General features: G+C 39.8%; 3 protein-coding genes across 7 annotated transcripts; all 3 read right to left on the bottom strand.

Moving 5' to 3' along the window:
• Positions 1-4,254: 4,254 nt before the first annotated feature.
• LOC106850359 (cytochrome P450 2J6-like) lies at positions 4,255-14,844 on the bottom strand. 2 transcript variants are annotated; one of them, XM_088170500.1, is made up of 10 exons: positions 14,674-14,844; positions 13,230-13,392; positions 11,939-12,088; positions 10,727-10,873; positions 9,819-9,832; positions 8,587-8,776; positions 6,975-7,127; positions 6,592-6,779; positions 6,037-6,178; positions 4,255-4,951 (listed from the first exon to the last, which is right to left on the bottom strand). In XM_088170500.1, the coding sequence occupies exons 1-10, from the start codon at positions 14,842-14,844 to the stop codon at positions 4,773-4,775; spliced, it is 1,497 nt and encodes a 498-aa protein (XP_088026626.1). In that variant the 3' UTR covers positions 4,255-4,772. The 2 variants fall into 2 exon arrangements, with proteins under 2 accessions (XP_088026626.1, XP_014727098.2); XM_014871612.2 differs by lacking the exon at positions 9,819-9,832 and having other exon boundaries at positions 6,975-7,116; positions 8,600-8,776; positions 10,713-10,873.
• Positions 14,845-26,429: 11,585 nt separating this feature from the next.
• On the bottom strand, positions 26,430-42,913 carry LOC106850406 (cytochrome P450 2J4-like). 4 transcript variants are annotated; one of them, XM_088170919.1, is made up of 10 exons: positions 42,017-42,913; positions 39,804-39,908; positions 38,642-38,804; positions 37,557-37,706; positions 35,586-35,746; positions 32,957-33,133; positions 30,914-31,055; positions 29,014-29,201; positions 28,700-28,841; positions 26,432-28,051 (listed from the first exon to the last, which is right to left on the bottom strand). In XM_088170919.1, exons 1-10 carry the CDS (start codon positions 42,047-42,049, stop codon positions 27,873-27,875), a joined length of 1,440 nt encoding a protein of 479 aa, XP_088027045.1. In that variant the 5' UTR covers positions 42,050-42,913; the 3' UTR covers positions 26,432-27,872. The 4 variants fall into 4 exon arrangements, with proteins under 4 accessions (XP_088027047.1, XP_088027044.1, XP_088027045.1 ...); XM_088170920.1 differs by having other exon boundaries at positions 40,614-42,913; XM_088170918.1 differs by having other exon boundaries at positions 26,431-28,051; positions 39,804-42,913.
• Positions 42,914-43,063: 150 nt separating this feature from the next.
• LOC106850357 (cytochrome P450 2J6-like) lies at positions 43,064-52,301 on the bottom strand. The gene is made up of 9 exons (XM_014871609.2): positions 51,956-52,301; positions 50,219-50,381; positions 49,714-49,863; positions 48,626-48,786; positions 46,209-46,385; positions 45,906-46,047; positions 44,395-44,582; positions 44,042-44,183; positions 43,064-43,522 (listed from the first exon to the last, which is right to left on the bottom strand). The coding sequence occupies exons 1-9, from the start codon at positions 52,124-52,126 to the stop codon at positions 43,344-43,346; spliced, it is 1,473 nt and encodes a 490-aa protein (XP_014727095.1). The 5' UTR covers positions 52,127-52,301; the 3' UTR covers positions 43,064-43,343.
• Between the last annotated feature and the right edge of the window lie 242 nt (positions 52,302-52,543).

Consider the following 52,543-nt stretch of genomic DNA (forward strand, 5'->3'; position numbering starts at 1 on the left):
GTACACATAAACAATTAAACTTGAGCTCTCTGATACCCCTGCTTGGTGTGGAAGATGAGATCAGAAATGGCTGTGCTATCAGAAGAAAAATTAAGATATAAAAATTGGCAGCTTGTTAATGGTTACACTAATGAGTTACGTGGACCTTACCTCTTATGAAGTTCAGTGATGGGACACCCAAATCCTGGATGCTGTCTTGTAATTAGTCTGCAGTCAGTCAGGAACTTTGTGTACCATGAAGTCAGTAATGTGAGTGATGTTTTGGGGTACCTGGACTCCTAAATAAAGCTGCATTCCATCTTCTGACTGTTGTTTCTTGCCTTGAACAAGCTTGCTGCAACTGGCTAGCTGTCTGTGCATTGGGTCTTTGCTATACCCTCTTAACACCCACAGAATCATAAATTCAGCCCTTACTGTTCTGCCATAAATCATGATTGTGAACTGGTGAACTGGTTTGGACTCAACAAAAAACCCACCACAACAAACAAGCAAAACCTCTTGGCTTTATAAGATTTGCTCTCAGAGAAAGCACCTTCTTGGTAGAACTGATTAGACCAGACCTCTGGTTATAAATTACTGTTAGAAGTAAGGTGGAATTCCCCTCAACAAATGAGAACTATTTCTAACAGAGATTTCAGTCTGGAGAGACATCTCAAAGGACTGGGGGACAAGAGTGAAATGAAATTTGCCCATGCATATTGGAAAAATGTTAAAGAGCTGACCTTTTCCTAGGTACAACTTTTCTCTACAACTCTAACAGTGTGACTTGCTGATTCAAACCATGGTGCTTATATCTCCCATCATTTGATTACACACAAAACTGCCTTAATCATGTTTTTAGTGAAATGGCAAAGCTGCTCGTCAGACCCCTTGTTTGACATCTCTTGTGCTCCAATTACGTGTGACAAGGCTTATCTCACCTGCCTGGTTTATATCATGGGCTGTAACAAGCACCCAAACTAAACACAATATTCCTTGTACAGTTCTAGTTTCAAAAGGTTGCCCTTGTTTTATTCTGCAGTGCATATGCAGCCCTACACCTCTCTTTCTCTTTCCCTTCCACTGAATATTTCAGTTCACAGTGATTTTTGCAGGTACATCAACTGTATTTTACACATTTTGAAATTCAACTGTCTACAAATATCCATAAGTGACCCTCAAGTTTGTTGTTACTTTCAATTTAATTCAGCTGCAAATATTATTAATATAATTTTTCACAATTATAAGTATAATGGAGATAATAATAGAAATATAATGAAAATAAAAAAGAAGTAAGCAGATAACAACACTTCAGCACTAGCATTTTATGGGGAGAGATTTCCTTGTTTTGGGTACTCACTGTTCCCAGTTAAAGGCTGCCCTTACAGCATGGACTTAAATGCAGATCTCACACATGATGACAAATGGCTCCTTAACAAAGTGTTAAAGGAAGTATGTGTAACACCAATTCGATTAGCATGTTATCTTTTTTTTTACATGAAATTTCATTTTAGTACCGAAGAAAATCCGATTTCCTTTCAGAATGTATTTTTCTCACCTGAAGGCATTTGGCAAATGAATGAATTAAGGTTTGAAATGTGCCAGAGGCAAAACTTTTAATAAAAAGGGAAGTAAATAGCATTTAGTGCATTTTGGCTCATACTCCAGGATGCTTGGATGAGCATCTTTTTCTAGTTTCCCAAGTTATGTCTCAGCAGGCATTTGGACAGGGCACTGTCTGAAAGTAAGATGAAGTTATTCAAATGGAAAAGATAAGAGTGTGACATAATAATGACAATAAGTCTTCAAGATGAAGATTAATATGAAAGTATTTTAATTCTGAGTGTTACAGAACTTAAACACAGCCAAGATGTGTCAGGTGAAAGTTCAGCCACTCTCATGTTCTGACAGCACATGATTACAGATGCCTTATAAAAGTTTGTAAGAACACCAAACACTGTATTGTTATTAAACAACCCTAAAGTAATTTTTCTGCTGAAGAAATACCCAATTGCTTTTTGAACAGAAAGAGATGTTTAGTACAAATCCCATGATAAGGCTCAGATTACCAACACAGCGTGTGCAGTGCTACCCCCTCTGGCTCTTTTGACACATCTCCCTTTTTGTTGCATTTGACACCTGCCAGATCTTCCACTGGAGAGACAGCAAAAATTTCCTGTTCTTTCACCTCATGTTTGTCCAAGAGTTTCTAAACTTCCTCAAAAGTACAGAAATAGTTTCCCCAAATGCATATGCTGGTGCAACAGATAATTTCTGTTTTATAAAATGTAATCTCATAGATGTCAGGTTCCCCCACTACACACCATTGATTCACTGGGCCATACCATGAAGCCTCCACAGTTTAGCCTGGGCCTTTGAAACAAAACAGTTCCTCAAACAATTTATTTGAACAGAAGTGAAAAAAAAAAATCAACCCTTGCTTTTAATTTCTGCATGGATGCAGAATCTACCAACTTTTACACAAGGCTGTCTTTGTCTCCAGTGTCTGCTTTTTCCTTTTGCCAGGGTAAATAGCTTCCCTGGAGATTGGCATTTGTCCTGCTTATGGCTGTGGCACTAATATTGCTACCCAGGAGAGGCCCCACCATGAAAGAGAAAGAAAAGCACAAGAAAAAGATTAGCAGAGAATCTGGGTGCCAAAGTTGCCACGGCTTTCCTGAACTGTAACTTAGCAAAGCTGAGCACCATAGAATGTTAGGCAGCTCTTTCATATCCATCAAAATTAAATATTTTAGGTTTTCTGGGTATACTCCAGATATCCTGCAAATATGAATCAAAGCAGCCCTCCTGCAGTTCTGGGACATGAACTCACTTTTACCTGAAGGAATCACAGTGGCTTAAAAAGTAACACACCCAGTTGCACACCTTTCCCTGGCACAGACACCTGCAACCTGATTTCAAAACCTTCTAAACCGTATTATTAGGGATGACAGTTCTACCTTAACTCAGAGACCTGAGGCTGTAGCTGACACTAGGTAAAAGTGTTAAAGCTGGTGAAGAGGATGAGCAGGAGTGTGTAGGCCCTGGAACATTTTTTGATATGCTGTGTGGAGTAACAGGCTGGATTATTTATTGCAATTGTTGGTTTGTGAAAGCCCTTGCTGCCCTCATTTCCCTTCTAGCCCTGCAAGCCTGCCAGGGCTAGGTTGTGCTGGAGCAGACCAAGGCATGCCAGGATCTGGTCAGTTCTCACTTCTCTGTGGTAACATTCTCCTCCATTTTATATTCATGAAGTTCAGAAACAATGATTAATTATAAATACTTGAAATTCCAACATAAAAGCACTTTTGAACCTCAATACAAATTTGATGCAAAGTTTACAGTAGTGTTTACGGGCAGATCTACTTAACTCCAACAATTGAATCCTTTCCAAAAGTGATTTGCATACAAGAACTCTCCAGCACTTCTCTTTAATGAAGTTACAGCTGAACTTGGCTGTCACCTCCAGCTGTGTGCTCAAACCAGGTGTGTCTCCTCCTGAGTCCAATCAATGCCAAGGAGCAGCTACGTTTAATAACAGATATTTTAGAATTCCTGCATCACGTCGTCATTAATGTCTTTGCTTACACTAAGTCACTTCTACTGTGCCCTCCATAGTTCTGTGCTCTTCTTTGCATAATCTGGACTCTTAATAAATAAATGAGATTTTCCAAGCTCCCTCCTGAAAACACACTGCTGATTGTTTTCAGCTCAGCATGGATTCCTCTACTAATACTTGTGCAGGAAAAAAACGGAGAGAGAAGCTTGATGTCATCACATCAAGGTGAATCCTGAAATAGAGTTTATATGGATAAAGGGTAGGTGGAAGCAGGAACTGAAAGAGGGCAAGGGAGAGTTGAATGTTGAATCCACACCAGGAAGTGTGGTGTGGATTGCAATGAAAAAAGTAAAGAGCACAGAGAAAATAGATACTGAGTGTTCAGGTAGCCTCTAGAGGCTGCTTTCCAAAACCTCTACACTCCTTAGTCATGGAGTTAGCAGTGAAACTCACAGGCAAAGTGATTCTCTCATCTCACATTCAATGCCTCATCCAAACAGGATTGATAATGGGTATGAGTCTACATAATTAAAAATAAAACCAGCAAAAAAAACCTAACTAACCACTTGACAATACAACTATAATCAGGCTGCAAATTCACACATTCACATTGATAGTAAATACCAAATTTAAGTTTATTTCTTCAGCTTTAAAATTATTTTTTTACCTAGTATACGTGAGATACTTAACACCAAATTCAGATGTGAAGGCACCTGCATTCCAATGTGTTTGCTGGGATTTGGGTGTTGGTTTGCTTTTTGGGTTTTTTTTGGCAACCTGTTGACAAATTAAAGTGGCTAAGTTCAAGACAATAAAACAAAAATAGAGCTTTAAAAGTGCACTTTCCACAGTCAAGTCACTTGAGGTCATCTGGCCACTCACAGAAATGGCACCTACTCAGCTCTTGCTGAAATACTCTTGCATTTTCCTGAAGTTTGCTCAGGACTGAGCATGAGGATGATTTTGCTTGCCTAGGACAAGGGGACACAGCATGGCTTCATCTGGGAGCCACAGCATCTCGCTTCAAGTGCTCTCAGAGAGGAGAATACAATCAAGATCCCCGTGAGAATATCCGTGACTTTCACAAAGACCACACCAAAAAAATGCTTGCATCCGCTTTCTGAATAGCTCTGGGATAGACTAATATCAATAGCCAGAAGGAGGTTTATACACCTGAGAGGAAATTCATGGGGGTGAAGGTGGCTGTCTCAGGCTGGCCTGTGGCTGCTGCAGCCTAGCGTGGAATGGCACAAAGCCTGTAGGGGTGGGGCTGCAGAGTGCCCCCCATCACGGGCTCGGTGTTGATCTTGGTCACTCCCTCGGGGAGCTGGAAGGTGAACGCCCGCAGCAGGCTGGCAAAGAAAATGAAGAGCTCGGTCCTTGCTAAGTGCTCCCCCAAACACACCCGGTGCCCTGCAGAGGGTAGAAGAAAGGACAGTGAATATCTAGGAATTTTTCAGTTTCATAATCAGTTCATTCCGGTTGAAAGCACAGGTAGGTTTTGTTTTGTTCAAGGAGAGCACCATGAAAGCCACAGAACTAAAACTATGTGAATTCCCTCTCAAAAAGATCCCATCCAATATCCTAGCTTAGGAGACACAAAATGAATATTTCAATGAAAATCCATGAGGTACCAACATAATTTCTTTCTTGACCTGACAGAAAAAACCTTTTCTTTTACAGAAGATGTTGAACTTCAGGACCATACACAAAAATCTGCCAGTTGTTTGCACATGCTTTAGTGAGTTAACATCAGCAGAGCAAAATTATTTGGTAGTGGCATTTGCAGTTGAACAGAGGCTTGGTCGCTTTATAGGCAAAGCAGGAAGCCTACTGTTCATTTCCCAGGACTCCCATTCCTTGGCACCAATGGTGTGAGCAGAAAAGGTGAATATTACATCTGCATTTACAGATAACAGACAAATGTAAGGAAAGAAAAGCCGTTTGAATTAAGAAACCACTTCTGTATGGAAATTTAAGTGACTATCAACAAATTAAAACAAAACCATCAGCAGAACTTTACTGGTAGGTATGATTATTAACTTGATGATTATTGCATTGTTACCTTATTTCCTTCTTTTGCAACTGGATTTTCAGTTCTGTAAGCAAGAACATAATCCTGTGTTTATCAGGATGCCTTCTGCTTTTCTTTCAGCTTGTTTCTTTAAAAGGGATTGCAATTAACTCCAGTAACACTGGACAAATTACTTCTCAGGAAAATAGCTGCGTGTAAAGAATACTACAGACATACTGTAGTATGCACTGCAGCATGCAGCCAGCCCAAGAGGTTCTGAGTGGGATTCCCACCACAGGGTCCTATGAACAGTTTGGGGTCTGACAGCACAGAAGCCTCTCCTTTGGAAGAAACAAGCCAGGAATGTTCTTTAAAAGCAGCAAACAGCAGAGGTAGAAGATGTTATCTGAAGAAATTCTATAATCTCACACTCTGTGTTCATCACCTCATCTGTTGGATTAATTCAAACTGTCAGTGCACTTACCTGCTGAGAATGGTAAGAAAGCTTCTCGAGGTATAAAGTTTCCTTCTTTATCCAGAAAATGGCCAGGGTTGAACTGTCGAGGTGTCTCCCACTGCTCAGGGTCATACAGAACAGATGCTATATTCGGTATAACAATGGTGCCCTGCAAAGAAGAAACTGTTGTTTCAGTTCCAGCTGCTTGTGCCTGTCACCCATCAGTTTATGCCTGATGGATAAAACTGTTGCTTGTTGGCATTTGAGTGCCAAGCTGGGCAGGAATGTCTTAACCAGTGCTTTGGCAAACCAGTTTCTCCTCTCAGTCCATCCCCTGCCAAGCAGAGCTGGTCTCTGCAGTTGTGATGATGGGCAGGAACTTGAGGCTTCCCTGGCAGAGTGTGTGAGTACCTACATGCTAAGTAAAAGACTTCTATCATTCCTGGAGCCACAAATAGTAACCCTTCCCCAGGCACCACATTCCTGAGTTTAATGGAGGGTAGCTTATAGATGGACAGCTGGTTACAAAACTGAAATGCTTCTCTGCTGAAGAAATAACAGAAGCTGAAAATGGGTCTGTACCTTCTTGACAGGGAATCCCAGTAGTGTTGTGTTCCTCACACACAATCTGGGGACGCCAACAAAGACAATGTTGCTGAAGCGCTGAATCTCATGGACCACAGCGTTTGTGTAGGGCAGTTTTCTCCGATCCTCATAACAAATTAACTGGGAAGGACCCAGAACAGCATCCAGCTCCTTCTGCACTTTTGCTGTGGAGAAATATTCACCACTTCAGAGGAGAAAAATGCATAAAATACTTTAGCTGGTCACTTTTCTTGGAGCAACAGAAAAATGTATTATTTCAACATAGTACATTAGGTTTATATCCTGTGATTTAATATTATTTAATGCCTGAATTTAGCATAGAATAATAAAAATAAACAGGAAAACCCCACCACTCTCACCTTGGATGTCAGGATTCACCACCATATAGAGCAGTCCCCAGTACAATGTAGTGCTTGAGGTCTCTGATCCACCAAGGAAAAGATCATTTATGACATATACCAAGTTTTCTTCATCATACTTGGGCTTGACCCCCTCTTTAGACTGTAGATGGTGATAAAAAGTTGAAGTTAAAGCATAAAAATTTGGTTATCCCGTATGCCCACTGTGTGAGAGCTGTGAGACTTCCACAGCTGGCATGTGCACAAAGAATAGTCAAAATTGCAGTTTTTAATGTGTACTAAGAGTTTAATAGTTTCCCAAATAGGCACTGTAAGTCTGCATTGCTGTCTTTCATGAGGAGGATTATGCTTTCATCACAAAAAGGCAATTCTATGCTTGATGACTTAATCACAAAAACTTCACAGCACACTACAAGTTTGCAGTTAGCCTAGAGTGCACTTATGAGCAAGTGCCCTATAACATGTCACTCCTTGGCCTTGGTATCTAATGGTGCTAGCAAATGCCAAAGGAAAATGTATTTGAATAAAAGGATTTCAACAGATCGTTTTGAGAATAATTTCTTTTCTCAGTTCAGGATAAATATGAACTGAGAAAACGTATTTACTTCAGAATAATAAGGGAATAAAATAAAAACACAATTAGAGAAAATACATTAGGCAAAAACATTTTCAAACAAACAGACAGCAATAAATTGTACCGCTGACACCAGAGAAAGCTGCATCCTTGCCTCTAAAATGCTTATTTTAGTCAATTTTGTCATCCTCACTCAGATACTAAGTGTAAGATGATGTATCAGCTCCTTTCAGAGCCCATGAGCCAATGCTGTGAGGACACAGCAGCCTGACTAGCTGAAGCTTATGACCAGAAGTAGAAGCTACATAAACTTCATCTACCCTAGGAAAGAGATGCTTCTTTTACCTCCTGAAAAATTTGAAGAAGAAACCATAGTGTTCTTTGCAGAGCCTCTCTGGCTCAGAGTCACTTCCTGCTATGGAAAATAATAGCCTGGGCTGGGAATAAGATTAATGATGATTATGGCATTGTTTGTGAAATTGTTTTCTAGGCTGTCCAGTTTGAATTAGCAGCCAAGCCAGCCATGCCCCAAACAGTGGGGAAATTAGAGATAACATAGGGATGATGATTGCCTGCCAAGGGAGAAACCAGACAGCTATGTGGCACAAAGTCAATGTTGGAGCACACACACACTGGATCCCAAAGAAGCATGCCTGCTCTTCAGGGCAGTGATTTGTGCATGTGTTTAATTCCACTGTAAACATGAGCCTTGCTGTAGAAGATGAGGTGGTCTACCAAAGTTATGTAGCATACAGGAATAAACTGTCTCATATTTATTGTAGGATTGAAGTACTCATGGATACTTATGGAAAGCAGATGAGAGCTCATGGATTCACCCCCTGTCATACTTGATGGTAATTCATGCATGTAACCAAAATACAAAACTGGATGCCTTTCTGAGACACACGAGTTAGTAAGTCCCAAGATATTGTAGTCACATCAGGAAGCTTATGAAATGTAAGAAACTATGGTGGAAGGGTCACACTGAGTGATTTAATGGAGTTTGACCTTATACTTCATAACAGCATGATCAGCCAGAATGAACACTTACTTTCTCTATCTCAGCCAGGTAAAAGTCAATGAAATCCTGTGGTTCAGCTGGTATCCCTCTCTCTACATGTTTTCTGATCTCCTTCCTTGCAAAAGAACTCAGGACATCATAGCAAGCCAGCACCTTCTTATGAGGCCCAGGGAGGCGACACAGCAGCCAGGGCAGGATTTCATACATCTGCAGAAGTGACACACAAGAGGTATCATGAATTCTCTGTCACTGACAAATCTGCCTTTAGACACACCAAGAGGCTGAATTGTTCTGCCCAGAAATGTTGCTAGTGGAATTAACAAATTAGCATTGCTTTGAACAGATTTTTGCCGTCATGTGGGAAAACTTTAATAGTAATTTGACAAAATTCCAGGGGTCGAGGCAATTCTGCCAACACTCTGCTCATGTCTCTAAGCTTACTTGGTTAATGAAATCACTGTATGACCTCACTCCTGCACAATTGGAGACTCCAGCTCCCACACACTGAAAATGTAAGGACATCCTTTCTGAATGCCACTGAGCTACTAAGATAAACAGGTCTGCAGCCTCAAGTAACTGCTGGAATTTTTGAAGCTCACAAAAGGAATTATGGTCTGGGTATCACTCTAAGATAAGGGCTAATTTAGCTTTCCTGGTCAGCGTCCTCGTGGCTGCTAAGGAGCAATATTTGTTCTGATGGTTAACAATATTACATCCTCAGCCTGCTGAGTGTATTTACACACACATTTGTCAGCCCTAAGTACTGTTCTCTGTCTTGGATAGTTCTGTCTGTGCAGCATCTGCCATTCCACCCTGCCCAGAAAAGAGCAGTTCTATCTCCTCTCCTTGTTCTTTCAGACCTAACAAGCAAAGTCTCTCTAATTTTAAGTGACAGTTTGTAGGTTATTTTATTACTGTTTCTCCACCTTTGTTTCCCTTCAGAATCACAAGAACAGATGTCCAAGACCCTAGAATATGTCTCACAGATTACACTTCAGAACCTACTGTAACACCTCACTGGATCTAAAAGGAAAATAGTGCTAGAAGTACCCTAAGGTCCTGTTTGCCTTTTTCATCCTTTTATCTGTTAGTTTACACCAATCCCTTTCCTCTTAACCTTTGCACTGAAAGGTTCTAAACTCATAGTAAGTGAACTTAGAATAATTAATCTTATTAATGAATCTCATTAATTCCTAGAATGTTTTGTAATTTCATTCTGTACTATTACAATATTTTCCATTCTCATAACTCTAATCCACAGTGCTTACAAACTCTTGCAGCGGGATATCCTGAACCTCCTCTGTATCTTAAGGTCTCCTGATTTTGATCATCCACAAATTTCATGTACTTTTGTATTTTTAACTGTGGAAATGTTGTATAGTGCTAGTCTCATATGACAGATTTGTTGAATAGCATTACTGCCACATCAGCGTTTTAGTTTGCCTCTTCCTATAAAACTCAGATGCCAATTACATTTGCTATGCCATCCACATTCCCCGTTATACACAGCTTGTCCCTCTCTAAGGGTCTAAACCACAAGGTCTACTTCATGAGGAATACTTCAAGTGCAAAGTTGGTCTTTATGGTGTTTTGTGGGAAGGAGCTACAAAAAAAACCTCTGACAGAAGTTGAATTGTGAGACTGCCAGAGAATGTATGTATTGTTTTTGCAATGTGTGAATGGTGAGCTATAACACAGTAAAGGAAAGATTAATAATGAATATTTTATCATTTGTGAGGTAGGAGAAAAAAGAAAATTTTCAGCATATGATTTGCAGAGTGATGAAAAGCAGACGAGTTCAATGATACCCATTTTTGGAAGAGAGAAGTAAATAGAAGTGGGAGGAGCAGCACTGCAGAATTCAAATATATTACTAACTCCAGTCTCAAATTAAATTTAGATATTTCTGTTAATAGTTTCAGAAATACCAAAGGACCTAAAGTCCCTAAGCTTGCAAAAAAACCAAGAGGTTTTAAAACTGGTCTTAAAACCAAGGATGCAGTCATAAGGTTCCTCCCCAAGGACAGTTCTTATCTCCCAGCCTACATTTGCCTGTTGCTTTGCATTTAGTGAAGACCCATTTTTGTATCTGCTCTTTCACTTTCTACCTATTTCATAAAAAAACAGCATATGATTTACTCACCTGATGAACAAAGCTGCCTGCAAACTTGAATATTTTCTCTGTAGCACGGATCAGTTCATGGAAGGTTTTGTCTTCATTAGAGAAGTGATATCCAAAAACCACAGCACAAATTACATTTGAAATAGAATGGAAGAGAGGGAAGGAAGGATCCACAGGTCTTCCTGCAAATACAGTAACTGGAATTCACTCTCAGTATTTTTTTCAGGTGATCCTTATACAGATAGGACGAGATGTTATTAAAGATTTAATAAAATATTCTCTTTATCCAGCTGGGATGTGAATGAGGACAGAGATGTGGCACTAATATGAATTAATAAAATAAAACATAGTCTTAGTACAAAGGACACTGTTAAACTTTTTCCTCATAGTTCTAAAACAATTTCACAGCCCTTCCTGTGAAATAATGTTGTACAGCTAAGATCTGTTCTAGGGTATCACATCAAATCTGCTGTACTCAGCTGTGAGGAGGAAGAAAAGAGAGAATGTGAGAAGGAAGTAGTGCCACTGGAGATGAACTAAGGGAAGTCAGTGGCAGACATGTTCAAAAATGTAAAAAACTAATTACAGGGAAAACCTGGAGGAATGTGGAAAGGTTTAAGAAGAAGACAGGAACTGCAAAGTAAATATAATGAAACTATTACAGTCTCAGCTGTGAGCAGTAGATCATATCTCTGTCTGATGATTTTTTCTAAAGTTATGAAACAGATATTCATAAAAAAGTGATTTGGATAGAAATCATCCTGTCGTGGACTCTAGGATTAACCTGATAATCCACTGAAGTTTCCTCCCACCTCCTACTTTCTTTTCGTTTCTATTGCCAATAGTTACTTAGCCAATAGTTACTTAGCCAGATAGATATTAAAATATGAAGGGCACCCAATGTCCTTAAAATTTAAGGAAATTGCTAAGCTCTGCAATACTCTTCAGTTACCCATGGCAAGCAGCCTGAGAATGGTTTGGCTGTGCAATTCTGCAGCATCATGTCATTGTACAATATATCACATACAAATTATCAGCCCATGGATGTGGAATTTCAGAAGTTTCCAGCTTCATTAGATGTACGAAGAGCTATATAAGAAAGAAATACTTGTGATTCTAGGCTCTACCTGCTCTGTGCTTTGGTAAGTTTGGATACATCACTTAGAAGGGGTAGGGAAGTTTGCATTCTGAAGATATGGATCCATATCCAGCCTGAAAAGTGCCTGATTTCTTAGCAGGTAAGATACCTTTTAGGTTCCCAAAAAACTCCACCAGGTGAGAGGCCTCCTCTTGCACTCGATGCTCCAGGCCTTTTTTCCCCATTCCCAAATTGCGCAGAGTCATTATTCCAAAGCGTCTCTGCTGCTTCCAGGAGCGACCACTTGCAAGTATAATACCTGAGGGTGTTTCCTGGCATGTTAATATTTGCCACAGACATGGAACAATTCATTTAAATATATATTGTAAAATACATGGAGTAAATCAGGGAAAAATCACTCGTGAAATTTGGGTGAAATTATTGGTAACCAAAATACATAGCCAAACACATCCAAACTATTACTAAACCACATGTTCTTAATATTGAATGTAGTTAATAATTGAAAAGAGCAATCTCAGGATTTTCTGGCTGTTCCATTTCTTGATGTCTTAAAAAACCCCAGAACCTTAAGATGCCTTTTTAGAGGATCTGCTTTAGCCATACTCAAGTAATCAAGCTCAAGACAGGAATAAGTGGATGAATTTCCACAGAGTAGAGTTCAGGACAGGGTATGTTTGTGGAGATATAGATCAACTAATGTGATGGTTATAAGTTGAGGTGATGAAGGTGAAAGATAAGGGGCATTTGGGCTCTGTTTCTACCCTGGAAGAAAAAACATTCCTTTAATTGTTAGCTTGTACTCCTGGTCACCTGAAGAGCCCTGAACTGCTGCTGTGAAGGTGAGGCTTCACCTGACTTTAAACAATCTGTGTCTTTTTTGGTCTAGCAAATGTGGGGCAGGAAAAAAATACTGAAAACTGCAGGAATACTGTAAGAAGAAGTGAGTTTTCCTGTGTTGGATTCATTCTCACAATCGAAGGGTACTCACAAAAAGTTTGGAGGTGTTCACAAGTACAGAAATGCAAATTCAGAAGTAGGGTTTTATAGGTCTCTTGCTCATGATGGAAAGTGTTTGGCAACCATAATGTGTGTGGTTAACAAACAAGCATTGCATTCATGTGATGTGCAGCAAAATCATGTGTACCACAATGGATCAGTCTGTGATGCGGGCAAGATTGCTGGGTTCTGCATTGGATCACATACATACATCTTGAATACAGCAAAAAGGTCACATAGAAACAAGCTGGAGTGTTCCCTAGGCTAGGGAAAGCTCAGTGCAAAAGGCACCATGGCAAACAGTAAGATATTTTCAAAAGCCAGTGGAGGACTTGTACAGTATCTGATGGAAAATCATTGTGAATGGGAGGACAGAGTCTAACAAGGCAGAGTAGTTTTCAAGTCAACATTCCTTTACACTCTTAATGGCAGGAAATTCTCACCTTTTCCTTTGGCCAATGCTCTGAAGAAAGGTGACACCAGCCTCCCAGAAACATCTTCAGGGTGTGTGGTCATGCCATCCTTCACTGCTTGAAATCCATTCAGTATAATCACTGGGACCCACCCAAACCACAGAGTGTACATGTTACCATGAGTTTCTGCCAGCTGGAAGTGGAAAAGGTGCCAGAAAAAGAACAGATGAATTCCCATATATAGGTCTCAAACAGACACTGCACCTGCTATTCACCATCCCAGTGGACAGTTTTGTGCTGAAAACATCATTCCTGTGCATATAATTGTAGCTAGAAGCAGGAAGAAGCTGTTATTTTCCTGAGAATAGGGTTTTCAGCAGCCAATTTTATTTTCCCCCGGGGGAAGTTATTTTCTTTTCAAAGAAATAACCACTCTGCAGGAAAAGAGAGAAAACTTTGTACTTTATGTTGCATCTCCTCCAACCCCAGCATTTTTACCTTGTTAATTGAACAGCCACACCCTGCACCGTCCTGGGGCTCTGTGCCTCCAGCAAGTCCTGCCTTTGCAAAACGAAATAAGCTGATAAAAACTGCACCATCTGTGTGCTCCGGGAGAGGACATGGACACAGAAATTAGCAACAGCCATGAAGTGCCAGTGGGCTGCGTTTGAGTCCAGGGCTTCCTCACAGGAGAGCACTTACCATTGGATACAGCAGAGGTATCCAAGCAGGGATGGGTTTAAGGGAGAGAAACTCCAATCATGCCTGAAAAAAGCTTTGTAAAAGTATGGACTCTGCTCCAGCACACCCACAATGATACAAAAAGGTGGCAGACAGTGTCTAAGGTGCCACGAAAATTACATCCAATTGATCACACCAGACACTTGCTTCTCCTCATATTTATTTAGATTCTGGCTTTCCTCTCCCTCCTAGAGCATCAGTGCCTCTGCTCTACACTCATTGGCCCATGTCTCAGGCATCCACCTGAACTAAAGGTCCCGAATTACTGCAGCTATCACTAACAACAAGTGACAGACAGTTTTCAGGAGCTGTATGAAGATGGGGAACAAATGCCCTTTCTGTACTACAAGCATACATGTACCATATTACTCAGTTTGTGATCAAATTAGGAAATGCCAGTGAGAATTTTTAGAGGTATCATGTAGGGATAGCACTATAGTGAATACAGCTTCACACTTAGCAGTGCAGAAGCATCTTTTAGATTATTGGTATTCTCCAACTTTAATAACAAGTCATAAACTCTGTCCCCAAGTTGACTTGATTCTAAAGGGCATTAAGTTTCTCATGAAGGTAACATATTCCATATAACAAGGTGACTCAAATGTAGGAATCAATTGATCCTTATATATTCACACCTCGTTCGTAACTTTCAGAGACTTAAAACCTTCAATTAATCACACTTTTTAAAGTCATGGCTAAAAATAACCAATTAAGAGCATATTAAAAGAAATACCTCCATTAGAAGATCCCGATGAAACTGAAAGTTCAAATGCAGCAAGTTTCCAAGCAATGGGAGAGGAGTTGGTCCAGGAGGGAATTGCTTGCAGGCTTTTTGAAGCCTGAAAAATTCAACAATTAACAAAAAAATTATCAGGACTATAAAACCTTGAGTTATTGTTAGCATTTCTGAGCTAATTTATCAGCTGATTTATAGCTGTCTCTATCAAAAAGGAGGTACTGGAGCTGGGAAAAAGTAATCTTGCTTCTTGTTCCACCAGTTTTGTCTGCAGACTGAGTTCTACAAAGTCTTGGTTCCTCTCCCTCCCTCTGTCCCTCCCTCTTCATCAATGCCTGCCCTTTTTCTGCGCCCCATCTATTTGCCCTACTGAGATGTACCAAACTGATCCCTGATCAAAAGCACATCTCTCTGCTTACAGTCTGGAAACATGGAATCACTTGGACTCAAGGTATTTTTCCTGCAGCTTGTGTCAGGGAGCTGCTGGTGTCTATTGGGAGATCTGGACTGCAGTGACACCAGGTGTGAGCCCTTGCTGACCACTGGACATAGATAAGTGAAATTTAGTTTCATCTGCCTCGCAAACTTTAAAAACAGACTTAGTAATTCACTTTAGAATGATTTAATTCAGATTATGAGTGTTACATACAGGTTAGCCTACACAGTTACATAGAACACAGTTACAATTATGTGGAGTATATATTTACAATAGGTTAGATTGAATATATACCATGTACTTACAATAGGTAAGATGTTCCAGGTGTTTTAGTCACAAGCATTATTTAATTGTGGTTGTAAATTCAAATTTGCCTGCCAGTACGCACAGTTTACACAGGCAAAAACAAGTGTAGTTACAGAATAAAGATGCAATTAGAAGATGAGATTGCTACATGTGATTTCTAAAAAATTAGCCTTGAGCAAACTTTTAAAAGTTCAAACTTTTTTTCCCAGTAAATGGAAAAATAAACATTTCACCAAGAGCACTACTGACACAGTGCTTAAAAACTCACATTACAATTAAATAATTTAAAAAATCACAACATTACAATTTTTATATTCAAAAATAAATTAAATATGAAATTCCAATTCTTTATATACTTTTTAAAAAATGTAACCTAATTGAAAGCTTCATGTACCTTGGTTTATTTTCTACTTTTTAAAGTCAGTTTTAGAATCCTGGCTATTATTACTAGTTCTCAATAAGTTTACAGGACACATAAAAATCTGCCCTCTGATAATGAAGGGATTCACACTGAGTTGGAAGCACAGACGGGGGAAAGCTCTGTGTGCCAGTAACCAGAGGATTCAATCTTGCATTGCAAAGAGAAAATGTCTTCACTAAAAATGAGTTCAAGTCTGAACAAGAAACTGCTTTGCCCTCCAACACAGACATAGATGTGGTGTTTTGCAAACCTGGCAGCATAAAGAAAGTAATGTGACTCAGTGGTAGCCATCCATCTCCTTCAGCTGGCCAAGCTTTTGTGGGTACACATGTGCCTGTGTTATACAGAGAAGGCAACACAGACGAGTATCTTTTATCACCTTGTCTGTGCATGTAATGGGTAACATGGTGGGAATGGGGCTGAGGTGGGCTCCATGGCTTTGCTAAAGCCAGTGCAAAATTAGGTACTGTTGCCCATTATGAGGCTGAAATCAGCAAAACACAAAATCAGAAAAATTTGTTTCTTCAAACCAAAATATCAGTTTCAAACTATAAAAAAATTTTGAAAAAAGGGAAGAAAGATAGTTCTGTGTGCAGACAACTGAAGCCAGAAGGAATTACGGATATTGTATGAATTGACTAAATGCAACCATGTTCATGCCTTCGCTGTTTAGTTCAGATTCCATTGCTTAATTTTAGATGTTTCATATTGGTATTGTATTAGTATCAGTATTTTGATATCATTAAACTAATTAAATTCTTTCAGAACATGAGTCGGGTTTAACTGGAATCAAATCACCACTGTCAGAAGCAGGACAGAGCCAAATGTACCAGCCAGCAATTTATCCTGCCAGATGTTACACTTAGGTTTCCTTTTCCAGTGTTTTTAGACTTCCCCCACTGTCTGAAGTCAGATGCATGAATAGTTCCTTCCACCAGTACCTGACATCACTGGATGAGTTGGACTGGAAAGAAAATCAGGATCTTGTGTTCACATGTTCACATTCCTGTCTGATGTATCCTGTTCTGGACAGACTATCAGCAATATTTGCTGGGTTTGTATTTTTGTCAGAAAACTCAGCTTACCTAAAAGATGGTAAGCTGAAAAAGGGGTAATCCAACAAACTGGGTGCAAAGGAAAAACCAACAAGTTTTAATGAGAGTTAGAAGGAAGCCAAAGTTAAGATTTTTAGTGGACTTAAAAGCACAATGTGAAGTAAGTCTCAGGAAGATTAGTACAATGCTTGCAAAAGTAAAGCTGTGCAGGTAATGCAACAATCGAACAAGCATGGTCCTGAAATACTTGAGCAAGAAATTTAATTCCAGCTCTGGAACATCAATATTTCAATACAAAGAATAAACTGTAACACATTTGGCAAGAGGGAATGTCATATCAGAATTAGGATCTCTGAAGCACAGGAACTGTTCATACACTGGGCACAAATAAGCAGTCAATTGCTTGAGTGAGGCTTCAAATAAATAATATTTAGAAGTGGAAATTGCACAATACATTGCTACGCTTTTTAAACCTTCGCCCACAATTGTCTTTAGAAACTTGCAACAATCACAAGGTGGAATGAGCCTAAAAGGCTGCAATTCAGGTGGCACAAAGAATGGGAAAAAACTATATAATTGATGTAAATATCCAAAATAAAAATGAGAAAAACAACAGAAATGAGACTGGCAACCCTGGTCCTAATTGCTGCAAGACCTTTTGTCACAGGGAGTTGGCCTAAGAGAAGAGTAACTTGGTGATCTCTGGGTAGATTACTGGGAGCTGCATGGTACCTCTGTAAGGAATAGTTGGATGAATTTTTCATAATGCTGGAAGTGCAAAGTAACTGGGATCATCTCCATAATTTCTCATAACAAGCTTGAGGATGCAAACAAAATCCCTCAAAGGATTAAGAAAATCGATGGGAAAATACAGTAAAAATATGTTAGAGGATATATTTTCAAGCCTGACATAAAGAACTGTATTCTGTTTTCACAAAAAGAGGCTGAAATCAATATTTTTACATTAGGATCCTTTATGTAGGCAACAGCATTGTGTTACTGCTGCTAGTGAGTAAGGGAGGATGTACAGGCCTTTGGGGTGAAAATAGAAGTTCAAAGTTCACAAATATTACCTTTTCAGAAATGTCTCAGAAAAGCACCAGCAAAAATATCACAAAAAACTGTAAAGTGCAATGGTAATGTTATAAGCTGGAGCAATTTATCATCTCAATCTCTATCAGTGGTTTCCTCACAGCATAACTGATGTCTGCCAAGAAGAGGAAAACCACAATGACAAGACAGTGATGGCAGAGCAGTTTTAAGTCAACCTTAATAAACAAACTCCATGAGAGACTCCCACAAAGCCTGACAGAAATTAAGCACCCAGAAGTGTGTGTCATAACAGTTTGCCACAAAAAATACATCCAATTTGAAATCCAGGAGAATTTCAATCAAAGAGCAAATGGCTGAGAAAATACTGAAAACTAATATTGAACATAGATCAGGAACTGGTCAAGGCAATGTTAAAGCAAGACCTGTAGCTGGCTGCCCATGTTTTTCACCCCAAGGATATCCAAATAAAACATAATGTAGTCATTCCACAGTCTTAATATTTCACAGAATAAAGAAAACAATCTGTATGATAAAACAGATAAAAGTTACCAGGGTTTTTTTAATCTGAAAATATTACAAAATTGGTTGATAAAGCAATGACATCAAAGTTACATTACTTAAAACGCTCTTCAGGTACTTTAAACCATTTAAGAAAATCTAAAAATGCTGTTTACAAAGCTTGCAAATGTCATGACTCAGAAAACTGTGAAACTCAGGAAACCAGATCACTGACAGAGGTGGCAACCACTGCATCTGCTGCAGTGCAGTCGGATGTAAAGCCACACACCACGGAGCAGCTTGTCCCAAGGGAAGTGGGAAGTCACAGAGTTAGGTACAATCTCCTCGAGCTCTGCACCAAGAAGTGCAAAAGTCTTGGCACCAAACCTGCCTCAGCTGGCAACTGGCCAAGGACTCAGGGGTGCCACAGTCAATCTTGTGGAGTGAAGGAGTAAAAGGGGGTTTGGAGAAAATTTATCTTGGCATGGCTGACTAGGAGATCATAAGTGTGTACAGACACATCAGGGACAAGCAAACTCTGAATCAGAACAATGGGCATTCTCCAGAATAAAGGTACTGACTTCAAAATAGCCTCAAATAAGAGGATGGCTCTGAGGATGGTGTTGCAGTTCCACTCAGGTCCCAGCAGTCTAAAATGAACTGGTCAATCTGCTGTTGTGTTCAGAATAGACACAAGGCAGAGAGTCATTCTCAACTGAAAGCATCAGCTTGGGGATTGACTCAATGGAGTTACATCTTTCCAGCACAAAAACTGTCAATCATGTTTGATTTAGCTCTTCATTTACCCAGGATGGTACATGTTCTCAGCAGGGAACTCTGCAGGTGAGTGCTTCTCTTTTGGCATGTTCTTCATCAGGTTGGTTGCAGATTGTGAGCTTGGCAATTATAAGCATGAGAAGAGAAGAACAGCTTTCAAGGGTTGCAGCTGTTTTTACCAGTGACTGCAAAGTGAGAAGCAAACTTTTCAAACCACAGAAAACTTAGAGACCAGGAAAGGTTTAGAAGGTTGCAGTAATGTACAACAGTGAATGAACAAGGTAACAGATAAAGACTGAAATACCAATATGACCCTTACCTTGTCTTTGATTGTCATCAAACAATTCAGAAGAACAGAATGTCAATATCCAGGAGCTTACAATGTCTATTCTATGATACCAGAGTTAAAAACATCAAGATATAAGCACTGGTCTAGAACTCCAATATACGTTATACAGAACTGAGAATAAGCAATGATTTCCTTTCTTTAGTTCACACCCCATAAAATATCTCAGGGTGCTTTATCATTATTAAATACATTTGAGGTGCATCAAGGCAAAGATATCTATTTCTACATATGAAGGCAAGAAATTACACAGCACTACAGGATTTTTTATAATTAAGATGTGTAACGGAGCAGACTTTCTAATTAAGTATTAAGGCAGGTATTAATACTCCTAAATTTGCATGGTAGGAATTTAAATGTAAAGCACGAAAGTCAGAACCAGCACAACTCAATAATGTATTCTAATTACTACACTCAACTTGTAGCAATGCATTATCCCAGATTCATAAAAATGGAGCTGTACCAACTCCATTATCTCTCTCCACCTCACACTTCCCATTGTAATCCTTTGCAGCCAGGTATTTTCAATTCTTCAAAGTCTTTAATTAGAATGTAGCAAAGAGTCAAGCTACAAGAGGCAGAATTCAAGGGAAGACTGAAATAGAAGCAGCCACATGGCCATTATGGAGGGTCAGGATGGCTCATAATCCAGAGGAGGCAACACATCCTCTGGCCAAAACTGTGACTGGCTGCTCAGTCTTCAATTACATGATCATTCCTCACAGGCTTTTTCTCAGGCAGAGCTCTTTTCTGTAACATTTGAGAGGTTGATTTAGCAACCTAAATAAGCATCCAGAAATAATTTGGAGAAAGATTTAGGGGACATTTCTGCATTTGGTTTTCTATAGCCTAAGGAGGAAAAAAACCCAGTAGCAGAGAAGGTTAATAACCCTCCATCACACACTCCTCAATCTCCAGCACAGGGGCAGGGGCAGCAGCCCTTTGAAGTATTGCACTAATTGCATTTAGCTGTTAACAGAGAAAATCTGTTTTATTAAAGTGGCAAAGTGACAATTAGCCATGCATAAAGTGCAGGGGCCAGAAGTCTGATTCATGCCTTTCTTCCCTGTCCAGGGAAGCTTTTTCTCCTTGCTTCCAAGGGACACTAAATGATGGGGACTTGCACTGCAATAGTGCTAATATGAAGGGAACAAGGGGATTTAGAGTTACACACTATGTGTGGCAAGAAATTCCCTTCAGAATTGAACTTAAAGCTGTGACTGTGCCCTGACAGGCCCCGTTAATCTGCCCTGTCTCAACATCTGCCTCTCTGCTGGTTCTTTGTTCCTTTTCTACCAGTCCCCTGAGGGAGGGAGGGAGGGAGGGAGGGACACGGGTAACCAATGCCCCTCCACATTTATCCGAGTCTCCTATGGAAGAGAGCACTCGAACAATGCTGCTCACAGCTTTGCCATCCAGTGCCTGCCTCTAGGAAATAACTTCCAGCACCCATGGCAACTCTGCTAGTGTGACTTTCAAGAAAGATGGCAAGCACGCTCAGCAGCTTTCAGCATTTGACAATTACTTAGGGCTCAAAGGGCAAGTTGGGTGGCAGTGACTGCATATTAATTTGTTATACAGTATCTAGGGATTAGCAGCTGGTATTGGCAAAGACAATGCAGGCCTTTAGACACAATTTTCTCAACTGACTGCACATGAAATGACTGCAGTACCTAGACACATCCCCAAAATTAAGAAAGAATAATATATGAAAAAAGTTAGCTCATTTTTATTTATTGTTCCAATTATGATACTATTGCTTGTGCAATACAGTAGCAATGTCCTGAAAGGTCTTTTTCCCTAAAAAATATTCTATGAGTGTTATGATAGAAGGAATTGAGAAATACCACCTGAGGTCAAAACTGTTATTCCTCCTGTAGATATGCTGCAAGAAATTTTATTCCTTGCACTAATATTCCTGAGAGAGACCTCTGAGTTTCTCACATAAACCAGGAAAGCAATCTTCTACCACAGAAAACAATCTGTGTCTTCCTAAACATCCATCACCTTTACATATTTTCCCTGTCAGCTTCTCTGCATCCTCTAGTTATGTGTGACAGCTGGAATGAGGATTTATGGAAGGGTGTGGAGATGTCAAACACACATGGGACAGCACAGGGTCACAGTCCTGGACCTGGAGACAGGGAATAAAAGAAGTGCCCTCAGAGGCTGCAGAACTTCTTGTACAATTGTCAAGAAAGATGTCGAGGTGCTGGACTATGTCCCAGAAGGGAAATAGAGCTGGTGATGTATCTGGAGCACAAGTCTGATGAGGAGCAGCTGAGGGAGCTGGGATTATTCAGCCTGAAGAAAAGGAGGAGCAGGGGGGACCTTATCACTCTCTACATCTCCCTGAAAGGAGGCTGTAGCCAGGTAGGAATTGGCCTCTTCTTCCAAGTAACAAGTGGCAGGACAGGACCAAATCAGCTTGTGCTAGGGATGTTTTAAATGGGACATCTGGAAAAATTTCTGCACTCAAAACATTGCCAAGCCTTGGCACAGGCTGCCCAGGGAAGTGGTATGCCTGGAGGTATTTAAAAGATGTGTAGATTTGGCACTTGGCACATAATTTACTGGTGGACGTGGCAGTGCTCTGGTTATGGTTGGACTCAATAGTCTAAGAGGTCTTTTCCAACCTAAACACATCTACAGTTCTATAATTAGAGAAAAGCAGGGAGACATTTTGCTCCGATTCGTGGAGTACAGGGCTTTCTTTGATCAGAGGATGGCATTATTCAAGGAGAATCACTTTGGTCAGCTCTGTGTAATGCACCCTGTCAAATACATCATAAAGATAAAAGGCAGTTTTAGTCCTAATTGACTCTCCTACTGCAGAAGCTCAACCTGGATAAAGACCAACAGCAAGCTAAAATTGATGAAGAATAGCCATAATTCTTTCGTTCAATAGTTCCTGGCTCATTTTAGTTTTGCTTTTTTTATTTTTTTTGGGGGGGAAGTGTTTGGTGTTGGTATGGAGTTGTTCATTTGTTTGTTTGAATTATCTCAAAGTTTTCTCTAGGTAGTACTTAACAGAAAGGAAAGGAGAGAGGCAGAGCAAATGAAATAAATATTCTGTTTCTAAGCCTCATGTAAGCAATTCCCACACTTCAAACTGTATAATTACTTTGTTTTTCCAATGTCTGGGCCTGGTCAAATGCCACTACCTCACCTGGAGAAAATGAAAGATAGTGCAAGGCACCCAGTAATTTGTTTGGGAACTTCCCTGGTCTACTGCATTCCCTTTCATGGGAGAAATTGTGAATACAGAAAAAATTACAAACGTTTTATTTTGATCAGAGAGCAGAAGAGCACGGTCATGGTGAATAATATCAATGTAATCAAGAAACCTTGCAGACACTGTATTCTACCAAAAGGTCCAAGGAATCTTTTAAGGACATTGTATTGTAGCATTTAAATCTCATCCTCACCAGTCCCGTGCTGTCAGCAAATGAAGGAGTGATGAGCTCCAGTGTCCCCTGGCAGCCCGGGTGTGCTGAAGGGCAGCTCCTGCTCAGCAGCTGAGAGCTTCTGCTGCCCTCTGCCTGGTGCCCCGGAGCTGCTGAGATTACCCACATCTTGTGCTGTGGAATTCCCACTTGATCCATGGTGAATTAGCCAGCACGCTTCCTGACAGGTCTTGGTGTTCTGCTTAAGGACAGAAAGCTTCCCTTGGCTGCAGCACCAGACCCAGCACGCAGGGCAGGACTAGATCCCCAAACAGGGGACATCCCAAGCAGGGGAGATCCTAAACTGGGGAGATCCCCAAATAGGGGAGATCTTAAACGGGAGATCCCTAAACAGGGGAGATCCTAAAAAGGGAGCTCCCACAGAGCTGTGCCCAGTTCTGCCAGGACAGGTCAATGCCACAATGGTGTCAGAGAGTGGCAAGCCTGGAACCCCATGTACCTCTGCCTGCAGGTCCCATAATGGCCTGCATTTCTCTAGGATTGTGATTGCTGTCCGTGGCTACTGAAACTACTGATACCCTCAATATTAGGGGTGGTGGTGACATTTGTCCCTTCTCAAAAGTACCCACAAGCAGGCTAAAGGAAGCTGCCTGTCTTACCTGACAAACCAGAGTCACCCACAGGCTGGAGTGGCAACTACAAGCTGTGGGTGACTGGTTTGTCAGCCAAGACAATTTACAAGGCAGAGCCGATGCTCATGTGACTGCACCACTGAAATAAGCACGTTTATAGAGCTAAAAAAAATAACTTCAAAAAGAATATGATATAAAACACTCCAACTGTTTTTTTTCATTTTCTCTATAATGCTCCTTAAAATGCTGCTCTGTAGAATACCATCACATCATCACCTGACCACAGAATATATTTGTATTATTAGCTCATCTCTAGTTTCATCTGCTATACCTCATAAACTGTTTGGAGAAAGGGCTGCAATTTTGTTATTGTTATTCCTTTAACATTACAATTTCACACTGCAGGACAGAAAATAAATACTTCCTGGAGTGTTTGGCTAAAAATACCACAGGCTGTGATTTCTTTGCAGATATTAGGAGGAGTTCCTAAGCTTAAGATATCCCAAACTCAGCTGAGATATTACTTGAAATTAATACAGTTCATTGGCATTTTTTAGTCCAATTATTTCAATGTATTAATACAGTTTAAAATAATCTGTCTCAGGAATTCCTAATGAAAACTTCCTGATTTTTCCACTAAGTCTTTTATTCAAGAATATCCAAGGAAAATATTTTAGTTCAAGACAGCAAACGTGAGTTTGATTTCTATAGCTTTTAGAGGTGTTTCGAGTCACTGCAAAACTAAAATGTATCCTTCTGCTGCAGCTTACTGCTCTGTGGAAACCATAATGATCAAGAAAAAAAAAATCCCAGAAAAATTTCCCAGAGAAAATTGCAACTCCAGGAAGAAAGGAAGGAGGGAATAACGAGAGATGCTGGAATATGGTCGCTCTCACCTCTTCAGCTACATGATATTAAAACTACTAAGGAGAAGTATCCATGTTACGGCACTTTCACACTTTCACAAAGGTAATAAATCCAGATAAAACTGTCCTGTGTCTAAGTTTCTTTGAATCTAGAGAAGATTGGGGGTACCTCTTTCTTACCTTACTGCAGACATCAGTTTGGATCTGGTGGCATGAAGAAATTAGGCCTTTCCCAGGTATGGTGCTTTTACTATCAAGGTCCTTGATTAAATATTGAATAGTAGTAGATGCAGGACAGAATCCCTTTCAGTGTATCTTTCCAGTTTGACATGGTACTATCCATATGCATTTCCTGACTTTTCCATGAAGTTTTATCAAGCACATTTCCACAGAGTTTGTGAGACAGTGTCAAAGCCACCTTAAAGAGCAGTAAACTCCATTAACAGCTTCTCTCCTGAAAACAGACCTCTAGCAATGTCATCAAACAGAACTAAGTAACTTTGACATTATTTGGTGAATACTGACTCTGCTTTCCTTCCAGTGCTTACAATTTGATTATTTCTAGGATATTCTGAGAAGTGCAATCAGGCTGACTGATTTATAGCACTGCAACTTCTCTTACCTTCTGAAGACAAGGAAATGTTTGACCTTTTCCCATCCTCTACAGTTTTTCATAGATAATTGCTAATAGCTCTGAGGTTGATACTGTTCCCCTAAGTGCCCTGGGATGAATCAGCTCAGCCAATTTGAAAACATCATGTTTATCTAGATATTTTCTAACTTCTCCTTCCTAGCCTAGACAGAAATCTTCCCTGAACAATGGTGTTGAATACATTGGACATTTTCATTGACAATAAAAGCCAAAAAAGCCATTAAGTTTCCCATCTGCCAGAGAGCCTTCCTGATATACTGCAGTTTTGAGAAACCATTTATTTCCTTTTTCCTCATTATACTACTAGAAACACAAAATTTTTTCTTTACTACTTGTATTTGCTTTGTGTATAAACTTTCAGTGAAAAGGGCATCAGATGAGCACCATAGATTCACAAGGCTCTGAGCCTCTCCAAGAGCTACACGAACCCAAAATCTTCAGCTTTGCCTCTTTACATTTTCTGCATTTTCCTTTATAGCCAGATCCTCCCCTGTATGCTTGAGCAGGTGCAAGCACCACAACAAAAATGGAGCCTGAGGAAGACATGAGAAGTAACATAGAAGCAATGAAGAATATAAGAGAGAAGAATGAAGGATGTGTGTGTGAGGAGGTGTCTCTAATACCCCTTAAAGCTCAGCAGCCTGTCTGGAGGTGACATCACACAGCCAAAGCTGAAAGAGTTGGCACATTCTTCACGAGTGGGAGCTGGGCTTCTCTTAAATCTACTCTCAGCTTTGTTGGCATTCTGTGGCAGCACCAGTCAGGCTTTAAAAAGGCTTTCAAAAGCTCAAAAAGACAAGGCTTTATTAGAAGATGAGCTAAAGTGACTCACTTTTTTAAAAGATCAGGAAGGAACAGAAATGCAGTGGCTCTGAAAAGCCCAGCTCTCCCATCCTGCTGCTGCCATGGCTCACGGGCTGGGCTCTCATCCCCTGGACATTCCTACACGATGGAATAGAAGCCAGCACGAGCAGTTCCTGTCACAAACAGGCACCAATAACCCGTCCCCCTGTGAGGTGCAGTTTCCCTCTGAAGTGCCCTGCATGTCTCCTCTCACACACCTGCACGAGTGGTGTTTATGTCCCTTGGTTTGGGTTGTGCCATTCCCATGGCTTCAGGCAACTCAACCTTCTCCAGCTACATACAGGCTGTCCTGATTCCTTCCCAGGTTCGTTTATGAGCTTCCCTTTTGGAAGGATGTCTGGGGAAGCACGTGGCCATCAGGACTGACAGCATCACAAAGCAGAGATGCTAATGCTTGTAATGCTGCTGATATTTCCAACTTCATTTCTAAGCAGCAATGACAGCTCCAACATCCCCAAATCACAGTGGTTTCAGCTTTGCCTTATCTCCCCATGCACACATGTAAATCCACACAGACTTTGACATCAGTTTCTACCAGGGCACAGTTTTCTGTCACATAAAATGTCAGGATGTGATCTTCCATATTTCACTACTGCTATCCTGCCATTTAATTTAATAACAGCTAAATATCAAGTGGTTACTATTTTGATGCTGTGTTCCATCAGCCATTGAACTAGAAATAATGAGACAAATCTAAATTTGTGATTCATGGTGAACTGCTGGAACTAATCTCAATCACACAGCAGATGACATGGAGTGATAACTGATTTAACAGATGATCATCTGTTCAACTGTCCTGTCCTCTCTCACAGAAACACGAACATTAATGAAGGACAAGTTCACTTACACTTTACAAGACTTTTTCAGACAATATAAATACTTAAAATAGGAACAATTTTTTTCCTTTCCACTAATTATAGACTCTTTAATTGCTTTTGATTGGTATTTGTGTATATGGCAAGCCTTTGTGGCTTCAGGAAGCTGAGCTGCTGAGGTGTTTAAAAAGTATCTGTGGCATTTTCCGTGAAGATTTTTCAATTTACCATCATCTCTAACCAAAGCAGTTTTCTCATCCAAACTGCTCCTTGGGAAGTCCTTGCACCTGGTGTAGCAGCCTCCAGTGCTGATCCTAGCAGGAGTCAGGCACGGGACTAAACGGGCCTTGTTAGAAAAGGCTTTCCAAAAACTGACTTGTCAGACTTTTCAAATGCCAGAAGTATGTGCCCCAAAAGAAATCTTCTCTCTGTATCTTCACTCTTCACCAAGTTTCAGCCTGCACCTTTTCACCACTGGCATCAGTTATTCTCTGCCAGGTTTAAAATTTTCATATATTCTGCTGCATCAAATCTAGAAATTCTCAGTGAGCTGTAAGTCATCTATAAATAAAACCAGTTGTTAATTTTTCCTTCATATATTTTATTAGTGACCATCAAAATGAGTTGACTGAAACGTTGCTATTGATGCTAGTGACATCAAGAGGCAGAATTTTCCAGGTATGTTTTCCCAATTTTCTTTTGGACACAGGATAATGAATGAATTCATTATCAGAGATAAAAATGAATTTTGAAGTCTGGAAGTCAATTCTGTCATTTTTGTCAGCAGTGTCACAGATATATATCTGCCAGGCCAGACAGCAACTGCAAGACATCTTTATGGCTGAGAATGATGAGTCTTACAGATAAAATAATTTTTACCACAAAAGAAATCACCTTCATGAGCAGGTAACAGGGTCTAAATGAAATTACCTGCTGTAGACAAAAGATGGCTTTTGAACTAGAAATTCAAATCCAATACAAAAAGCATTATATGGTCTTGAGAGATACATTCAGAAAAATAAGAAGGATGCTTCACAGATGGTCTGTGACACACAGCACATGTCCAGCCTAGCGTGGAATGGCACAAAGCCTGTAGGGGTGGGGCTGCAGAGTGCCCCCCATCACGGGCTCAGTGTTGATCTTGGTCATTCCCTCGGGGAGCTGGAAGGTGAACGCCCGCAGCAGGCTGGCAAAGAAAATGAAGAGCTCGGTCCTTGCTAAGTGCTCCCCCAAACACACCCGGTGCCCTGCAGAGGGTAGAAGAAAGGACAGTGAGTAAATAAACCTGATCCCAATAGCAACTGTATTCATCCTCACACGGTGCAAATGTATTTTTGCCGAGTCCAGAATTTCTGTAGGACTTAATGCAATCAATGACACAAAGCTTCATTCATTCCTTCAAAGAATTTTATCTGCAGCTATAGATAGCCGTGTAACCCTTCTGCTCCCTTCAATTACCTCAAAGGCTCATCTTCATTTGACTGACAACTTTAAAGGAATTCATTCCAGCATGTAAATGAAGAATAAAAGCCTGCTTTTCCTGGGAGGTGTCATGTTCTAGTGTTGAATGCATAAAGAATCAAGAGGACTGCTTGAAAGTGCTTTCCATACAGATGTCTGGTATGAAATGAGTACCTGAAATTGATAGCCACAACCATTAGCAGAGAATTTCCTTCCAAAAATAGGGTAAGTTAGATACACGTTTGTCAGGACACCTCTGATTTTCCATGTTATTATTTGTTCAGTAGAACATATGTTGCTAAAAATAATCATGTTGATTTAAGCACTGTTTTCCACAAAAAGGTTTAGAATAGACATTCAATAGGTTTTTAATAGACATCTTCATTCTACAGTCCCAATTCAAATTGTTGATGTTTGTGCTGTAGCCCACTTACCTATTGAGAATGGCAAAAAGGCTTCTTGGGCCACAAAGTTTCCATCCTTATCCAAGAAGTGACCAGGGTTGAACTGTCGAGGTGCTTCCCAGTGCTCTGGGTCATACAAAGATGAAGCAATATTTGGAAGAACTATGGTGCCCTGAAAGGAGAAAAGCATTCATTCTGTTCCTTGTTCACATTCAGACTGTGACCCAAAGGCATCCAGCCCCCTCTCTATTGAAGAAAATACCCTGGCACAAACAGATTTTAATCCACACCTTGCTCTGCTGATGCAGGAAAAGTCTGTAGCAACTGAGAAACTGTGTCTGTACCTTTTTGAGGGGAAAGCCAAGCAAGGTTGTGTTCCTCACACACACCCTGGGCATGCCAACTGAAATGATGTTGCTGAAGCGCTGGATCTCGTGAACCACAGCGTTTGTGTAGGGCAGTTCTCTCCGATCCTCATAGCAGATTAACTTGGAGGGACCCAGAACAGCATCCAGCTCCTTCTGCACTTTCTCTGTGGAAAATATTCACTGTTTCAGGTGGAAAAACATATCAAGTATTTTCAGTAATTTCATTTTCAAAGACATTTCCAACTTAGAACTATGATAACAACATAACAATTAATATAGAAAAGTAACTAATGTTTTATGAAGAAAATTATAAAGTAGCAGGATGTTCCAACAGCTTAAACATATGCGAACTCTGCTTCTGGCTCTGAAGTTATTTGATCATAGAATAAGAAAAGATATTTGTTGCCCAAAAATTTAAAACTAAGTGTTGCCTTACTACCACAAATCCAAGAGATAACAGATTTATCTTTGGGGTTTTTTTTTGCCTAGTTGCCTCAAACACCTGCAGCCAGTTAGAATATTAGGCTCACAGCTCTCTGAAATTTATGCCAGATGAGTCTGAGCTTTTAACAGGAATTAGACTTTTAAAGGACATGGTTCTTACACAGGGCATCTGTTAAGTGAAGCAATGCCAACTAGAACAAGGTCAAAATACCATTTAAAGAAATGGATCTACTGCTTGGCATCTGCCTTTTAATCAAGAACAACAAGTTTTAAATTTCTTATTGCATGGGAGTCTTGGGGACATTACCAAAAATAAAATCTTTGGTTTATAAACTTCAAGAGAGGCAGTACACACCTAATAAAAATACCTTAGATTTTTAATAAATGATCCTGTCTTTTTCCAGGCCTTTTGAAGCAACAGTAAGATGCAGGGAAGTCCTTTCTGCATTGATCACTCTGTGCCCATTCACATCAAGCCTGCCCTATGACTGCCAGTAGCCCTTCATTAAACTGACAACAGATATTTAAGCACCTCACAGAATTTAAAATAAGTGTTCAGAAATATTTTTAAGTATACTTCCTTCTATGAAGAACTATTTTGCAGAAGCACTTGAGAATCCAGGTAGTTTGAAGTAATCAGTCACTGCATAATATAAACACACATTTCTAGGAGTGAAACACTGTCACTGGATGTCAACATGGGAAAAGTGTGAATGGGTTCAAAAAGAAGCCACCAATTATGAAATGAGGACAGACATACTGGTGTCAGGTCATTCTGAGAGCCCTGATGCAATGTATTACTCAAGAAGCCCAGGAAGGATCACTCTGCACATACTCTGCTTTCTCAAATAAGTGCAATATTTAGCTAAATAAAATTATACAGGTGAGTCAGTGCTTTCATAACCTTAATTAGAGTAAGTGATAACAAAACATATGATAGTGTGAGATTAAGCAGAATTTCTTGTCTGACACTACAAGTTGACCAAATTCTTCTCATCTTCATCTCTTTCATCCATTTAAAATCGTGTTCTCCTCTGGGTAGTTGCACACATTCTGCAACCTAACTGTGAAATTTCTGTTACCCAGCAAAAGACATCCTTCTTCCTTTGGATTTCATTCAGTGCTCTATGAAAGAGATTGGTGGTTATTTAAAAATTAGACTTAAAACTAAACTTCTTAAATACACACAGATGTAACAGAAGAGCCATCTGTTTCCACTCCTGACTGGAATAATTTCTGGTACAATAAACTCAAATACATCACAGAGTTAATTTAATCCCTGGATCTAGTGATGCTGCCTAGGGCAGACCTACAAGTACAAAAAGGTACATGTGCCACTAGGCATATATCAGTATCTAGAAATAATCTCTGATCCATGAAAATGTTACTAATTGTTTCTTCTATTGCATGGGAGATGGGCTTATCTATTGACCTTGGATGTCTGGATTTGCCACCATGTAGAGCAGGCCCCAGTTCAAAGTAGTGCTTGATGTCTCTGATCCACCCAAGAAAAGGTCATTTATGGAATAAACCATGTTGTCTTCATTGAATGTTGATCTGGGTTCATCTTTGGACTGCAAATTATAAGAAAAGTTAGAGGCTTATACATGAAAGTTAGAAAAACCAGAATAGGAATAAATGTGATTTTGTAACTGTTTCTAAGCTGCAGTGTCTTCTCTTTATAGGACAATACAGAAAGACTGCTAAGGAATGTTAGACACCACAGATGGCTATCAACACAAAACTTAACATTTCACAAACAGACAAGCCATGTTTATTCCACTCTTACTCATGAAGCTAAATCAAATTCTTTGGGGAAAAGAAAAGGATTATTGGCTTAATGTTCAAACAGTGGTTAATTTAGAATCTTTCATAGTAAATCTTCCTTTAAAGTTGCATACCAGCATGTCATTCTTCATGTCTCAAGTCACAGTCCACCACTCAGTTGTTCTACCAAGCAATACAATGACCAGACAGTGAACACTGGGCTGAGGAAAGTTCTTAACCTGTGGCATTCAGGTTTCTTCTACACAAAGGCACAATGACTCATGTACAGCTGCTCTGGGGTTTCACAGTTTTCAATTAGGAGTGTGAGGATGTGTATGTATACACTGAAATTGTAAATAAACACGGTTATGGTTTGGGGGAATTCATTGTCTATATTTAGGGAGGTTTTGCTCAGGGGTGTTGAACCTTTCTCTTGCCAGTGGAGCAATTGAAAGGAGTGATGCTTCTCCCTGCTGTAATATCACCTAATCTTTTTTTTAATTGCCCCTGTTCATCTATTACAGGCAGTTCAAATTTTTTAATAAACAAACTTGGATGATTTCCACCCAGCAGAGTCCCAGAAGAGCTCACTGAAACAATTTCTGGTATACTGATGTTCAAGTCTCATAAATCCTAGAACAGCAATGAAAGGATTTAGAAATAGCCAAATGCTTTGGAAGGCCAGGTCTGTTACTGTGCTGATATAAAAAAAGAAATTAAAACAAGAGGATCCAAGGAGCTAGAAGCCATTTAGGCTGACATCCACACTGGACATAAGAATATACCAGCTGATGTGGGAATTGATCAATAAATAATTGTCAGGGAGAGGTAGGTGAGTGCTGCAGCCCAACAGGTTGTGGCTGTCTCTGTTGCTGCTACCAGCACATGACAGTGGTGAAAGGGACACCGGTGTCCCTGCAGGACAGCACTGCCACCAGGAACAACAGTCACTGCCCACTTCCCCGAGTTCTGTCTTCCTGCCACCAAACAGAACAGGAAGAGGAAAATATCCTATCATAGTGGAGGAGAGGAGAAAGGAGAAGTGATTTAAGTGGAGGTAGGAGTCACAGAGGGGAAGGGATCAAGGCTGGGATCCAGTACCCAAGAGATTCATACAAGGTGACCCTGGTATGGTGTAGAAAAGGGACAGATCTTGTGCACCCCTCCTACAGCCCTTCACAGCCCTACAGATTCCTCCCTACCTCTACTACACCTGCCTGACCAAAATGCCCAATTTGTCCCAGTTCCTTTGCTTGACACTTGGCTGACCCTGGCACTCTCCTCTTCTCCAGTCTTGTCTGAAACACTGCTGACTCCTAGGTTATTAATCCAGCTGTCCTCTTGCAAATTCTCTTGGCAAACTTTTACCTGTGAATAGCAGAGCATCCCTCTCTATCTTCCAAAGGCCTTCCCAGTTCTCTCGTTGTTGACTTAATAATTCATTATTCTTTCCTGGAGACCTTCAATTGTTTTACAACTTGTGCCAATGAAAAAAAAATACAGTGTATTAACCTGCCCTTTAATGAAAGGATTGCAGGGCACTGTGGCATATCAATGATTAGAATTTTAGGAAGATCCTGGATATTGGATTCACATTACAATGTCTAGAAAGGCAAGAGATTGTGTGGATTCAGACTGGTTGTGATGATTCAATGGCCCATGTTGACCTTTTCCCCCATGACTGTATGATTGGGCAGAAAAAACTTACTTTTTCAATGTGATCCAGGTAGAAGTCAATAAAATCGTGCAGTTCCTCGGGTGCCCCACGCTCTGTGTGCATTTGGATCTCTCTCCGTGTAAAGTTGCTCAGCACATCATAACAAGCCAATGCCTTCTGATGAGGCCCAGGGAGATGGCTCATCAGCCAGGGGAAGATTTCATAGAGCTGTGGGAGTGACACACGAGAGGTCCTGCAAAGTCTCTATCACAAGAAAATGCACTAGGAAGGCCTGCTACAAAGAGAGGTAATAGTCATGTTATCTTGGGATTAGGATCTCATCAATCAAATATCCTGACATAGACTGCACTTGGGCTTTCAAGTTGTGAAAAGTAAATGATATAATTTCTAGTTTTGATGGTAAGATTCAGAATTCCACAGGCTTTCAGCTCAATCACAAGCCAAATTAGAATTACTGTAACTGGAATGAATGGTATTCATCTATGCAGTTTTTCGCGTCTTCAATTGCTATGAACTGCACTCAGGAAATTTAAAAGTGAGCTCCTGCCCTCCAGTGGAGAACACCGGGAAGGGAGAAACAAAAGTTGGAAACTCCTCACCAGGATACTTGCCAAAGCAAGGACTGGCCCCTGGTGGCTGCTTTACAGGCTGGGTAACACCCAAAGTACTCTACCAATCGACCTCTCAAGGTTCCTCTGTAAAATTTCAAATATCTGAAATCCAGAAAAGCTAAGGAACAGCTACCTGGAAATTTTGAGTGCTCTTCTCTAGAAAGAAAGACAAGGTTAGCTGACACAACCAGATTAGTTTTTCCTTCTGTGTTACCATTTGAGAAAATCTGGCCTAAGAAATAGCTGATTTTGACCTATTCTGATAGCTAGAAAGTTAATTCTGGTTCCCAGCCTACATTTATGCCTGTGTAATCTGTATATTCTTGTACCTGCAAGATACAACGTTCTCTTAATAGTTCTTTTTCTGTTTAAAATATAATTCCTGTGTTTATTTAACAGCAGAATTTTTATCCTTTCTCAGCCTTCATTGTACTGAGCTCTTCTTGTACTCTCTTAATCACGCTACAGAAAGCACGTTATTAGGTGCTCACTGGAGTGTGGTTGAATTAGACTATACTTGTGTCTTCTTGGGAAATCAGTTCTTATTGTCAGACATCCAATTATCAATTAATGATTGCCTTATCACAACAAAACAAACAAACAAACAAACAAACAAAACCCCTACTAGTCCAGTCCTTGGTAAATTCACTTTAAACTTCATATCATTTTCGGTTAGTTCCGTCTCTGGTATTTTTTTACTTGCAAAATGTGTTCAGAAGCCTTAGACACAACTGTGGTCTGACTAATCACATAAAGTTGCCCAGAATACAGACATTCCTACTCCCAAATGTCTGCCCTCTCCAGCACTATGGCACTCTAACTGTAAATGGAATTTAGCTGTCTGTTCAAGACAGGAACTGTGTCCATCCAGCTTCCTGGGTACTGGCCAAAACTCCTCCACTATTTATGGAGAGGCCCAAACCACAGTGTCCCCCTGTTCAGTGCCTGACAGCATGAGACCAAAACAGGAAACAGGGATATGGATGCAGCAATATCCACTTTTTTGTATAGTACTGTGTAGTTGTTGCATCTGGGAGGTGGGAAGATGATGGCAATCCCTCTGGAATGGTTTGAACCCCTGTTCTTATTTCCCCAACAATATCTTATTCCTGGACTAAATCAAATCAAAGCCAGGATAGGAAGTAAAGAAGAAAAGGAGGTATGTTCTCTGTCCTAAAATTAGGTGCCATCTGCCACCATTACATTCAACTTACAGGACCAAAGCTTAACGAAGAAAAAGGAAACCTGACCATAACCCAGTGAGAAGAATGTTCCAAGGGATGTGGGGAGACATCAGTATTCCAGGAATTGCTTATGTATTCTATATTAACAAGTTACTCATAAGATGTATGGGACAACTTCAGCAGTGGAACTAGAACCAAAACTCGCAGGAAATTTTTTTATTACTACAGTGCATAGCAGGCCTCTACTGTCAGATGTATTGCTGACTCCCGGATTGTTTCATTGCCAAGCTTGCAGTTGTATTTGCTGTCTTAGCATTTCCTGCCTCCTGCTGCCTGTGCCTGGAGCTGCTCCTCACGCAGGGTGAAGGAGAAGAATTTCTCTAGGAAGGCTTCAAGTCTGTGTCTTACAGAAGGAATGGAGATGAGTAGCCACAGGCAAAACACCTTAGCATTTGACTCATTCCTCTCTCTGTTGACAGCGTATAAAACAGTGTCTAAACTTGGCACGTGAGCCACCCTTTCAGACCTGATATTTAATATTTGGGAATCATGATGTCCAAAGTAGGAATCTGTGGTGGCAGGGGCTGAGAAACCAAGTAACAAACATGACCCAGGAGCAGTCCATGAACCTGTGCCTTATTGCAAAGATTTAGGGGCAAACTACCACAGTACCAAACACAGGAGACGAAGCACAAGTGCCTGAGGCTGGCATGTGGAGCTTCACCATCACACTTTGAGAGAGTTCACTGCCCAGTAAAGCTGGGGCATCACTCACTCATTCTAAAACTTTTGCCCAATAGCTCTTGAATCTGTATTTCTCACTCTCTGTCTTATTCAGAAAAATACAACAGATATTTCACTTACATGATGAATAAAGCTGCCCCCAAACTTGAAGAGATGTTCTGTAGCTTTAATTAGCTCATGAAAGGCCTCATCCTCTCTGGAGAAACGATGTCCAAACACGACAGCACAAATTACATTTGAGACAGAATGGACGAGAGGGAAAGAAGGATCCACAGGTTTCCCTGCAGCCATAACAAAAAATATCACTGTTAATGTCTCCTACTTTAGTGAAATGTGAGAATCCTTTTAAGTTACCCACAGAACTTTGAAGAAGGCATTGCATTTCACAGAGAAGCAGCAATATTTTTGCAAAATTGTGATATCAAACTGATTCCTCACAACCACGTTGCAATCCCATAAGCCCAGGAATGTGTGGCACCCTAAAGAAATGCCAGATGTGTAAAATATTGCATCATATGATAGAGTAAATTTAGAGGTAAAGGAAAAAAATTGTATGCAAATTTGCTTTCTGGCAAAATCAAAATATGTCTTAAACATGGGAATGACTGAGAACACTATGGACAAAGGGAACCTGAGGGTAAAAGAGCAAGAAGAGCTCCTTGCTTTATTCAGCAAGGACACAGAAGCATGCAAGGCTACTGTGTTTTATCTGACCTTTCTAGAGACATACAACCTCCAGTAACATAAAATGTTGTAAACTCCTCTCAACCAATTGTGTCAACAGCATAATAACTAATTTTAAAGCAGTTATTTGAAACCTAATCCCAAGAAAACTATTTTGTGACTGTGGAATATTGACATATTTCTGTACGTGTTGATGCAACTGCCCAACAGCCAAGGCATGATTCTGATTAGCAACTTAGTGTTTTGGGCTTTTTCCTTGCACACATGATCACATCTCAATCTCTCCTAGCTCTTAAACCATGGGATTGGGCTCTATCTAATTATTTTTAATTTATACAACACTAGCCACAGCATGTCCTGACTTATTCTGCCTTTGCATAATAATCAGTGTTGGGAAATCCATCTCACATGATCCTAACTGGGTTGATCAGAGTAGAATCTTGTAATGAAGACAATATTCTAGTCAGTGATTTATGGAATGTGTGCAAATGGCATTATAAGGCTTAACTCATTAACATTGGTTTTGTCTCTTTATGCACCAGAACCACAAAAGAGCCAAAAATGTGTCCTTGAGGCAAAGGCCAACATCATCCTGGGCTGCTTTAGGAAATTAATTGCTGGCAGGCCAAGGGAGGTGATCCTTCCCCTCTGATCAGCACTGGCAAGACCCAGCTGAAGTGGTGGGTCCAGCTCTGGACTCCCCAGTATGAGAGACCTGAGAGTATTAGAACAAGTCGAGCTAAGGGCCACAAGAACAATTAAGGAATTGAAGCATCTGGCATAAGAGAGGCTGAGAGAGATGACTATTTAGTCTGGAGAAGGGAAGACTTAGGGAGATATCTAAGTATGTATAAATATGTGGTGGAGGGGTATAAAAAACATAGAACCAGACTTTTCACAGTGGTATCAAATGGGGCAACAGGAAAAAACATAAATGCATTAAATTCTGCATAGACACAAGAAATGTTTTTACTACAGTACTCACTGAACAGTGGAACTGGTTACCCAGAGAGGTGGTAAAGTCTGTATTGCTGCAGATATTTACAACTCAGCCCTAAGAAACCTGCTCAGATTGACCCTTCTTTGAGCAGGGGTTAGACTACGCCATCTTCAGAGACCCCTTTCCACTTAGGGTGTTCTATAATGTAAATAATAAATAAGCTCCAGTTTTTCCTCTCAATTTTAGTAGTTTTGTAAATAATTTTGAGTAAGAATAATCTCCTTGAAAACACAAGAGGGACTGGAGGCTTTCCATTTTCAGTCCATTCCACACAGACAGTGTAAGACCCTGCACATTCTCTTGTGGAACAAAAGCTGCCCTCAGTTTCAGGACAGGACAGAGAAGTTCTTGTACTAAAGACATTCAGACTAATGGCAAAAATGTAGTGATATTTATTGCAGAAATACCTTTCATACTTGCAAAGAAGTCTACCAGGTAGTGGGCTTCTTCTTGAACTCGGTGCTCCAGACCTCTTTTCCCCAGACCAAGGTTGCGTAAAGTCCTGAGAGCAAACCTCCTCTGCTGCTTCCAGGTGTGACCAGTTGCTAACATAATTCCTGCATCCATTAAAGGAAGAGCTCCTTATCATGCTAATATTAATCATAGACAAAGACTACATTGAAGGATTTACTAAGTCACAGAACATAGTTAACCTGTTGCATTGCCTGTGAACACAAAGGCACCAAGGAAGAGCTGTGACCTGTAATCACGTTAACAAGGCTGAAACGGGCAAACTCAGCTGGGTAATGAGATAACTTGCAGGATTAAGTTTGATCCCAGACAATCAGATACCTCAGGATATCTCAGCTACTTCTCTTGATGCTCTTTGCAGTGCTTGTCTCACACTCTGTGCTACGCCTGAAACTCACCTGAATCAGGGTAATGATTCTCATGAAGGAAAAAGGGGAAAGAGTTTTGACTGTCCACAGTCAGGGAGAAAATTTCCTGTCTGCGGGGCAAGAAAGTTCAGTATTTAGGCTTTGTGACAGGCTTCGGGAATTTCCAGTGTGTTTGCTGGTATGAAACCTACAGCAAGGTTGAAACAGAAACACACTGAAGTTCTAGGTGCAATGTGCCATCAGGAAAACATTCACAAAAGGAAGGGAATGGGAACAAGATCTCACTGTCAAAGTCACTCTTCCATAGAAAATATCATAGTGGGAGGCAGCGTGCCCAGGACAAGGAATTGGGTTTTTGCCTGCTTTTCCTCCATTTCTCTGTGGCACAACTTACCATTGCCACATCTAATCACCTCTGAATCTGCCCCAGTGAGTATTCCATAGAAGATATTATGAATCCTTTTCTTCTTGCTAGTATTTTCCTCCTGCTACTCTCCAAAAGCTATTTCACCTCTCTGTACCTTGCAGTTCACCTGGCAGTCGTTCCTCCTAGAGAAACCCTGCCTCTGTGCTAGAAGGTCACAAGCTACAAAAGATACTGCAATTTGTCAAGATGACACTTCTGTGCACTATTTATGCCAGGAAATTCTCACCTTTTCCTTTGGCCATTGCTCTGAAGAAAGGTGACACCAGCCTCCCAGAAACATCTTCAGGGTGTGTGGTCATGCCATCCTTCACTGCTTGAAATCCATTCAGTATAACCACTGGGGCCCATCCAAACCATAAGGTGAATATGTTGCCATGAATTTTTGCCAGCTAGAGATGGGAGAGAAGCCAGGAAAGCACAAATGAAATCCCACACACTGCAAACAGATGATGAACCTGTTTTTGCACTGATTGCAGGACCAGCCCTAAGGTGGAGTGATGTTCTCCATCTTTCCCACCAGACTGGAATTATCACTGAGAAAGCATGAATGTCTTTTCCATCTTTCACTGCTGGAAACACCTGTGTATTCCCACTTCTCAGAGCCACATGCCTACGTCAAGAAACATTATGTACCTTTTATTAGTGTATGTAAGGCAAGGCTCAGTTCACAATCATTCATGGGATAAAGGGTATTTTCTATTTATTAATTTATTTCAAGAGGGTTTCTATCATTTGCACAAGTAAAGTAGCACAAAAGAACACAGAACTGTCAGAGGAGTAATTAGCTTAGAGATTGGACTTTCTTCTTTCCTCCCATCTGTTTTTGATCTTGTCAATACAAACAAGCTCATACAAATAGAGTGCAGGGAATTATCTATTTACTGCTCAAGCTAGAGAGTGCCAGTGTTCAGAAAACTACAGATCCATGCTGTGAAAGTAATTTTTTAATAGTATTTTTCCCTTAACTCCAAATCTGATCTATCATCCCTAAAGATATTTAATCCTAAATTATATAAATTCTCACATGAATTCATCAAATTTAGTGGCAGGGGTGACGGAAGATATCAATTTTCACGCGAATTTCAGTGCAAATCAGAGTTAAAAGGGGATAGGTTTAAACACCAGAATGATCTTCACACATTCAGAAATTCCAATACCAGGTTTCTTAGCTTGGCAAACTACCTTACACTTCAATATCTTTTCCTTATTTTGCGAACCAAACCAGCAGTTCTGATCCAAACCAAGTGTGACACCACAGTGGCCAGTTAACAGTTACAGTACTACCGATGTAGCTTTGGGAGAGGATGTTTTGAGAGAGGAGAAAGAGACATGAGAAAGGAGAAATCACAAAGACTTTTAGGCAATTAGGAGCATCTGAAAATAAGTACCTTCATGAGGAGATCACGATTAAACTGAAAGTTCAGCTGTATCAGCGTCCCAAGGACAGGGAGAGGGACCGGTCCAGGAGGAAACCGTCTCCGCACTTGCTGCAACTTTAAAAACTGTGTGATTAGAAGAAATACAGCCACTGCTACAAGAACTTGACTTATGGTCAACATTTTGCTGCCTTTACCAGCTTGCCTTTATTCAAAATTATCTGTTGAAGGTATTAAGGCTGGTTGCTAAACCAGTTTTTTCATAAGAGCTTGAATTCACATAAGTATTCCCCACCTCTCACCCTCCCTCTTTATTATCAGCCACTCCCTTTTTGTTCTACTTATTGCATTCTCATACTTCAGCATATTAATAGATGCACACCCTTCTTCTTCTTCTCATCCAGATTATACTTATTCAATATGGATCACAAGATTTATAGGAATGGTGTCTTAAAAGACTATGGCCAAGATTTTCCAGGCAATGGGGATACACGTAGATTCTCCATCTAGGTTTTCTGAGACAATTTTGAATGTTATGTGTACTCCAGGAATGCTTTTAGAAAAGCAATAGCCATACATACAAATTAAGCAGGCAAATGTAAGTGGATATTAAATCTTGGAGTTTTTAAATTGGTTTGTATATATTCCATGTACACGTTATATCTAGTAATGGCAAGGCTGATAGAAGTTAAAAGCCCACATTTATCTTAAGATACGTATACAACTATCTAATTCTTAATACAAAAAGCAAAATTTGTTACACTTTTGAATGTAATTGAAAACATAACTGGATCGATGTATGACCTCACTTTTTTCCCTAACCTGTTAGCACTAGGTAAACTCATGGAGGATTTTGTCTGCTTCTGCATCTCCCCGTTCAATCTTGACATAAGGTGGATATCCTATATGATTTGAGAAATCATCAGAAAGTATGTGAGATAAATAATGCATATTCCTAGAGAACGTACATCTAGTATTAAATACACAGATTTAAAAGAAAAAAAAATTAAAACATGGGAAAAACCTAATAGGGATCTTAAGCTACCTCCAGAACGAAGAGCCCCAGCAAGAACTAGTCATGACATGAGTGTGGATCCTTGGTAACTTGAAAACAGAGTCTGTAGCCAAGGCTCTTTGCCAAGCCTCAACACCAGCAGGAACCACAAGTACATCACATGGGGAGTTCACATGCTGCAATCAGACCATGGAAACCTCACAAGAGGGGTTCTGGCCACCACATAGCCATGACCATTGCAGTCCCTTGTTACAGATCCAGACTGAAATGCTTCCCTGTGAAAATTGCCCATGCCTTGAGAGCAAAGCACTTGTAAAAGAAACGTGTTTTCACTCATCTTCTGAGAAAACTGCCACATCTTTGCACCATCTCGCTTCTTGCAAGCTGACTTTGAGAAAGAAGCTGTTTCCAGATTTTGTGGCTCTGGAACACAGAAGACCCTTATCCAGAAGGAAGAGCCTGGAGTCTGCCAGCACATAGTTTACAAGCCCCCAGCACAATCAGCCTTCAAACATAGCTCTTCGTTACCACTAATGCATAACTGATTATTAATATGTATTAACCAAGGGATGTTTGTAGGTTTCCACATAAGCTTTCTTTGTGTACATTAAAAAGGTGATTTTTCAAAACAATAATTTCTAGTTTATCTCTCTCCTTTAATAGGGAAAGTAAAATTCTCTTTAAAAAGAAATTTGTTAAGTTTTGCTTCCTCTGTCTCCAGTGTAATCTCACAAACTCTGCTTCAAATTCCCTGATTTATTAGAACTTTTAATTTGGAATCAATATAATACACTCCCTTTTCTTTCAGATATTAGAAAATTTTCCATCTAAATTATTTTTCTTCAGGAAAAGTAACTTTTTTTCCAGTGGAAGTTAATCCCCAGTGCCTTCACCCCACAAGGGCTGCAGTCTCACACCTTTAACTCGTGTTCAGCTGGAGCCATTTTTCTCATACTGGAAAAGGAAGGTGACTCTGGGTGGTTTCAGATCTGAGGCATGGCTCGATTTTCTTAATAATTACTAAATGCAACCACCAGCAGCATTTCTTCAGCACTATCTACCAGCTATTATTTAGGATTAGTGATTTTTAACAAGCAACTGCTGCGTCCCCTCCAGGATCCAGATGGAATCATTCTCTTGCCAGTGTGGAACTACTGCCAGGGGGATGTTAGCAGGTCTAGTATGAGGGAATTTCATACCAACCACCCACCTGCCAGGACATGCTGGACATAGGTAGAACCATCCCATAAGGGCAATCCTGCAGGGAGAGAAACTGCCAACCCAGGTTTCATCCTGTATGCACATCCCTGCCTGTTAGACTGGGGGGCTTTAAAATGCAAGGTGGGCAGAGGCACTTGAAACAAATACAGCTGTGACAATGATGTCAGTCCTGGAGATGGCACTGCCAGCTAATCAGAGTATAAAAATAATCCTTCCCGTGTTGGCATGCAGTATCCAATTTGTACCTCATACAAGAAGACAGTGTCCCAATGTAATACAAGAAAATCCCTTGTTAACTTCCAGCAAAAAACCAGCAAGAAACATCCACTTTTTCCAAGTCCTTAGGCACCTGTCTCATAAAGGGCTTCCAGAATTCTTCAGTAGTGCCAAATCTGCTCTTGGGCATGGTGTGCTAAGTGAAGTCATCTAACTGTGAAAAAGAATCCGTTTAATAAAATGAAAGAATAAATGGAGCTGAATAAATTTTTGTAGGATCTGGAGCAATCATCCCAAGTAGACTAACTGGCATGAAGAAGTTCTCATGTCGCTGGCAACCAGTGGGCTCATAAAAAAGGATAAATTATCAACACTCTCTCCCTGCTCACTGTTGTCATTTTTCTTCCAGTCTTTGCTCTTTGCTTGCGATATGAAAAGCTCTCCACAACTGCCTGATGAAGCCACTCTTCTATTTCCATCAGAAGGATTGAAATGCTGCCTGGTTTGGTGGGTGAAACCCTGAACTGTCTTCCCAAGTGACAATGAATCAATAGAGTTGTATACAACAGGCTTGCTCAACAGCAAACCATATCAGTCTAAGGGAATGTTAGATCACATTATCTGCCTCTAGAAAGCTTCCTCCACCTCCTGCACCCACTAATATCCCAAGACAGACTGGAAGACCTCTGAGCCCATCTCCACAAATGCAACTGTGGCTTATGAGAATGAATCTTTATTCATGAGATTTCCAATTTATAGCCCATGTTTCAAGATTGTTCTCTGTAAAACTTCTTTCCAGTTGGTAATAATTAAGTCTCGATTCTAATTCTTCCCTTAATGCCTTTATTTGTTACGCATCAGGAGAAGTTTACCAGTATTTTCCAAACAGAAAAAAAAGAACAATATATGAATCCTTTCTAATTATAATAATAATTGCTCAGGATGCAACTGCATCAAGAATCTTTCAGGGTGGTGATTAACCAAATGAAGAGGAAAGCTAAAATCTTAGGACATTCATAGAACTGCTTAGGACAATCTTAGGACTGTTTCACATACAGAAGCAGTTTTACAGAGTGACTCTTCCCTGAATTTGCCATTTCCTATCGAGGAATGGCACAGAGCTGGTAGGGAGGTGGCTTCATTGTGCTCCCAAAAACAAACTTGGTGTTGACTTCCTTCACTCCTTCTGGCAGGGTGAATGTGAATGCTTGCAGCAGGGTAGAAAAGACAATGAAGAGCTCCATCCTTGCCAACAGCTCCCCCATACATACACGGTGCCCTGTGAAGAAACAGAAAAGGCAATTCAGCCAAAGGATTTCTATCACACCTCCCTTTGTAAACTGCCTGGAATTTTCTTTGCTTGTTTTCTGCAGGTTTTATCCTTTTCTCTTAATTTGTCATTTAATGATTCGTAACTGAAAGGCTGCTTGTACTGCCACAAAAAGTTTCAATCTACATTTACAGCAAGCAGTAAGACATTATAGGAATTGCCACCAGGCAATAGATGTATAATTTACATTTATAGTCTTCCCAGCACCATGCATTTTTCTGCTACTGTTTTGATAGCTGGATCTCTTCTCAGAGAGAAACTGGATCTGTCTTCCAAGAAAGACTTCTCTATGTGTCATTCCTTCTCTGCCATTCTTTTCCACATACAACTGGACTTCTCTCTTCTTGGAGATCTTTAAAACAGTTTGCATATGCCCATTTGTAGGTACCTTCCCAGTGATTTTGGGGAATGAATGGATCTGAAGTTGTTACCACAAGGTGTAAATAAATCCCTGTTCAGTGCACTTACCTACAGCAAATGGTAAGAATGCTTCTCTGTTTACAAAATTTCCATCTTTATCTAGAAAGTGGCCTGGGTTGAACTGATCAGGTGTCTCCCATTTTCCAGGATCAGCCAGAACAGAGTCAATATTTGCTAAAACTACAGTGTTCTGAAAAAAAGGAGCAGTGGCTTCAGTAAAAAACTATGACAGTAGAATCTACTGATACCTAGGACAAAGCCTTGTGAAAGGCCATCCACAGAGACGGTCAAACTGCTAGAACAAGAGTTCATGTCCCCAGCTGGAAAAACTTCAGTAGCCTTTCTAAAATCCTCTAATGGACCAAAGATCAAATTCATTCAAATATGCAGCACATTTGTACCTTTGGAATGTGATATCCCAGCAGCTCCGTGTCCTTCAAACTCATTCTGGGCAGTGCAATTAAGATTATGTTGCTGTATCGCTGGATCTCGTGAATTACAGCATTTGTGTAGGGCAACTTTTTCCTGTCCTCATAGCAAAATACGTGGGAACAACCCACAACAGCATCCAACTCCTTCTGGACTTTCTCTAAGGAGGAATATTCAGCTTTTAATATATAGCAAACAATCTGTAAACTCTATAGTCATAATTTTTCCTGTTGTTTTTTTACAGTAAGAATGGCACTCAACCAGATGGAAAAGATACTTTATAAAAAGTAATGCCTTCAAATTCCTATATAGATGACCTGAAAAAAATTGGCATTGAGGGTGCTTATAGGTTGCACATATAGTTTTAAAATAACGATAGCAGATGAGGTCATTCTATATTAATGTGTGGGTTCCTGTTACATTTACCTCTCTAAGGTAATTTATAAAAATACTTCTATTAATATATTTTCTACAGGCAGGGAGTCAACTGGAAAAAATATTAATTGTGTGTTAGGGGAACAGTTTAGTAATTGATCAAGGATTATTCTTCATTAAGAAGCACATCCATTTTGCTTGTCATCTGCAGATGCCCTAAATGCTATTCTGTAATTACTTGCCTTAGGAAGCACTTATACAAATTAATTTTTCCCAAGGACTTCTTTTTTCTACTTACAATCTGAGCTGAAATGGTAATTTCTGATTATTTTTTTATTAATACTACAGACTCTATCATGCAACTGGAATTACCCCTACAAAACTTAAGAATGTGTTAATTAATATATCCCGAGAAGATGGAAAATAATATGAAAATTCAGTTTGTGCAAGTCAGTCTCAAGTTTTAAGTCTTTTGAAGGTAACAAAAATGGGAGATCCTTTCTCCTTAACACTTCCACATTTTCTACTTGCCGGGCCCCTGTTGTGCCTGGTACTCAGCTTAAATGCTCAAATATGAGGCCTTTAAAGTGAGTTTTATACCTTCTAATCCTTTCTATCCTATAAACTCTGGCTCTTTTTTTTTCAGTCATTTTACTCTGCCAACCTGTATCTTCTGTGAATATCATTATTAAAAGCACACATTTTCAAACTCCTCATCCCAACATTAACAACCTCACGCTGTATTTATATTATTTCTGCTGCAAGAGGCCAAGAGCAAATGAAAGAGTAGGAGTCAGGGATTTAAAAGCATGACCCAAAAACTCCTTAGTGGAAGTGTAATGGGGCAATTTATCTCACTGAGACGAAATTCCTCCAGCTGATTAAATTAATCACACCCTGCATTCTGTTTAGATGTGTTAAAAGAAAAACAAACCAAAACTGGAATGATTTGCCTATGTGTTAGAAAGGATACAGCAAGAAACAAATTAATGCAGTTCACCTGATTCATGCTTTAATAATTAGTTCCTCTACTTTTCTTTGAACAGACACAACCACTATTAGAACTTGTATCACTGTTAGAGTTGCAAACCTATTTGGATGTGCTTACCTTGAACGTCAGGATAAATCACCATATACAGCAGTGCCCACAGTAAAGTGGTGGCTGTAGTTTCCGTGCCTGCTACAAAGAGGTCAGCAACAGTCTGCATCAAGTTTGCTTCATCATAAGTAGCATCAGCATCTCCTTTAGTCTGCAGATATGAATTGAAAAGAAATTTATGGCACACAAAAGAAGTAAACCACCTGGAGAAATCATACACTTCTCAATTTATATTAGACATCATTATAATCAAAGAAACACTTAAAATCTCTTGTTGTTAGTGAGGTGTAAGAGAAGTTCAGAGGTACTCACTTTACGTATCTCATCCAAATAGTAATCAATAAAATCTTGATTTTCATCAAGTTCTCTTTTTCTTTTGTGACTTTCAAGTTCCTTTACTAACAGACCATTCACAAAATCTACACAGGACTTAAGCTTTTTAACTGATGGCAGGAAAAGACCAGCAAGCCAGGGAGACAAATCATATATCTGTAAAAGAGATATTTTAGATGCGTGATATTACATATAAATATGTGGCATTTAGCAAACTAAGCTTAAATCCTAATACAGGCTTCTGGATAGTGAAAAAAGCAAGTGAAAGACTGATGACTGAATCAGCATTAGATTGAAGGGATAGTGCCTATCCCACAATTCATTAAAGATTAAAGCCTTTCTTAATTCTATTTTTCCCTGGAGCAAAATAAAAATTTATCTCAGTTTTATACTATAAAGTTACATATATACTTAGAGATTATATAAATATAAATGTGATGTAGAAAGAATAAATGAAATCTCTCTCTACCACAATTCTTTGCTAGGCTGAACTTTGCTCAGCTGAACCAAGAATCTCCCAAGAATCTATCTCACTTTATCCAACACATATATAATTTCTAGTTCATCACTTAAAGAAACAGATCGAGGCTGACTTCCTTGATATATCTGTAAAGTGAAAATAGAACTATCCAAACCCAGGTTTATTTTCTTACAGTAGGATAGTGAATGCATGGGGATTTTACTCACATTTGCCTTCTCATAGATAAAAACCAAATAGATCACATCTGTGTGATGTGTAAAACAGCTCAATGACACAGAAATACTGAGCTGTGTGGATTTCCTCCTGTTTATGCATTGTTCTAAACATTCACCTTCTTGTCCTTATACTCTTATAAATCTCCATATCAAGAGAAAAGAACTGGAACACTTCTTACATCCATTCCATTCTTCTACTTCATTTCACTTTCTTTTTCCACATTTTACAGACTGCATCATGTCCTTCCAGTTACAGAACTACTGCATCTTAAATTATCCATTAAGCCATAACTTCTGGGCTCACCTTTTTAAGTGGCAGCTGGATTATAAAGATTTATCTCCCCACAAGCCTATTCAAATTCCCAACTTTATTTCTTCTTCACTCTATTGCATAATTTTCCTTAGCACTGCCTGTCCAGTTACCAGGAATACAGGCAAGTACAGCCAGTCATTAAGGGATTGTACATTCCTGTGAAAGCACTGTGGAGAGTGGGACACAATGAAATGTTGCACTAGGACGTTTTTGTTGGCTCTGGACACACTATTAAGGTGTTTTTAAAACGATTTATACAAATACCTTCTAAGAGCAGTTTGGAAATAGCAGAACCTGTGTCTACCCTGATTAGAAGGGTAGCTTAGGAATCATTTCACTGGCATCTTCTGGGATAGTTACTAATAAGTAATTTTATTTTACCTTATCTACCAAAAATATCAAATTAGTCCTCAAATTCTATAGGACTTTGCTTACAGCAGTTTGCAGTTAGTCAGAGATGGTGGATATCATACAAGACACAGAACTGGATGAGTTCCAACAAGTTCTGCAGAAGCAGCTGCCTTGTGCATGGGTAAATTCATTTTTGACTTTACACTGTGCTACTATGGTTCCCTTCCATAAATTATTCCTAATAAAACTGCCCCAGACTGAAACCATCTTTTCTGCTGCTTTGGCAGCTGCAGTCACAGATGCACGTGTGGAAGCAAGAGAGAATTATTCTCTGCAGTGGATCAGATGTGAAGTTCGGAGTTGGTGCCCTGAATAGAGACAGAAATCATCCAGCAGCTAGAGAAGGGTGGCTTCCAGTATGTCAGTGAAGCCTTGTAAGGATGTACAGGTGTGGTACAGGCGCTGCTGCCAAAAACTGTAGGGAAAAGCTGCCATTAAGCAATTTCGTGCCATGTTACCCTTGCACCAAACAGTTGCTCTACTCCACTTTCTATGAGATTGGCTGGCAGTAGTGAAGGAAGCAGTAAAAACCCATTTACTCTTGACATTTGTTGACAGCTGTGTCATGTGATAGAGTGCAGAAAGCCAGTTTGCCAGATTGAAATTTAGGTAAGCCTATTTCAGAGCTTAACAGATAATTTAATCCATATTTTACTACTGATTTCAGATAGTTTCAAACACTGGAGTTGTACATGGAGCATTTTTGCAAGAAAGCCCTTTGTACATCTCTCAGTCATGTAGCAAACCTTTGCATTTTCATCCCTGTCCCCAGATACAGGAAATTTTTGTGCTATGATGAAGCATAAGCAATAGAAACAAGTTTTGAACTAGACATCTGGAAGCACTGCTCTGATGTGCTCTCCAGAAATTTCAGGTGCTCCAGTATTTATTTTTGTTACAAAAGCAACAAGCAAGTTGACTTTCTCACTGTCTATCTATAGAGAGCAGGCAAACAAATGCAATGGTTTTTCCTCACAAAAAAGGAGGCGCTGTTCAAAAATGCTGCTGCAGTGTCAAAGGAATCGATCAGGCGGTGAAAATTCTCGTCATCTCTGGAGAAACGATGTCCAAAAATCATAGAACACATCACATTTGAGACTGTATGAACAATAGACTTAGCAGGATCCAGAGGTTTTCCTGCAAACACAAGGGAGTGCATTCACCATTAACACTTACTCTTCCTACTCTTCCCATTGACAGGAGAGCTAATAAAATTTCATAAACATTAATTAGATCACTGGATGGCAAACTGTAATTCATTGGTAAAAGACCTGAGTAAAAAAACTAACTTCAGACATCTAAAAAACACTGTTGGTTAAAAAAACTGCTGGTGGGAATGAAATTAGTATTATTAATTATAAAAACACCCAGATTTCATCAAACCTTGGCATCAGCAGATCTGACATTTGGCAATAGCCAGGGAACAAAACCAGCTGAGACATTAAATACACAGATGAGCTGAGAAGATAACCGCCTTCTATTCTTTGCTCATATCATTTTACATTAGAATATTTCAACCCACCCATGGATTCACCCCATTTTTCAGCAGCACAACCTGAACAAACTTTCTCTCTACTGAGGACCTCACCAAAAGCTGTGTGAGCTGAGATTTTTCTACTGCACTTAACAGAGCAGAGCACAGATCTATGCATTCTTGGTCAAAGCTTTGCATATTTTATGCTTTTTCTTTTCCACACAGGAATAGGCATTGTGACATTGATTTTGTTACTGTTTGCTGTTACCCCGATGATGTTACCATAACTAACATAGAACTGACTCAGAAGTAATAACACTGATAGGGACCAGTATATATATACTGGTATATTATATAACTAGACATATCTATAACAAGACAGGAATCTCTAATTCTGTGATCTTGCTGTGGGGTTTCATACTTCCACCAGTAAAAATCTCATGCAGGTAGCATATACAGACTTTTGAGACTCAGCTCTGCACATACACTTTGAATCCATTTTTGTCATCAAATAGTTTCAAAAGCCACCAGTGCCCCATTCTCCAGCAAAGTCTCCCACTGCACAGGCTGCCCTGCCCACCTTCACATACCGTTTGTTTTCTGTAAGTATTCCACCAAGTGAGCAGCTTCCTCTTGCAGTAGATAATCCTGGTCTTTTTTCCCTACTCCCATTTTCCTCATTGTTGCCATTCCAAAACGCCTCTGCTGCTTCCAGAGATGACCATTAGAGAACATAACACCTAGGATCATAATGAACTAATGCTGTCAATGCCTTATAAATGAATGGACTGGTACAGTTGAAACATCCAAGAAGCTTCTCTTTTCTTCTAATTTTTCAAATTTTTTACAGCAGTCTGGCAGCATTCCTCTTTTTTTTCTTTTTGTATTTTAGCCATTTATCTTCTATATAGAAGTTCTTACATTAACTCTATGCTGTCATTATTGTTCTGACAGAATATGAAATAGAACTGTTTTTAAAAAATCGTGAAAATAAAAACGTTTTTCCTGATGTAAATTAAGGAGTTTGAGGCTCTAAATCAATATTCAAAACTAGGGATACAACACACTAAAAGAATTTCTAAGAGTAATATTTACCATTTCCACGTGTCAGAAGGTGAAAGATTTCGTTTGTGGGCCTTCCAGCAACATCTTCAGCATGGATAGTCAGACCTTCCTTCACTGCCTGAAACCCTTGCAGGACAACTGCAGGAGTGTTTGAAAACCATAAGGTGAAGATATTACCATGAATTTTGGCCATCTGTAGAACAAAGTAGATTCAGAATAACAGGAGTGAGAACCACTGCTTTTAAATCAAACAAGATGAACCAGATCTTCTCCCTGGGCAGATGCCCTAAGGGTGACTGACTCTGAGAACAGCATCAGGTATGTTCTTACATACAGTATAGTTTGAAGTCAAGTTTCTATCTAAAGTTGAATTTATTAAAGATCATGATGTTTCTAAAATGGCAGCCAATATTGCCAAAGTCTGTGATGTTGTTTATTATGTCTTACGATTCAAACTCATTGTAAATTAACAACTCCATCCTCACCACTTGCTACAAGACAGCAGTAGGTCACGAATTTTATGTGAACCATCTACAGATTCCCCTTTGTGGGTCAAGTGTAGCAAAAGCAGCCAAGGAGCAGAGCAATGCAAGAATCACCCTTTCCTTTCTAGCTCAGCCGTGACAGCCTTGTCTCCAGCTGCTGTGCACACAGGCATCCCTGTCAGTGGGCAGCACTGTCCTACCCCTGGCTGCTGAATCAGGAACCAGAAAAGTAGCAAAATAGTCTGGAAAGAGGGTTGTGTTGCCAAGACATCCCAAGAAATGCAGGACAAGGGGATTACAAAATTTTGCTGCCTGAGAGCAAACAAGAGGGAATACTTATGCACAGTGAGCAAAAAATATGTGTGCTTGTACGTTTGCGTTTAATTTCATTTTTGTAAAGACCAGTTCATGGCTTTTGAAACCTTGGGATGACCAGTATTACTCTTCATGTCTGGGATGTCAGAAATACAAGAAAACATACCAGACAGGCACTAACTACTATTTTATGTTATAGAACAATACCCCTTTGCCTTGAAATATGCAGCTCAGGAGGACAGAACTGGCAGGACATGGAAAAACCAGGGAAAGGGAAGGTTGAGAACAAAGAGAGAGAGTGGGGTGCTATTACTTATATATTTAAATGTTAAATATTTAATATAGATGTATAAGAACTATAAAACAACAGGATACACACTTTAGAAGTGCTGCACATTACAACTGGACTTAGAAAAGGGTTTGAGTATACTATGAACTATTTTAGTCATTTAAAAGCTCAGTCTTGCTAAGCAGACTGAAATTTGTTGTTAAAATCTGACCAAATAGTATGTCACAAAAAATCTGCTTTTAAGGTCATTCAAAAAAATCCATTGAAGAAGTGTATTTAAAAATCATCCTTTCTACACTGGAAATACATATGTCCTCAGTAGCTATTTCATGGTATACTTAAAAAATGACAGTGCAATAACAGTCAAAACATAGACATTCAAAAGACTGCACAGAATTAGTGAGTCTACTTTTAAATACATCATTTTCCTATGTGTAAGACACAACTATTATCATCATTATGCTTTTGTTCAGATGCACATAAGTTATTTAATATTTATTTCATAGTAAGTGCAAATTTTCACACAAAGAAACAGATATTTCAGTTATCTCCACCTATTTCCACGTTTATGCAATTTAGAACAAATCCCTCCCTAGCATTCAAAATAAGACTATATTAAACACATTTACTTTTCAATCAGCTTGGGAGTCCATTAATAACTTGCCAGAAAATACATACTTTTTTAAGGTGTTCATGGTGAATTCTGAAGTTCATCTGCAGCAGATTTCCAAAGAAGGGATATGGAGTTGGTCCAGGAGGAAATTGTCTTCGCATCCATTGCAATTTCAGAAACTCTAACAACAGCAGAGACACCACAAAAAATACCAGCACCTCACTCACTGTTAACATTTTACTTCTGATTTACGCAGCGAGGTTGTCTCTCTATGACTGCTGTGTAGACAGAGGAGAGATCCAGTTTATCTTACTTTTGGTGTACCTCCCTGAAAACAGAAAAAACACTTGATGCTCCTGTGACTCGCTGTCTTTCCCTCTTGATCGCTTTTGCTTCCTCATCCCAGAAAATTAAGTGTTCTTATTTTTAAGCATATATGACATCATTCCATTATATTGCAGCCACACATCTGTCAATCATTGCCTCTTCAAGGGACACAAAATGTCAGTTAATTATACACCTCCTTGTGCAATGACTCCTGCTGTGACAAAAATCTCTGCCCACGGTCCTGGTTTCATAAAAAACCTCTTGCAAGAATGAGAAATAAAAAAATTTCCTGAGGGTTGGCTGCACACCCAAGGGCAGCGGGGTTA

This window comes from Sturnus vulgaris, chromosome 10, assembly GCF_052056855.1.
Source record: "Sturnus vulgaris isolate bStuVul1 chromosome 10, bStuVul1.hap1, whole genome shotgun sequence".
Lineage (NCBI taxonomy): Eukaryota > Metazoa > Chordata > Aves > Passeriformes > Sturnidae > Sturnus > Sturnus vulgaris.

Bases quoted from the DNA above. Each gene is read 5' to 3' on its own strand.
- LOC106850359 (XM_088170500.1), bottom strand. From the start codon at position 14,844: ATGCTAACAATAACTCAAGGTTTTATAGTCCTGATAATTTTTTTGTTA. The intron at 13,393-14,673 runs GTATTTCTTTTA...TTCCACTTCCAG, and splicing joins ATCGGGATCTTCTAATGGAG to CTGGCAGAAACTCATGGTAA. The intron at 6,179-6,591 runs GTACAGACCCAT...TCTTCTTTGCAG, and splicing joins TGGGATTCCCTGTCAAGAAG to GGCACCATTGTTATACCGAA.
- LOC106850406 (XM_088170918.1), bottom strand. From the start codon at position 39,974: ATGTTGACCATAAGTCAAGTTCTTGTAGCAGTGGCTGTATTTCTTCTA. The intron at 33,134-35,585 runs GTAAGTGAAATA...TCACTCCCACAG, and splicing joins GGGGCAGCTTTATTCATCAT to CTCTATGAAATCTTCCCCTG. The intron at 28,052-28,699 runs GTAAGTGGGCTA...TACCCTCTGCAG, and splicing joins CTTTTTGCCATTCTCAATAG to GGCACCGGGTGTGTTTGGGG.
- LOC106850357 (XM_014871609.2), bottom strand. From the start codon at position 52,126: ATGTTAACAGTGAGTGAGGTGCTGGTATTTTTTGTGGTGTCTCTGCTG. The intron at 44,184-44,394 runs GTACAAATGTGC...CCTTTTTTTCAG, and splicing joins TGGGATATCACATTCCAAAG to AACACTGTAGTTTTAGCAAA. The intron at 43,523-44,041 runs GTAAGTGCACTG...GTTTCTTCACAG, and splicing joins ATTCTTACCATTTGCTGTAG to GGCACCGTGTATGTATGGGG.